Raw genomic sequence first — 66,746 nt, forward strand, 5'->3', positions numbered from 1 at the left:
TATCCACGGGATATAGGTGTGCTGTTTCAAAGGGACACATGCACCCCATGTTTATAGCAGCACTATCCACAATAGCCAAAGTATGGAAAGAGCCCAAATGTCCATCGGTGGATGGATGGATGAAGAAAATATGGTATATATATATATGTGTGTGTGTGTGTGTGTGTGTGTGTGTGTGTATAGGAGTATTACTCAGCAATCAAAAAGAATGAAATCTTGCCATTTGCAACTACGTGGATGGAACTGGAAGGTATTATACTAAGTGAAATTAGTCAGAGAAAGACAAAAATCATAGGACTTCACTCATATGAGGACTTTAAGAGACAAAATAGATGAACATAAGGGAAGGGAAACAAAAATAATATAAAAACAGGAAGGGGGACAAAACAGAAGAGAGTCATAAATATGCAGAACAAACTGAGGGTTCCTAGAGGGGTTGTGGGAGGGGGGATGTGCTAAATGGGTAAGGGGAACTAAGGAATCTACTCCTGAAATCATTGTTTCACTATATACTAACTAATTTGGACGTAAATTTAAAAAAATAGAAAAGAAAATTTAAAAAATGTAAAAATAAAAATAAATGTCTTTTACATCTTTATTCTCTAAAAAAATAACCTAGGAGTAAACATTTTAAAAATAAATATAGAAATTATGTTTAGCGTAATGAAAACATGAAATATCAAAGTAATAGGATAAGATAAAGCTGCACTTACAGGAAATTTCTAGCACTCACCACCAACAGAGAACAAGATAAAATGTCTTCAATCAATGATTTGAGCTTTTACCTGAGTAAGTAGCTCAAGAAGCACAATGTGATAATTAGAATAATGCCTCCTCCTCAAAGCTTTCAGGTCCTGATCCCTGGAACCTGTAAATGTTTCTTGATTTGGTTAAGGAGGTTTCATGATATAATTAAAGTGAAGATCTGAGATAAAGTAGGACCTAAATGCAAGAAAGTGCTTTTATAAGAGAGAGATGTCGAAGAGGTCAGAGAGAAAGGGAAATAGAAGGAAGGCAATGACAAGACAGAGGCAGAGATTAGAGAGGTGTGTTCCCTGGGCCAAGAAATTCTGGCAAAGCTGAAAGAAGCAAAAAATGAATTCTCACCTAGAGCCTCTGGGGAAAGTATGGCCCTGCTGCCATCTTGATTTGTGCCCACTGGTGGTAATGTGTTAGTGTAACCACAGTAAACTAGTACACAAAAGAAAAGAAACAGTAAAAATCAGAGTGGAAATCAATTAAGCAAAAGCAAAAAAACACTTTTGTAAAAGCAATGGAATCAAAACCAGGTTCTTTGAGAGACAAATAAAATTTATAACCTTGTCAAATTGATCAGAAAAAAAAAGAAACAAGTTGGGGCACCGGGTGGCTCAGTGGGTTAAGCGTCTGACTGTGGATTTAGATTCAGGTCATGATCTCACAGTCATGAGTTCAAGCCCTGAGTCTGGCTCTGCACTGGCAGTGCATTTAGGCTCAGGTTGTGATCTCACAGTTGTAAGTTCCAGCCCTGAGTCAGGGCTGTGAGCACAGAGCCTGCTTGAGATTATTTCTTTCTCTCTCTCTGCCTCTTTCCCACTCACCTGTGCATGTACACACACTCTCTCCCCTGCTCTCAAAATAAATAAATAAACATTAAAAAAAGAAAAGAAGCAAATTACCAGCAACAATAATTACAGAGGTGACAGCACCATAGTTTCTACCACAGGTGAAAGTGGCCTGCATTAAAAGTACACTCAGACTCCTGAGATGTTGCAAATGGCCTGGCTGTTGTTAAGGAACCCAGAAGATGCAAGACTGGAAGAACAGAGACAAAGAGCTCTGGGGGCGAAGCACACGGATAGAGCTATAAGTGTGTGTCCAGTGGATGCAGATCTTTGTGTCTTATATCAATGCCACAATATCACCTGTTGGAGATATCACTGACCAGGTAGACAGGATGTCAGCCAGTCTGTGTCCTCAGTCACCTCACTGCCAACAATGGACCCATGAACAGAGCAGCCATGGTGGAGTGAAGGAGGCTATGCACAAACCCAGCAGCATGAGCCCTCCTTCAGCATGGCTGATGGAATAGCCTTGCTGGTACTGAGGCAGCTACTGCTGAATGTTCATCGTCACTGAAAGACTGATTCTGGGCCATTGATATGGTCCCATCCCTTGAGGAAACTAACCAGCCACCTGGAACTAAATTGATTATATCAGACCCCTTCTACATTGTAATAAGCAATAAATGTTTTGATCTTATTGGGATTAACACAAATTTGAAATAAAAATTTGCTCTCCAAGGATGCTTTCGCTATTATTAGCTGACAGGTCACAGAATGTCTACCTTATTGTCATGGGATGCTGGTAATGGCATCCCAGTGTAAGGGACACATTTATGATGATTGGGGAGAAAAGGCAAATGACCATGAAGCCAACGTGACCTCCCTTATGTCACATCATCCAGAAGTTACTGACTGACAGAACATTGGGATGTCCTCAGGAGTAATGCTCAGAAAACAGCTTAGAAATGATAACCTAGCATGGTTAGGACACTTTTTCCCAATGGTCTGTATACTCCAAACCAACAGTCATTACATGGTGTGCAGTGTCCCTGAGAGCTAGAATACCAACATTGATAGTGGAATCCAAAAGACGAAAGAAGTAGCCCCTATCTTAAACACAAAGACCCACTTGGGGAGTTTATGTTTCCTACTACTTCGAATTTAAGACTGATGGACCTTGCATTTCTTTGCTTGAGGCCATTCACTGCTACCTGCCTGGCAGGTCCAAAGCAATGGGGGAATTAACAACCCCAAGAGCTGCCTCCAGCCTGTGGCTGATAGGAGTTGGTATAGAAGTACCCCAGCCCCTGGTCACTCCGAGGGACCACCTCTGAGGTTTGTGTTCTGAACAGGCTTCCAGTGTGTCTTCAACTACTGCAAGCTCCAGATGCCCACCGTAGTAGCCTCTTTTTGGACAACCTCCTTTTTCTGTCTCAGTTCCTCACTCCTATACTGGTGCTTCCTTCACCTCCCAGATAAATTACTCAAACTCAAATCCCTGTTTCAGGTTCTGCTTCTAAGAAGCACACACTGGGAAACCAACTTGGCCTGAGACACAAGAAGATAAAAATAATAAAATATAGATGGTTACGAAGAAACAAAACATCTGTATTTTTTTCTTTGCTAGGGTATTTCTTACGTCTCTTTTCACAACCAAGAGGCAGGCGAACATCTTTTCCTTGACATTTAGGCTACAACTAAGCTTTGGTCTGTACATGTGCTTGCGTGTGTACGTGTCTGTGTGATTTTAAGCTTTTTATAGCTGCCTTTTAAGTTGACATTATACTTTGGGTCATTTTGCTTGTTTTAAATGAACACTTGGCATACAATATCCTATTAGTTTCAGGCGTATGTTATTGTGATTCTGTATTTGTATACATTACACAATAATTCTCACAATGAATCTAGCTGCAATGTGTCACCGTACGATATTACAATATTGGTATTACAATAGTATTGGCTATATTCCCTACATTGTACATTAATACCCATGGCTTATTTATTTTATTTCTGGAAGTTTGTACCTCTTAATCCTCTTGACCTATTTTACCCACCCTTCTTCTCTCTCTGGCGATCAACAATTTGTTTTCCGTGCCCATGAGTCTGTTTTTACTTTGCTTCGTTCGTTTTAGATTCCACATATAAGTGAAACCAAATGGTATTTGGCTTCCCGTGTCTTTCTTATTCCATTTAGCATAATTCCCTCAAGGTCCATTCACGTTATTGTAAATGGCCAGACTTTATTGTTTTTTTTTTTTTATGGCTGAGTAATTCCATGGTGTATATATGCCACATTTTATGTATCCATTCGTCTATTCTTAGACACTTTAGTTTGCCTCCATAGCACTGCTATTATAAATAGTGCTGCAATAGACACAGGAGTATAGATATCTTTTCAAGTTGGTATTTTCATTCTTTTTGGATGAATACCCAGAAATGCAATTGCTCTCTCTGCCCCTCTCTCTCTGCCCCTCCTCCACTTGCACTCTGTCTCTCTCTCTCTCTCAAAAATAAATAAATATTTAAAAACTCATTTTTAAAGTGACTAGATACTTGTGGGGAATTGATGTGCCTCTGGTGGCTTACAAAAGTTTCGATGGGACTTATGTCCAAGCTGCACAAAGCTGGGCTCGTAGTTATTCAGAGTGCCAATCCTTAGAAGGTCAGTTTACTGTCATCTCTGCCACGGAGTTTCCCCTGTGTCCAGATTGCTGTCATCTCCTGGGTACTTGACTCTTTGATATTCTAGCTTGACCCTTCTTACTGCAGACATCACAATGATACGTAATAAACCATATGACAAGTTACCATTCTGTACTAGATAGAAGTCCCCTTCAGGGCTGGGTCTATATTGGAATAGGCTCTGTATTCCTCTTCCTTATGCTGCCTAGTATAATTTTTTGTACAAAAAAACCCTCATTCATATATATATTCTCAGGTGCTACCTTAAATGCCTTATGGCATATTCGTGTCTGCAGAACCAGGAAGAAAAATGAAGGGTGGGCCATTGTAAACACTTCAGGAAGTCGGAAATCAAGTAATGTAAACATTAGTGTCCTAGCCTATGAAATGGTAATAATAACAGTATCTTCTCTATAGGATTACAACAATGGTATAATGAGAGAACTCATAAAAACTCACCACATTTCTGTCAAGTAGCAAGTTGTCAATAAACGTTAGCTATCATTATAACTAATTCATTAAGAAAAGAAGATGTAGAAAAACCAGAACTGGAAGCAATCTTTTAAAAAATATTTAGCATCATGTTCAAGGATATGTGTTCTTAAATCAGAACTTCCTAAGATCAACTCCCATCTCCATCACTTATCAAAAAGTTTGGTTGTTGGCTCTTTGTCAGTTTCTTCATTTGTAAGTGTATATAATTATTTGGCCTCAGTAACATAATACATATAAAGTATTTAATAAATATCATTTTATAAGCTCACTACACATTTGGGTTATTATGATCAATTGTTTGGTTGTTTTGCAAATGAGAAAACCACCATCCAAAGCAGTTGGGACTTGTTAAGGTCACAGAGAAAGTTAGTGTCATTGTTGGCACTAGAATCCAATTTTCCTGAATCCCACCCCAGTGGGAAACACACACACACACACACACACACACACACACACACACACACACTAAAAAGTCTGTTAAGATCTCAAAATAGGAAGTCATAAGTAGAATGAGTGTATATCCTCCGACCATATTAAGAATTCATGGGAGCAGCCTTCTAATCCTGACCAATGACAAGAAAAGACCAAAAGGTGGCAGTATATTCATGTACAAAGAGGTTGGTTGTATTGATTATCAATCTCTTCCAATGCTTTTCCTCTCAATGCTCAAAATCACAGGAGAAAATCTAGACTTGACTATTAATGTCCTGTGCCCACCTACAATGTTTCCTTTGCTTGTGTAAGCTTCAGATATCTCTAATTATGAACTCTGCTTACCGATTCAGAACAGAATTTCCCACAGCAGTTTGCTCCTGAAATCCTTATTGTTAATCAATTGATTTGTTGAGTCAATAACAGGCTTTTTAAGAACTTAAGGAGCATCACTGCATCTAAGGTTTACTCATTAAATCATTCTAGTGTTTGCCAAGTAGAAAACATCACCTTACGTTTTACAGGCATTTCAAGGAGGTAACATAAAGATGCCTCACTCCTACCTCCACAGCCCCTCCCCTCTAAAAAATACAATATTTGAAATATTAGGTTTGCCCATTCTGAGAGTAAAACTATAAGTGAGTGGAAAATAATTGAGAATAAAAATGTACAAAGTTACTTTTGAAAGATCTGTCCTGAGACTGGGCAGAAATAAGATTCAATTACTTCCTTATCTAAAGATGGAGTGCATTCATTAGGAGAGAAGTTTGCCAGTAATGCAACCACAAGAAAAATAGAAAGCATAAAAGAAAGCATGAAGACAAGAAAGCATGAAAGGAAGGAAGGAAGGAAGGAAGGAAGGAAGGAAGGAAGGCGAGCAGGCAAGCTCTAAAAACATAAGCTAAATGGGGAAGTTCCTATTCAAATGTATTACATGGAGTGTAAGGAACTCTAGAGTATCATTCTTATGGTAGCTTAGCCAGATGCCACTGAATATTTCAATTTTAGTCACAAATTCTTTACGCATTTCCATATCCATCAAGTTAGTTTCAAACTAGTATGTGGCACCCCACACACCCATATGTAGATATTCTCTGGGGAGCCTGAATAAATGAGGACCATGTGAGTTTCACTGTTTATGGAAACCAAATAGTTAATGGTGAAATCATAAACTTATATTCTACTTTTATCTGTCATTCTCTTGTGAGCTTTGGGGGCTTTTAGGTATCACTCGCCTGTGATGTTCTTTGGCGCAAGTCAGAACTCAACCCAATACCCTTGAGACCAAGATTCTGTACTTGAAAACCTAACTAATCCTGGACTCGAAGACGTGTTTGAAGTCTATGGGCAACCTCTTAACTTCCTGTCATGACATTTCAAGTCCATGGATTTAACTTTCAAACATCAACAAATCGTCTTCAGTGAATATTCAGCTTACTTACATATATAGTCCTGTTTTTGTTCTCTGGGGAGATGGAAATAAGTGGTCACCTCGCTCCTTTATAGACTTAGTGATGGCTCTTGCTGTGCCATGTAGCCTATGCCCCAGCCGTGTGGGCAGCTGGACAGTTGGATGATATCAGAAAACATGCTAAAGTCCACTGGTGAAGTATATTTCAAAAAGGAGCGAATTTGCTGTAATGTTGTTTTAAGCAAAATAAATTGACAAATGGAAATCTGTAGCAATCGCACATCTGTTTTCTAATTCAAAGGTGACTTCTGAATCCTCCAGGCCATAGCTCATCTCTTCCATTTGCCACAGCGGTGAAAGGTGATTGATCTCCCTAATTTCACACAAAGTTCTGCCCTTCCTGGTCAAGGAATCTTGGGTGATTTATTTATTTATGCTTATTTAGCTGACAGGCACTCTAGAGATCATAGACTCCAACTTCTTATTCTACAAAGAAGGAAATGAAGGTCTTGCACATGCAACATGACTCATGGTCACGCAACTATTCGGTGAGAGTTCCAGGCTCACTATAGAGGACACTGGTACCATGCTAGAAATTCTCTCAGTAAAAATAATATTGAGGTTTAATCCAGGGTAAGATTGATCCCAACTCAAACAAGTGAGTGTTCACTGACCTTTTCAGGTTCCAGAGTGCACTAATGGTCGCAGTAATCTACATGATACCATTTTAAGTTTCCATGAAGTCTTTGGGGCCCTATTTAAGAACATTTGCAAATACCTGATCGCTTGACCCCTACAGTCTGGCAATGTCTGACATGCCATGATTAGAATTGCATTACCGTAGCTTAAGCTTTTATCCAGTTATTACATTTGCATTTGCACCTATTGCATTGGCAATGCAAATGTACCTGGGAGAAACATCACCACTCAGCCCTCAGTAACTCTTCAAAGCGAAATAACTCCTTTATCTCTATATTTGTTAATTCATTGGTGTCTTTGATCATGCATTTAATGAGTATCTACTGCTATAAGACACTGTGGTAGGAGCTCGTGGATTTCATGGAAATGAATAGACAGGATTGTTGTCTTCACAGATTTTTCAGTCCATCAGGGAAAAAGGGATCTAATAGGATGTGACATGTCACAGCAGTTTTGTGAAAACATACTCCTGCTACCGCAGAGGACAGAGAAATAATTTTATTTAAAGGGGATCAGGTAGGGGAGAATTAGGAAGGTTTCTTAGAGCAATCCACAGAAGGTCTTGATGGGGAATGTTAGAGAAAAATATGAGTGCATTCAGGGTCAAAAGGGGATGGGGAAAAACAGTGTGAAGGGAAGAGGAGAGGAGAAAATCAAGTCTGTGGGTTACTCAAAAGCTGACTTTATCAATTGCCCATGTGCCTTTGTCCAGCTTAACCTAGCATTTGCTCTAGACATGAGCTGAAAATATATATATAGACTTTTTACTGATTCACATTCCCGAGTGAATACAAAACTAACACAAAGCATTAATTATGCAGGGTTGAATGGTTGGAATGACTCATGAGGCTCCAATATAGCAGGAAAAAGAAAACACAGGCAAATATCAGAGAGGTCCAGACTTCCAGACACGGATCACAGGGTGCTTCCTCAATCAATCACATAGGATGCACTTTTATATCTGAATCATGAACTACTAAGATATGTGCAGGATACCTTGGGCTCAGGAGAGCCATGGTCTTCTCCAATGAGTGGGTTTCAACTCCTCTGGTTATGTAGCCAAAGTTGGGCTTCATGACCAAGAACAATAGAAGAAACCAAAGAATATAATAGATTCTAATTGCTAACCACCTACTTGATTTTTTTTTAACGAACAAAGCTGACAAACCAGTACAGATTGCTTACTGTGTCTCTCTTAGATGTTAGCACGCGAATATTTAATTGCTTTCATTCTGATTTGGCCAAGAATCTGCACCTCAGCTCCAGTCATCCCTGGAAGTAAGTGTAAGATTCAATAGGTCAGCTGTTGTATGTATTTACACATATAATCTACACTTCCTCAAACCAGAAGAGGACAATTAAGGGTAAAGTGTTAATACAATGATAGGAAAAACATCTTTTGGCTTATCCCTCCATTCTCCCTATCCAAATATTTCCCTTCAGCACTTGTTGGGGCCCAGATGATGCCTGAAGTCTTCTTGGCCACTGGCTGCAATTGAGACTGGCACCTGCTCTCCCTCCTGGGGCCAGAATTAGTTTCCACTAAGTACATCCAATTAGTACATCCAACTTATGGCTGACCACTCCTGGATCTGTTGCTGAGGTGGTGGGTCCTCTCTCCAACCTCAGAAAATATGCTGCTCTCAAGTACAAGAGAGAGGATCACTGCTTTCTCCCTGCCATACATAAACCATTTGATATTCTGCGATGAAAGTTAATCAAGTTAAGGCTGGATATTCTGGGCCCTGGCTGCTGATATACTGTTGGCCACATACAAACTCTAGAGACACTGGTATAAATTGCCTTCCACTCAGATCGCAGGCATTCACATGGTGAACATGCCAGTGGTTGAAATGGAAAGGACTTTGAGTCAAGGTTAGAACTTCAGCAGATAGTGAAAACATTCACGATTCCATAGATGTCTCTGTCTGTGAAGTTTTGTTTGTGAGGCACTCTCCAAAGGGCTGTTGATGGACTCAAATCCACTAAAATTGATGCTTCTCCGAAAGACTGAGTCACTGTCCTAGAAACGGTGTTTATTAAGGTGGACAGCAACTAAGATTCAGATGATAAATTAGCAATTCAAGTCCTAACTAAAAAACCACTATAACATGCCATTGTCCAACCACAAATAGAATAAATGCTTGGAAACTCATAAGTAAGCTGAGTTTCTGACCGAGCAGTATGTCGGGACTTATTAAACAATGCTGGGAATTGTCCCTATGCCAAAAGCCAACTCATTTTTTTTCTGTTTTATTGAGAAATAGTTGACAGACATTGGTATACAAGTTTAAGGTGTGCAGTATAATGGTTTCATTTATGTATATTGTAAAATGATTAGCACAATAAGTTCAGCTAACATCCACCTTCTCAATTGGATAAATATAGAGAAAAGAAGGAAGATAGAAAGAAGAAAAGACCTTTTCTCCTTGTGATGAGACGCTTAGAATTTACTCTCTTAATGACTGTTCTATACATTGTATAGCAATGTTAGCTACAGGCACCATGCTGTTCAGAACCAACTGTTAATTGAATCTCAACTTAACTGGGGAACACAGGGAAGGAAATCTCATGCACAATAGGATGTAGAACTGAGGAATGAAATTCAAGGAGGTCCCTGGAAGGTGGAGATGAATAAATGTCATTTGCACCCCACAGAAGCCTGAGTGCAGGCTAGAGACTTATGTCCCTGGTTCCCTTCCAGTGCAACATAGGCAGCCATAAAAGGGATGGTCAGATCACCTAGTGATTTACACCCACCCTCTGACTAACTGGGAACCCCAGAGGTCATGGACCAAATCCCAATACTGCTGGGTTAGAGATGGATATCTACTGGTTGCTTTGTTCAACCTTGTTACCTTTCCTATTCATGGCAAAGAGCCTGTTCGTGGACAGGAAGACTAAATTCTAATTCTAATGAATTTGCTCCTGAACAAGACTATTCCCCAGCCTGAAGATTTATGCGGGAGGGACTGAGATGCCTTTGGAGAGGTTCCACTCAACAGTAATTCCAGAATCAAGGATACATTTATATTTCAGGAAACATCTAGAAGAGCAAGCTAGATATTTGATACCACTCCACAGGGATGCACAGAGATTGATCATAGTGAGAACATCCTCTTATTTAGATTTAGAACCTTCTTTCCTCAGCTTCTCAACCCACCCACAGCATTTAGCCACAGCCTACTTAGTGCTGTGCCCTTTATTCTAACTCACTAAGAGGAAAGAAAGGTCAGAAGTGGTTTGAACAGACACTTGCAAGAAGAGGAGGCAGAGCGGAGAACCAACTCCCCTTTCCAAGGAGCTGGGACCAGGGAATCTAGATGTTAAGTGAACAGTTCATCACACAGAAGGCAATACTTGGACAGGAGACTACAGAAGGAGAGGAGAGATCAGACTTGGGATGGCAGAAATGAGAAGGAAAATTCTAAAGTAAAAACGAAATGGCTCCTGAAAGCTGTAAGTGCTGGAAAATGACAGGGCAGGACAGGGGAAGAATAGTCACTTTAAATTTGAACTTGATAGGCTTTCAGTAAATGTTAAAAGCACCGTTCTTACCTTTGAAGAGCTGAAAAATAAAAATAGAAAAAAAGGAAAGAAGAAGAAAAGTGAGATCGTTCAGAAAAGCTGAATGAATGCCTATTAACACACAAAAAGGGTGTTAAAACAAAATTTTGTTAAAACAAATAGAAATGTTCTAACAGGGAGGCTGGCTCCTGGTGCCAGTACAGACCCTAAAGGACTGACATGAAACTCATCTTTACATCAGTATGAGAATAATGGACACTTCTAGAAATAAAAAAAACCCATTGTCATTTGGGGGGTCTGAGACTATAAAGACCTATCATAAGTTTTATGGCCTGTGGAACACATATTCTCCAATAGGGATTGAGATCATCAGGCAGTCTAGCCCACCTTAGGATACACAACCCCTTTAATTTTCTTATATCATGAATTTTTATCAGACTCTTTCTGCCTAAGCAGAATCACTTAGCTAGTGAGGAAGACTAGACATCTGCTCGTATTTATGAAGCTTTGTTTTATCTTTATTGGGAACATGGTAACTCACTTACGGGGATGAACCTCTTTTAGGATGGAGATGGGTGTGACTTTTTAAAATGGTTCTATCACGAAAGCCTGCTTTGGGGCGCCTGGGTGGCTCAGTCGGTTGAGCATCTGACTTCAGCTCAGGTCTTGATCTCACGGCTTGTGAGTTCGAGCCCTGCGTCGGGCTCTGTACTGACAGCTCAGAGCCTGGAGCCTGTTTCAGATTCTGTGTCTCCCCCTCTCTCTCTCCCACTCCCCTGCTCACCCTCTGTCTCTGTCTCTCAAAAATAAAACAAAACATTAAAAAAAAAAGAAAGCCTGCCTGCTTCTACTTTTGGAGATGGGAATGGAGAGGCTGAGAAAGTAATGGTTCTCAAGTAATAGGTCTGCTTGAGTGTAAAAGTGGAATATCAAATTTAGTGATAGCTTACATCTTCATATACCTTCTATACAACAGCAGAACTTAACTGTCTCAGTGAAAAAAAATTACTCACCAAGTGAGAGACAAATTTGTGAAAGCTGAAAATGTGGTTTACTTGTCACACAAGGATAAACACAGGAAATAAATGCCTCTGGGTAGAAAAGTACTTCAGGTAAAAAAGTCAGGAACTCTCAAGTACATGTCCTTAAATTGTAAATGGTGAGGCTACTGTGAACATTCCCAATGTTTATCACTAAGCAATGGCTCCTGGGAATATTTTAAGAACCGGTTTTGCTTGTTTAATGTAAATTGAATAGAAGAAAGAGTATCAACTGACTTCCTTACCTATCAATTGTTTTTAAGTTTATTTTTTTTTGTCCTAGATTAAAAAGCCAAAGAGTCTCATTATGGAGGTTATGGACCAGGATAAATGTTCAACACAGACCAAATATCTATATGAGATGAAAATGCTTTGGCACACAAAGATACCCAAGGAAAAATGAGCTTCTGGGTTTAAAGTGGGTTTAAAGACCAACTAACTCATCTTCTCTGGGACAATTATGGAGGTTTGGTTGTTCAGCTGGAATTGTTGTGCTCTGCTATGTTATTAAGTTTTTGTTTCTGGCTCACTCACTCCTTTGATGGACTCATTGATATATACCTATAACTCCCAAATTTATATGTCCAGTTGAGACCTCTCCCCAAACACAGACTCCAAACATCTACTCAACAAATACTCTTGGATTTTTTTGGCATTTCAAAATTGATACATTCAAAAATAAACTTCAGATTTTCCTCCCTTAACCTGATACACCCACAGCCTTCCACATCTTTTAAAAAAATTTTAGACTGTATTTAAAAATACATTATTTTTGAGACAGAGAGAGACAGAGTGCGAGTGGGGAAGGGGCAGAGAGAGAGGGAGACGCAGAATCTGAAGAAAGCTCCAGGCTCTGAGTTGTCAGCACAGAGCCCGATGCAGAACTGCCTTCCACATCCTAATGGTATTTCCATTTTTCTAGTTACTCAAGCCAAAAAATGTGGAAGTTATCTTGATTTTCCTCCTCCTCTTCTGCCCCACATCCAATCCATTCATCAATGCTATTTGCTGTACTACAAAATATATCCATATCCATTTTTTCATACTCTCTTCCTTGCTAACACTCTGGTCTAAATTATTAATAACTCTTTCACTGGAATGATTGGTACAGTCTCCTAACTGTTTTTTCTGCTTTCACCTTTCCCCCTCAGTAATGGAGTCAAATCTCAGCACAGCAACCAAATGATTCTTTAAGGAAAGAAGTCAGACCAGGTCACTCCTCTGCTCAAGACCTCAGAGGCTCCCATATCATCTAGAATAAAACCAAAAGCCCTTTCACTGATTATGGTCCTTTATTTTTCTTACCTGTTTACAATTCCTTTTCTCCTGACTCATGACTTTCCCGCCCACTGACCTCTTTCCTGTTCCTTCAACATATACCAGATACAGCATTACCTTCCACCTGGAACTCTACTTCCAGATAGTCACATGGCTCACTTCACCTCCTTCAATTTTTCGTTCAAATTTCATTCATTCATGAGATGTTTCTTGACCAGATCAACTTCAACTCCACTCCCCACACTCCCTGTCTCCTCCTTCATTGCTTTGTCTGCAACAATCATCACCAGTTAAGGCACCATATATTTTACTTAGTTATTTTACTTATTGTCTGACACTCATTCTTGAATATAAGCTACGTGAAGGTGTGCATTTTTTCTGTCTTTTTTCTTCTCCTAACCTCCAACTCCCACTCCCTTGCTTTTTCTCTAGTACCTAGAATAGTGTCTGGCATACTGTAGATACTCAATAAATACTCATTCGTATTTTAATTGTTCTAAGTTCTCATACTACATTCACCCCATCTCTGAATTTGCAATAAGTTTCCCTGGGGTAGGTCAAGAGACTCTGAGGTTCATAAGTCTGGGTCAAAACTAGATGTTCCTTACTAGCCAATATCCAGGCATTATCCATCCAGGATCCAAAGGCCCTCATGGCTGGCTAACTCAACTATATACAGAGACCACCTCACGCATATAGGCACATGCTGGGAAGTTGGGTGATGGGCACTAAGGTTTCAAGAGAGATGTGAAATGGTAGGACGGTGGGTAGTGGGTGCTCTCATAGGCAGGAGTAGTTGGAGATCTAGTTTGCTTTGACACTGAGGGATATTGGCCCCATAAATGGACTCAATCAATAGGTATACCAGAACCTTCCCAGACTCTCTGCACCTCTTCTTATAACTGACGCCATCATCGCCAACAAGACGAGAGTGAGACCATGAAGACAAGTCCACAGTACCCTTCCCATGCAAGAGATAAGACAACTGGTGATCACCAGCTAATGAAGAAGCCAGCAGCCACTAGATGATGAGAAACAAGTAGGTTGGCAGGAAAGGTACTGTCGCCACCAGGATGCCAAGAGGACAAGTTCCCATAGGTGACTCCAAGAAACCCCTCCTATTTCAATCACCTTACAGTCTGCTGAGACCCCTTCCCTATACCTCTAGAGGTCAAGTTGGAAAGAAGCAGGGAGATGAGGCGTCTGGAAGACAGGACCTTAAAAGATCGGTTCAGTTGTGTTTAACGGATTGATCTCAAGTGTAGTGGTCACTGCCACTCAGCGGCATGTTGAGTGCTACTTAAGATGGAGTCGGCTACAGAAAAAAATGTCAAAATACAGATTATTTGTACAACTGAGTACACTATAAATTGTTTCTTCCTTGCTACATTTGCCATTTACTTCCAACACCACAGTCTAGATTTCTCAAAGGGATCCTGATGGGTCTTCTGTCTGGGTCCTCTCTCCCAGGCTAGTCTCTCCAATCCTGAGGTGGGCCTACCTAGGCCATCATGCACGCATGCATTCATTCATTCGTTTGTTCATTTTCTTTAAATCACTCCAATAAATGAAGGCATCTGAGACATAAGAAGAGTCAATTTAGAGAGAAAAGAGCTGGTGCCAGGCCTCAGAGCCATTAAGCGTTACCTGCTCTGTGACTTGGGCAGTACCTTAACTTCTCTGAGTCTGTTTCCTCATCTGTAAAATAAAGATAATATACCCAGCTTTTAACTACTGGCATTTGAATTAAATTCCAAAGTAAATATGAAAGAGATTGGCGCATTTCAAATATGAAAGAGATTGGCCCATTTCAAATATGAAAGAGATTGGCACATTTCAAATATGAAAGAGATTGGCACATTTCAAATATGAAAGAGATTGGCACATTTCAAATCTGAAAGAGATTGGCGCATTTCAAATATGAAAGAGATTGGCGCATTTCAAATGCAGGACATTATTAGGAATACTAAAAGTACCATCACTTGGTTGCCCACTTATACTACTGCATGGTGCAAAGTTGAACAAGACACATGCCTTAGGTTCATCTGGCTTACCTTCTGTGTCTTGCTCTGGCTTGTTAGAAATCCATTGATTCATGCTGAGAAAGGCAGTTTAGACTGCAGCTTGGTTCCAATTTCTTACCCTGGAATGAGTTACTTGACTGCATACAATTCCCTGATCCCTGAGATATGACACAGATACGCACACACAAGCACAGAGGGACCAAAATGGCTCTGTCTCTCCAAATTCTCACCTTGGACATCTCTACAATTGTCTCAAGTGCAAAGGGAAATCTTTAGAGAGTCCCTTGCATAATGTTGGTAATATTGCATACACATCTTCCAGAGGTTTTTTTTTTTTTTTACCTAATTAATTCAGTCTGTATCCATGTAGTGAGAAATTGAAGTAACCGACCAAATAATGCACACCTGAAAATTTGCTATTGTGGGGCTCGGAATTATCCACAGAAGCTGGTGACAGTGGGCAAAGTGGCTGGAAAATAACTTTTTCCATCTTACTTTGCTAAAACCACACACACACACACACACACACACACACACACACACGCTTATATAATGGTATATTAACATATGCTGAGCAAGAAGAGGCTGTAAAACAACCAAAAGTGTTTATTTGGAGTTTAGGGATTGCAATCTGGGAGATGCAGAGAGGCCAGAAATTGAAAGTGTGCTCTGAATTGCAAGCGGTGAGTGCAGGCTTAGAAAGGCAGAAACCACGAGGTTACATAAGTTGGTTTGAAGGAACTAAGATTGGTGCTGACAGGGTTAAAATGACTCTCTAAGACACGATTGGCCATTTAGTGAACAGATGTTGTATTATCTCTGTTTCAGTCCAAATTGGAAGGATGTGTTCCAGGAGGTGGTCGAGGTGCAGTTGACAAGCAGCAAATGACAAAATTCACAAACCCGTGGTTTTTCAAAAATGGAAGCAGGGGAAGTGAATCCGTCCTGCTTCCTCAATATCCTCCCCACCCTATTCTGAATGATGTTCCTAGTGATGCTTACTTCACTTTTGAAGCTTTTGTCACACATGATGTAATTATTGTATTTTAATTTCATATTAATTTTGTATTAATTTATTTTAATGATATTTAATTAATATTAATTTTTAATTATTATATTCACTGTAAATGAAGCATGAGGATAAGCCTCCCATAAGCCCCACCATGCTTGGGTGTGGGGTAGGTGAGTCCAAAGGAAAAAATATGTGAATTAGAATTCAACTTATACCACTGCACACATTTAATGTTTAAAGGTATAACTCCCTGTCACTCTAAATACCTATCTACAAAACCAGAAAAACCATTTTTTTAATATTTGCGCGCGCACACACACACACACACACACAACTCAGATTTTATATATATATATATATATATATATATATATATATATATATATATATGGGATTTTTCCCTCTCCTGCTTCCATCCCAAGGTTATATCAAGTTCAAAGATAGTACTTTTCTTAAGGAGGAAAAAATAAGAAAAACATGCACTGAATTTTCTCTCTAGAGATATTGCAGAGGGAGATAATTAAGCTCCTTCTCTCTGAAAGTTACAACTCTAGGAGAAGGAGTTTCAGCCATTTGTGCTTTGATATTCTTAGTACAATCATCTCCATTTGCCCACAGGGGTACATTCCAAGACCCCCAGAGGATGCCTGAAACCAAGATAGTGCCAAATGCTGTATATACTCTGTTTTTTCCTATACTTAAGTACCAGTAATAAACCTTAATCCATAAATTAGGTACAGTAAGAGGTTAGCAATAACTAAAAATAAGAACAATGATAGCAATAGACTGTAACAGAAGTTATGTGCTGTGGTGTCTCGCTTTCTGTCTCTCTCTTAACATATCTTATTGTACTCTACTTACCTTCTTCTTGTGATGATGTGAGATTATAAAACATATACCTGATAAGATGAAAGGAGGTGAATGATGTAGGCATTGTGATGTGATGTTAAGTTACTACTGACCCTCTGAAAACATCAGAAAGGGGATCGTCTGATTCCTGACTATATTGACTGTGGGTAACTGGAAGTACAGAACATGAAGTTTCAGATAAGGGGGTGGGGAGACTTTAGTATTAGTAAGTTACTTACAGTCTACGGTGGCCTGGCCTGAACTTGAGCCCAGCAGCATGTCTACTGTTGCGTTGATTTCTCGGGATGGTGACAACAATAAAATAATGAGCATTTATTGCATACCAGTCGCTAACTGTTCTAAGCACTCTTCATGTATGAGCACGCGTAATCTTTACAACTACACTGGGAGTTAGACACTGTTATTATTCTCATTTTGTGGAGGAGGAAATTGAGGCATGATGCTTCAAAAGATATCCACAAGGAACAGTGTGACAGTGGGAAAAATGAGAGAAGGAGGACACAGTCATTATAATCAAGTAACTTTTGCAAACATATCATTGTGTGAGCACATTCCTGGGGTCCCTTGCAGGTCCCTTGCAGGAAGAGCTTCCTGGCAAATTGGCCTCTAATGGAAGGACTCCTTGGGAACCTATTTAGGTAGAGGTTTAAATGATGAGAAAGAAGCAAATCATGTGAAAATATGGAGAAACTTGGGAAAAGATTGACCTGGCTCAACTAAAGCAAAATCTCAAAGCACGAAGAAATTTGAGACGTCTAAGGCATTGAGAGAAAGCCACCATGTATAGAATGTAACTTTATCTTTCTGGAAAACTCAGGATCATGAAAGCAAAAAGTAACTCAGTGTGGAACTTCTGCCTGGAAACTCACGAGTCACTATGATGAGCTTAAAGAAATATGTGAGACGATCTAATAATCTGCAATGTCACTAGAATTCTGATATGCCTCGTAGAGCCCCAGAGATTGGAGGCAGGGAAGCTTATACAGAGGCCAAGCAAGATTCAAGCTTCTCACCCCAGTCTTACCACTGCATGTTTCATATATCTGTTTAAAAAAAACTTTAATGTTTATTTATTTTTGAGAGAGGGTGTGGGGAATAGAGAGAGGGAGACACAGAATTCGAAGCAGGCTCCAGGGTCTGAGTTGTCAGCACAGAGCCCAACGTGGGGCATGAACCCATGAACTGTGAGATCATGACCTGAGCCAAAGTCAGATGCTTAACTGACTGAGCCACTGGGGCACCCCTCATATATCTGTTTTATGTCTTGGATTCCTCACAAGGACTTACTTGAACCAAGGGCTCTATCACTGGGAAGAGTTGAAAGCCTACAGAGCCCCAACCTCACCCTTTGATCGGAAGGACACTGAAGCTCAGAAAGAGTATATGGCTGTCCCCAAGCCACAGGTAGATAGGGACAGACCATTGCAAGAATTCCAACCTCCTGGTTCCCATTCTGGGGCTCATTCCAGTAGTCCATAAGTCACCCATCTCTAATCTTCAGTAAGTTTATTTTTTTTCTTCAGATATTTGATGTTCTTTTTAAATGCAGTGTCGCTGGGTTTTCACCAACTAATATTTTGTACCCAGCTAATGAGACAAAGCAGAAATCTGGACTACCTGCTCAGGGTAATAAATGCTGCATTTGACACAGTGTTAAGAAAGGAAAAAGTGAATCTTTGCAGCTGTCAATTCTACCAACTGGAGCTGCTACAAGCAATATTATTTCTTGATATCTCTACAAGAGTCAAGGCATGGTGCATGTGGTTGTGATGAAAATGCTAGGAGATGCCAACCTCCTTCCCCCTCTACTCTCACCACTCTTAGTCGTTTTCAAATCCTTATTACATTTCACCTTAATCCATGGTGCAAACCATCAGTGTTTTCTCGGCCTCTGGTCTTTCCCCATTCCAGTCTGCTTTCTTCAGTCTTTCCCAATTCGTCATCTTTCAAATAAAGCTCTTACAAAAACATGCCTCTTCACACACCATCTGAGGTTCTCCTACAAATAAAATTGTAGAAATCCCAGGATCTCCAAGAATGTGTGGATTCAATTACTCAAGCTCGGTATTCAAAGCCTTTTGTGATCCAAACCTTTGCAATAATTCCTATTTTTTCTCCAAACCTGCTTTTTTTTTCATGCTGTGACCCAGAAAGTTTGAGTGTTCTTCATTCCCACACTCTGCTCTTTATTTTTGCAAACGTAGATATTTGCTTATCACCTGTGCCCATGTGTTCTCCCTGAGAACTGCCATTGGAGAGCTTCTCAGTCTTTCATGGTTTAATTCTATGATATCTCCATTATAAAGGTTTCCTTTTTCATGGCAAACAAATAAGAATTCTTCCAACTTTGACTCCCCACAGTGGGTTTTATACCACTTTCATGGCAGTTGTAAGATGCTGTGTTATGGTTATTTGCAAAATTATTTTGTTCCCCTTATATATTGTAAGGGAAGAACTAATCTATTGATCTTGGCATCTCCTGTAGGGCCTCACACAATGCCAGGGGCACAGTGAGTGTTTGGCACCTGATTTGGTGAAAGGACAGGACTGGGAGATCCTCAGTATTCCATTCCTCCAGTTTGGGATTGACGCACAGACACTAGGTCAGAAATTGAAGAGAAATTCCTTTATGACATATTCAAAGGCTCTGCCCAAACAGAGGGTGAAACACAGAGGGTTACCAGGATGCAGCCTGACAACAAACAGACATCCAATAAAGTTAGTTATAGACAGATGACACTGTGAGAAAATAGAAAGAGCTTCAGCTGGAGCCATTTGGAGCCATGTCCAAATCCTGGTCAAGTCACTTTCCAGCTCTGTGACTTTGAGCAGGTTCCTAACTATTCTGAATCTTTCCTGCAAAACCAGGCTAAGGGTCAGCTGTGCAGACTGCCTGAGAAATGGTAATTAACACTTTGGAACCTAATACTTCTGCCATAAAAAGTAACAAAACTACAAGAATCAGAAAATCAACTGCAGAGCTGAGTATTTATTACTGAAATCATTCCCCGCAGGCATGAAATAGCCATTTGCAGCAGCAAACACCTGTTAGAAACCCAAAGTTTGGGTCTTTGTCTTGTCATCTGAAGGGTTTTTTAAGCCTTCAGAAATCACCTTTCCTCCTTTTTTGCAGGCTTCCCATTTATCATCAGATCTAAAGATGATGCAGATGACACAAGACTGTGAACAGCACATCCAAAAAAAAAAAAAAAAAAAAACACAACAGAAACAAAAACAAACAAAACAAAACAAAACAAAATGAACACACCTGGAATGAAAGACCTAAGGACATTTCTAATGAGAGTGGGAGAGAACAATCAGGGACAGCACTGAAATGAGTCCCAAGGCCTGGCACTGCTAAGATGGGAAGGGAGCCAGGCGTTAACTGAGACTTGCCCCGTCCATCACAGAGAATATATGACAGAGGAGAATGTGAACATTTCTGAGTCTTTGTTATCCATCGAGCCACTCATTCACTCTGTCATCAAGTACTGAGGACTAGGCGGTGCCAGGTTTGTTTGAAAAATGCAGGAATGAAAGTGGCTTGTCCCTCAAATAACTCACAAACTCATGGCGGAAATAGACAACAGTTCAGTCAAGACGCAAGAAGAGCTACAATCACACTGTGCTGGAGGGACGGGGAGAGCACAGAGGGGATCCAGCTCTAGCAAGGTGGATCAGGAAAAACTAAAAGTGCTGCTTAACCCGAGTTTTGAAGCATTAACAGGAGTCCCCGGGTAGGCAGGGTGGCACGCGCCAGCATGCACAGTGTCCCCTTTGTGAGTCCACATATAGTCTAATGTAGGAGCACAGAAAATACAAAAGGGTAGCAGATGGTAAACCAGCGGTGGGCAGAGGTCACACGTTCACCCTTTCTTGTGGATCCTCCAAAAATGCCTAGTTAAATGTTTGCCACATATGTTCTCAGGAGAGGAGTGTCTATTATGAAATCTCATGTTATCTGTAGGCTTAATCTCCACATATGATAGAGCAGAATCGGAAGTGTGCTTCAACTATCGTCACAGAAGAGCATTGAAGAAATTATCACACCAGGGAAATCAGATATGGTTTCTTTTTTTAAAAAAATATTTTATAGTTTTATTAAAAACTAATTGACATACATCACTATATAGGTTTAAGGCAAATAGCATGATGATGTGATTTACATATATTGTGAAATGGTTACCACAATAGTTTCAACATCCGTCGGTAAGGCTTTTAAATACAGAGGACAAACTGAGGGTTGCTGGAGGGGAGATTCATCAGGGGATGGGCTAGATCAGTGATGGGTATTAAGGAGGGCACTTACTGGGGTGAGCGCTGGATGTTATGTATAAATGATGAATCACTACGTTCTACTACCGAAAAAGAAAAAAGAAGTTTTTCAGACATAGTTTCTTTTTATCTGAGAGCTGGAAGGAACCTCAGATACTATCCAATATAGTATTTCTTGGCATCCTCAAGTACTCTGTGAAGGATTCTGGTTTCATTTGAGTTATAAAAAATAATATGTGTATTAGGATGACCAACTTCTAGCAAATTCTGCTATGCAATTTTGGTGTTCAAGTGTTTTGTGTTTGTGGTCCTGAATATTTTGATACCAAATGATCAGCCAAAGTGATAGTTTTTGGCTTCTTATTCTTTGGGATCTCCAAGTTCTCAAGTTTGAGAACAACTTTATCTGATAATGATCAGCCAAAGTGATAGTTTTTGGCTTCTTATTCTTTGGGATCTCCAAGTTCTCAAGTTTGAGAACAACTTTATCTGATGCAATCTCTCAATGTGAGGTGAGGATTTGGAGACCCAGAAAGGGAAAATGGCTTTGAAATGCATCCAGTTAATCAGTAATGGGGACTAGAAGCCCAGATGACTGGTTCAGCATTTGTTTTAACACAGGGCGGCCACCACCCCTCTGAACAGGCAGCCACAAGTCCCATGACCTTCAGGATCTCTAAATACACATCCAACTTCATAATTCACAGCAATGCAATTTACCTTTATGGCCAGAGAATCATCTTCTAGTTTATCTCAGACGAGGTCTGTGCCCCACCTCTCTGAGAAGCAAGCAGAAAAAGTCAACATAAATTACTCAAGCTTGGAATAATTAAAATTGTTTTTTTTTTTTAAATCCTCACTCTCTGAGTCTCTCATATGATGGAATTCATGACTTCACATATATACATGGGAGACTTCTTATGTTCTGATGAGATGATACCATGAAACTGCTGATCCTAAAGTAGGTATTGCTATTTTGTTTGTTGAAGTGGGTAGTAACTGCTTTCCTATTAGGACACTTTTAAAGCAGAGGAAACAATCAATTTTTGCTGTGCTTTACACATATTTGAACTTCATAAGTGGTCACTGAATGAATGGCAAATCGATGTTACCTCAAACACTCATTTAATAAAATATATAATCTAATTAGAACTGGGAGGTGAGTGAACTACTGGGTAGGGGGATTCGTGGAAACACAGGGCAAGGTTCATAAGTACCTGCTGTTCAGCAAAATTCTTTGGGGAACTTTGATGAAATCAGCTATGGTAGTCAAATAATCCTCCATGAGATATAAGACCTTCCAGGATCGAGGTAATTGGGACCAGATGTCCAGTTCCTTCATCCAGCTATTTCCTCTGCTTGGTGCCCTACTTGTTCAACCATTGAACAAATAATTATTAAATGCATACTGTGCTAGACCTACGGATACAATAGTAAACATGATACAAATCTCCATTTTCTCATGGAGCATGTGGTATCAGTCTTTGTAGTATTATGAGAATTCTAACCAGGAAAACTTCCGAAATTTATAACCTTGAAATTTTTTTCCTGGTATCTCCTTACTTTTTGCACTTGGTACGGACAAACGTTTTGGCTTCCCAGTCCAAATGATAGAAAGTAACCCTTGTTAATATCCTAAATTTACATCTCCTTGATTCAAGATATTAGACAATTCCAGAAGGAGATCTTGGTTCAGTTTAGGTTGGGTAGCTCTCCTGGATCAGCCTCTGTGGCCTGGAGGAGAGGGATGTGGTTGTTCCAATGGAAATACAGTGTATCCTTGAACAACACAGGTTTGAACTCTGTGGGTCCACTTATATCCATGTTTTTCTAACAAATGCAGTACAGTACTGTAAATACACTTTATCTTCCTTATGATTTTCTTAATTATTTGTTTTATTTAGCTTACTTTATTGTAAGAGTAAAGTATATGATACATGTAACATACACAATCTGTGTTAATGGACCTTTTATACTATCAATCAGGCTTCTTCAGTAGTAGGCTATTACTGGTTACTTTTTGGGAGAGTCCAAGTTTTATATGTGGATTTTTTGACTGTGTGTTGTTCAAGGGTCAACTATATCATTCAGACAGAGGTTGGGGCAATTCGATTACACAGAGATGATGGAAAGACAATTCAATACATTTCAACCACATGTGGAATTAACAAACCTAAATGTCTCTATCCACAGGCACGCCAGAGAGCTGGGGAACCCAACTCCATGGAGTGGCAGTGTAGGACAGCCCTGTGACCTGAGCCTTGCCCCACAGCCCTGGGGCAGGCCACAACTTTCAGACCAACTGTGATTAGTCCAAGCTCTTTACCAGGGGACATTTAATGATGAAAGAGGATGCTGCTAAGACATCAGCCCGCAGAGAGAAGGAAGGTGACCAAGCCTCTATCTGGGCAGAGAAAATCAGGACAGACAGAGAAGTGTGAGGCTGGGGATGAGCTCATTCTCAGGATGTGAAGAGATAACTAGGTTAAAAAGTTTTCTGTGCAGGCATCAGTAGTATTCTACTGCAGTATTGTACTGCAGTAGAATAAGAAGGAAGGAAAAGTGTCATTTTATTGTCTAATCAGACGCAAATATTAGAAATTTCAGGAGCCAACCTAGAAATCAGAGGGGTACAATGACGATGAAGCTTGAAGACAAGCATGCAGGTAATGGGGACCTTGTAGGAGAGGGTCAGCCATACCTGGGTGAGAAGTATCAAGAGAATGGGAAACCAGTAGCAAATGGGAGAGGAGAGATCTCTGTAAAGCAGGAGGCAAATGGAAAGTGTGGCGTGCCCAGAAAAAGTCTCAACATGTACAGCTGGCAGGAGATCCAGAAACACAATCAGAAGGCTGATCAGTGGCTGGTGATCAATCGCAAGGTCTACGATGTTACTGCCTGGGCCAACAAGCATCCGGGGGGGAGCCGAGTCCTCAACCACTATGCTGGGGAAGATGCCACGGTAAGGAACTCAAAGCTCTGCCTTCTCCCTTCTGACTGGTGGGTGGCTGGGACTTGGCTCTCTTTCCCAAAGCATTTTGAGTACGTGCTCAAACTCCACAATTGCTCATCTCCCAAACCAATTTTTCAGGATTCCTATCCTGCAAGAACCTGAAACCAAATAAGCTTCAAGGACTAGCTCCTATTTTGGGATGGGCTCAGATGCTGACAGTGGATACTGTTTGTGTATTTTGGATTTTGTTTTCTCTTGGTGTTGTGTTTTCAATTGGAGTCACTGTTTGCTTCCTGGTTTAGTATAGTTGACACACAACATTTCATTAGTTCAAGTGTACAATATAGTGATTCAACAACTCTATACACTAGGCTATGCTCACCACAAGTGTGGCTACCATCTGTCACTGTCTTTTAAGAAGAAAGTTACAAATGCATGAGTAAAATTTGGGAAAAATCATGTCTGTGCCCATCTAGAAATTTCTCAGACTCTTATAAATGGGGTGTGTAAAAGGAAGACAGCAATTCACATGATAGGCATCAAAATGTTAATAACAATAACACAAACCTACAATTATGGATAGTGCTTTTCTAACCCAAGTCACAGGATCAGCTCAGATGATGTGTTGGCAAAGATGCAGGCCTTCAACCACCTTGGAAATAAGTGATAAACTCACTCAGCTTGAGACAGCTGAGCTGATGAATCTTTAATTTTCTGATGATGTTTATCTCTAAGAAGTTAGGGAAAAAAACATGATTCCACATCCAACAAGGTGGAATTAATTAATAAAATAAAACCATCAGGACTTTAGGATAAAATACCCATGCCACCTTGGGATTCATATCTTAAGAATGAAAATCCTGAGCGTGGCCAGCCATGTACCCTAGACTTTATGTCAGTAAATCCAAAAATGTTTGGAGAAAAGATTCTTGCAAAGGAAGATGGTTCAGGAAGGATGGGAGGCTCCAGAGGAGTTCTGACAAATGTAATACCCCATAGCTACTCAGAATTCAGGGAGCCTGAGCTTGGCAACTGGATACATGAACGTGGGAAAGTTGTTGAAATGCTCGCAGCCTCTGCTTCATCATTTGTAAAATGGAAATGACCTTACCAATCTAACTGGTTTATGGTAAATGGGACTAATGCTTGTAAAGTGTTTAGCACAATGCCAAACACTTAATAAAGTTTCATTAAATTCTAACTATTATGATTTATCTCACTGGCATCCATAGCCTCAGAGGTGTGATTATTATTTCCTGCTTACCACCAGCTTAGAAATCTTGATTATATTTGGTGTCATCTGATTGGGAACAGAGGAGCCCATGGTGGAGAAGCATCATTCTCTCTAGTGAAGGAGGCCAGGACATAAAGGACCTACAATCAGAGACTTACTCTACAACCTAAGAGGTGTTTGCAGGTTGTGCCCTGAAAGGCAACTGTGGACCAAAGAAAGCATAGTCTCTGTTAGCTGGTCCTCAACCCATGACCGCACCTGCCCAGTGAAGAGTACCATTCCTTTATTTACATGGAAACTCTCCTTGAAGCTTCTACTTTCCTCATAAACGCTGAATAGTGATAGATCATTAATTTGCTCATTCATGTAGTCAGCTATTCTAAAACCCTTGTTAAGGGTCCAGCGTAATGATTAAGAGTACAGGTTTGGGAATGGAAAAGGGTTGGCTTGTATCTGAGCTCAACTACTTACTAAGAATGTCTTGAGGAGGTTGATGAAACTCTTGAAGCCTTGGCTTCCTCATCTAGAAATTAGGGATAATAATACCTTCATCTCGCTTGGCAGAGATTAAAAACTGAAAAAAAAAATAGCAGTGCTTTTGTTTTATTATTACTTAGTTCTGAGATGGGTTGTAATTTTCTCCAAAGAAAAGGCAAGACAAATAAATCCACAAAACAAAATGGGTACATAAGTTCCTGTTATTTCCCATATGAGTTGTCTGTTTTCAAACTATATGATTTAAAACTAATGGCATGGTGGTAATAATTAGAGTCTAGGCCCAGTATTTTTACCTGAGAGGAGTTCACTGGGGAAAGTCAGAAACAACCTGTAAGTCCAAGAATAATTGATTATATAGTTATCAATATATCCATATGATGGGCTATTTTGCAATTATTAAAATAGGATTACAAAGCATTTGAGGATGAGACATGCTTATGAAACAATAGTTGGGCACAGTCTTCATGTAAGACAACAGTACGTTCTGGGTTCCATGAAAGGCATAAATGCAACCTTGTGATACATGTACATGAACAAAATATCTAGAACAAAGAAAACAAGTTCGTATCCTAGTGCTGTTCAACCCACTTATTATCTCTGAAGTCCCCACTCTAAGAAAGACCCTGAGAAGCTCATGTTCTTTCTCATGATGGCCAAAGGCCAGTATGACAGGGAAAGGATAACCAAAACTTAGAGGAAATATAGAAAAGTTCATCCAGCTATTTGGAGGACTACCATGTGGAAGACAGGGGAGCTGTATGCAGTTCAAAAGAGTGGCATGCAGTCAGTGGAGGTGAGGTTAGGGCTGGAGGAAGAGAGGATTTTTCGCAGAGGTGGAGTGAAAACAGGATTCACATCAGGAGGAAACACCCAGACAGAATGGGCATCCCAGCTTAACCACTTCTTTTGCTTAGCACAATATTGGCCCATGGTATGTGCTCAATTAGCGTCATTGACTATCATGGCATAAGGAGGACAGAATGTGAGAAAGGAGAGGTAGAGAAAGAGAAAAGAGAAAGGAGAGGGAGAGGAAGCTTCTTGAGAGCTGAGCCATGCCTTCCTCTTCTTTCTCCTCTTCCACTACACATAATAACACTTCCCTAGCACAGCATCCATCCCCATCGGCAACCACCAGGACAAAACCAACCCAGATTTCTAAGCATTAGTGAAAGCGAAAGTAGTAATCAGTATGAGTAGTTGCATCTTCTCTGGGTTGTCAACATTTCTTAAATTATCTGGTTCTCACCAGAACAATGATTCAAGTAGAAAATAGGTGGAGAAGTAGAGAGAGGGGGGTGCTGAGGCACTAAAGGTGAAGATGGGCCATGAGGACATGCTTTCTTTCAGAAAGGCCAGTCTGGCAGCTAAGTGATGGCTGTACTGAAGAACAGTCAGCCAAAATGAAGGAGGGAGCCCAGGGAACATGTTGAAAGTCCTAACAAGGCACTGACCACAGGAATGGAAAAGACGGGGTAGCTGCAAAGGATGTTTAAGAGACATAATTTATAAAATGTGATGAGTGACTGGTTGAGTAATCGTGGAGAAACAGTCTGTCTGACTTGTGCATATGTGACATAGTGAACTGGGTGACTATGTCCATGACAGAATAGGGAAGCCAGGAGGATGAGCAGGTTTGGGAGGGAGAGCAGAGAGAGAGAGAACTGGGGCTGGAGCTCAGCAGAAAGTATCACAGAAAAAAATCTCGGTATAGGGAAGAGCTTTCAAATAATGAAAGTTCTCAAACAATGAAATGAGTTGCAGTGGAAAAATAACCCTCTGCTTATTCCTGTGGGTGAAGGGGAAACTGGGTGACTTTAAGTGAACATTCTCCATTCCGAAAAGGCTTTCTCCCAGATAAAGGGCAAAGACGGCATTCTCCTTACAAACTGACCTATTCATAATTCATGTACTACCCAAAATATGAGGGGATTTGTTCTAGCCTTTGCCTTGGAGCACATGAGACCAGAGAAGAGTAAGCATAAGAGAAATTACTCAAAGATGTGGTAATGCATATGTGGTTGGGTGTTGACTAGTCTGGTGAGCTTTTGTGAGATGAGTAAATCAAAATCCATGTTCTAGTTACCTTGTTTTGTGACTGTGTGTATATATATTTCTCACTGGTGTTTTATTTCCAGAATTTCTTCCCCCAGACAAACTAAATATAATACAAAAAGTGCAATCACTTATTAATTTACTTATTTGGTCTGGCTTTCAAAACCAAATCTCTTAGCTACTAGGCTAAGATAAGATCCTCAATAAGGTTTTATAGAATGACTGAATAAATGAATAGAAGCATTAGTAAACCCGTTAGGCAGAGTGGGTGGCATTATTATCCTCATTTAGAAAAAAACCTGAGGCTTGAGAAATTAAGTAATTTCCCTAATATAAGGCAGCTTAGTCCTTTGCTACCCTGCACTGTGCCTTAGTGTGAATTAGGAAGGCACACTCCTTGGGTGGTTGCAGCACAAGATTTGGCAAACAGAACGTTTGCTGGATTTCAGCCCATACCTACCCTCTTGGATGGGTGCCTTTGCGCAGGGGACAACCTCTTGATAGTACTTAAGTTTGTAAATGCAGGGGTTTGTCTCAGGCCTGTGTCGAAATAACCCGTTTTGAAATGAATGTTGGTACAAATTTATGAATAGATTAAGGAGTAGAGATTATGGTTAAGAAGGGAGCCAAAAAGCTAACAGATGAAAATGGGAGATGCTGGGTAGGGAAGAGACATTGGTTCTTAAGACCTGTATCCTCTGAGCTCAACACTTTTGAATGCTCCCAACTTTTTCTTTGTTAGAGAAAGCTTATATTCATCTCTTCATTCCTCCTTTCCCTTACTCATCAGGCATCCACTGAGCCACATGCCATATTCCAGGCAAAACGAGACAGTGGGAATAATTTAATCAATAGTACATGGCTTTCGTCTTCAATAACTCTAACATACGTTGGAACAAATTTATTCAAGAAGGTGAAAGACCTGCACCCTAGAAACTAAGACATTAATGAAAGAAATTGAGGAAGATACAAACAAATGGAAAGGCATTCTGTGCTCATGGGTTGGAAGATTTAATCTGTTAAAATGTCCATTCTACCTAAAACAATCCACAGGTTCAATGCATTCTCTATCAGAATTCCAATGGCATTTTTCATGAAAATAGATTAAATAATCCTAAAATTTGTATTGGAACCATAAATGACCCCAAATAGTCAAAGCAATCTTGAGAAATAACCCACATGGATTCCCTGATATCAGTACATACTACAAAGCTACAGATGAATGTATAAAGAAAATGTGATGCCCATGCATGCGTGCACACACACACACACACACACACACACACACACACACACCTGATAGAATACTATTCAGCCATAAAAAAGAACAAAATCCTGCCATTTGCAACAACCTGGATGTTCCCAGAAGGCATTATGCTAATTGAAATATGTCAGACAGAGGAAGAAAAATAGCATATGATTTCACTTATATGTGGAATCTAAGAAAGAAAACAAAATATCAAGCTCATAGATACAGAAAACCAATTGGTGGTTACCAGAGGCAGGAGGTACCGGGTGGGATAAAAGGGTGAAGGAGTTCAAAAGTGCAAACTTCCAGCTACAATAAATAAATCATGGGGGTTGTAATGTTTTGCATGGTGACTATAGTTAATAATACTGTATTGTGTATTTGAAAAGTGTTGAGAGATTAAATCTTACAAGTTATCATCACCAGAAAAAGAATTTGGTAACTATGTATGGGGGCAGATGTTAACCAGACTTATTGTGGTGATTATTTTGCAATGCATGCAAATATCAAATCGTTCTTTTGTACACCTGAAGCCAATATAAGGCTATATGAATATTATACTAATTTTTAAAAAAGAAAAACACAAAGACCACTAGAGAAGGGGGCAGGTACACAGTTTCATTATAATATAATTTGAAAAGCTCTAGGGGCTACAGGAGCCACAGGAGATGGTAAATAACTTTCCTAAATTAGGTGGAGGCATTATTTAATCTGAATCTTGAGGGGTGAGGAAGAGTATTTATAGAGAGAAAATGGAGGAAGGTAGTTAAGACAAAGGAAACAGTATGTGCCAAGCTTCAGAACAATAGATAGGCATGGAATGTTCATTGAATGGGAAGATGTCTGGTGGACAAATGGTTCATGAAGGGTGATGGTGAAAGGTAAGCCTGGAGAGGCAGGTTGAAGCCAGAGGCACAGAATTCAGGGGATTAAAACCTAATATGGAGAGGTATCATTACTATATGCCCAGCAGATACATACAGATTTTTGCATCACCCCAAACTATCTGGCATCACTTCTCTCTTGAGAGGCCTTTCAGAAAAAGAATTATACATGTTAAGGATAGAATAAATTGTTACAGCTTCATGGCTTTAAAGTCACATAGACTTTAGTTCAAATCCTGGCTCTACTATTTACCTATTTGCTGTGGCATTTTGGACAAGACTTTCTCTCCTCAAAGACTTGGTATCTTTATCTTTATAGCACAAATGATGGAACCTCACAGATCTAAGGTGATGATTATGAGTTGGCCCATAGATTGTCTGGTACACAAGATACACTCAACAGAAGTTAGCACTATCCCGTCTCCCCTTCATTTTACCCCCTCTCCTTCCTTCAGCACGAATATACTCGCCCAAGTGTGTTGATATGATAACATAGCCTGTTTTTACAGGTGTTTCAAAAAGAGGATTTCACAACTTCCACAATATCCAGACTCTATTAGGAAATTCTTTTACATTGAATATTCTAAGACTATGTAAACTCCTTTGTTGTACTGCTCATCAGTACAATGAAAAGAGGTCCACATGGCAGGGCAAGGCTTACTATTCTGGAAAAACTCTGTTGGTCTTTAGGATCTGTTATTGCAGTGTTGCCTATGGATTTTGCTGTGAATCAAAAAACAAACAAACAAATAACCCCCCACCAAAACCAACCAACAAAACAAACAAACAAACAAACAAACAAACGATGAACCCAGAAGAATGTTTTTGTCAGCACACTGCTCCAGGTTCTGAATGACTGCTCACAGTAAAATGAAATTTCAATGGCTTACCTTTCTTCTACCTTCTTATCTTGATCCACCAGAATGTTTTCCATCCTATCTGCTCTTAAAGAACAGGTAGAATATTTTGCCAATATGGATCATTCTGAAATACTTAATAGCCTTCTTAATCACTGGATGGCTGTCTTCCTGGCTCAGGAAACTAAGTTTTAAAGTTGTAGAATGTGAAATTATATAGTATAGCATTTCCAAAGGGGGTCAGAGTAAGTATGCAGAAGCAGAATGGAAAGTAGGGACTGGACTGGTTCTAGCAAATACAAAGCCCTTTTTATATCATTGAACCTAGAGACCATAAGGAGAAGTAAGTCTAAAAAGCTGATATTGCACCCTTCTAATTAATGTTATTCATTACATAAACACCTTCTTAGAAAGTAGGCTTCTACATAGTTCTTAGATGTATCTAAAGGTGCTTTGCACTTTGAACATGGAAGTTTCATTATATTCACTAAAATAATTCAGAGTTCATTACACATTAAGCATTGGAGTATAGGAAGAAAATCTCTGAGGTGCTGTATTGAAGAGAATGTAGATAGTAAGTTCTTAGCACTAGAAGTATACATACAAGAAAGATGGCTAATATGTTGACTCGCTTAATCCCTAAAGTAACTTTATGAATTGGTTGGCTATTGTCATCACCCTTGTGTTAGAGAAAACAGAAGCACAGACAAGGTCAAGAGACTTGTCCACAGCTTCATAGCTCCACAGCTAGTAAGTAGAAACTAGAATTTAAATGAAGAAAGGCCACTCCAGGGTCCATTTTCCTAGTCAGTACTATGGGATACCAGCACTTTAGAGTCGTGGGTGTGGCTTCCATGTTTTCAACTTATGATGTTGATTGTATTCCCTCACTTTTAATAACTCCTGTACCCAAAGTCATATTAGCAGAAAGCCTAGAAAGTCCACCTCTTGGAGAATTTTCCTTCCCCAAAAATGGTTTAAATCCCTGGAAGGAAAGAGAATATCTTTTAGTTCCAAATATAAGGAGGATATAGGAACCACCACACTTCACATAGCCTCTACCCACAAGGTGCTGCTTAACATGGACCTGAGATGGGGAAAAGCAGTTGGTCATCTCTATGTGCCTGGCTGTCACAACCCCTGCAGAGACTGCCCTAGCACTGTTTAGAAAGAGTGATGAGACCCCTCCAGTGAAAAACTTTGTGAAAAGCGTGTACTTTAGACAGCTCAGACCTCAAGGGCTGTACTCCCTTTCTCTTCTGTGCATTAATCCTACACTATCAATGTCAACTTTAACCAGTTTTTTAAAAAAATAACTTAACTCAAATGTTTCATTCCTCTTGGCTTTGGCCAGGAACCAAGAGGGAGATTTGATGGGAGATGTGCTTTTCACAGCTAGTCATGGTTACTGCATGTTTCTGTATGGGCAACTTCCACCAAGCCTGATGTTGGACTTTAAGGATTCATCATGGCTTATTAACTGCAGCAAATTAATTCTTCTGGTGCTCAATAAAGTAAACAGCGATCCCTTCCAATGATCAGGAATATCCTGGCTGTGTTGGGCTTGCCTAATGAAGCAGTGCATCAAGCTGGGGGATCTCCAGCATGAAGCTTTCACAAAGTATCTCCAAGGGTAATTTTGATTGTTCAACTGGAGACATCAACCTGGGGTTAGAAGAAATCCTCTGTAATAGAGTCTGCTGATTCCCAAGATGGGCACAGGATAAGGTAAGGAAGGGGACTATTCTGTAGATAAGCATGTGTCTCCTAAGCCTCTATCAATTCTCTGTGATTTACAGGATGTCTTCAGAGCCATGCACCTGGACCTTGACATTGTAAAATTGTACCTTAAGCCGCTGCTCATCGGAGAGCTTGCCCCAGAAGAGCCTAGCCAGGAGAGACACAAAAGTGTGAGTGGGGTCTCAGGACTCAGAAACATGCGGAGGGATGAGGACAAAGGCCAGTTGAGCGATTCCTGACATATCCAAGAATTGATCATTTTCTGTGAGATGCCTGACATCATGGCTGGGTGAACCTGCTATACCATAGATGAGTAGCTTCTACATGTTACAAAATAATGTCATCCTCCTTAGACACTCAGAATTCTTAAACCTCTGTGTAAAAAGGAAAGAAATGTTTGGTCCTATACCAAACAGAATTTCCATGTTTCCAAGTACCTCTTTTTTTGCCCAGATATATCTAGATACAATTTTTGTCCGGTGACTGATTATAAAAATGTTTGATGTCTGTGTCTTTTAAAGTGAGTTCCATGAGAGCAGGGAATATCTATCTATCTATCTATCTATCTATCTATCTATCTATCTATGTATCTATCTGTGTATCTATGTATCTATGTATCTATGTATCTATGTATCTATCTATCTATCTATCTATGTATCTATCTATCTATGTATCCAAGTATCTATCTATCTATATTGCTTATCTCTGTGTACTCAAGAACCCCCCTGCACAGGATCAGACATATAGTACAGACTCCATAAATAGCTATTGGATGAAAGATGTGAATATATCATAACAGAAGCCTTTTCTACATTTGGTGAAACTATAGTCCAAGGAAAATAAATTGCTTTCTGAAAGTCCCATAGTTGGTGTATCAGAAAACTGGGATTCCAAGTCACTTATTTCTGTCCCCAATCCAAATTAAAATTTTGCTTCTAGAATTATGTTCATAGCTTTTTCTTTTTATGCTACAAATTTCTCTCCCTTTGTGTATCTCCTTGAACAGTCTTGTTTTCTTTCTTATGCCCTGGTCTTGTGTCAACTGTCCTGGTTTCAAACCCATTAGTCGTTAAGCTAAGAGATATTTCTTCCCATCTCTTGCACTGACTCTCCAGTTTGATTGGCAAGCTTGTAAACCAATACTAGCCTTGACCATGCACACACATGCACATATGCATGTCACACACACATAGGACCGGGAAACTTACCCTCCCACACATACACACAGACACACATACACATCAGCACACACACACTAATGCCACAAGAGATCCTGCCTTGTTCCTAGGGGCCCATTAAGCAGCTCACAGGAAAGTCTTCCTTTGAACCAATTTACATGAACTGGATTTTTCTATTTTTATCATCTTTAATGAAAGGGCCCTTTGCAAAACTGATCTGATGATGAGGTAGAAAATTCTGTGTAAAGTGTACCATTATGTATAGTAACACAAGTCCATATAGACCACACAGTTCCCTGAAGCATAATCGGTGATCAATCAATACCTGAAACAATACTGATGGTTTAAAAGACAACTGTTAGACACTACTCCCCTAACAACTGTTAGACAATAACTCCTAGACCTCTCCGCCAAACCCTACTGTTTCTGAGTTCCAAAACAGTTTGAGGACAGTTTACAAATCACTACCCATTTTTTCTCTTCTCCTGAAAAAAAAAAATATTATCATAACCTTTTTAAAAGGTTTTGTTTGCTCATAGTTTTATGTTTTTAATTTTGCTCAATTAAATTTGTTAATATCCTTAAATTTCTATTCATAAAAGTAAGGTATTAATAAAGTAATAAAAGAGATTATTAATTGTGTTCATTTGTGTTCCCTGAGGGAACTAATTCCTTCCTTGAACATTTATTTCTCAGTCCCAGCTGGTGGAAGATGTCCGAGAATTGCGGAGAACATTAGAGGCCATGAACATGTTCAAGGTCAACCCAGTGTTCTTCTTTCTTCACTTCGCCCAGATCTTGATTTTAGAAACTCTGGCTTGGCTAATAGTGTGGCATTTTGGCAGTGGCTGGCCTGTGACAATATTCATCTCCTTCCTTCTCACAATTTCCCAGGTAAGCACGTACCCTAAAATCAAGCAGTGGCTTTAGGGGACAATTCAGAATTGTCTCCTTCTCCCTTTAGACCTGAACCAGGTGCTTCCTGACACTTCCTGGCAAGCTACTAATCCACATCTGACACCAGCAAGTTACCACATCTTGCCAGGACCCAGTCTTTTGTCTGTAAAACGGGATAACAATCTTTATGTAAATATTCTCTACTAAACAAGTTAACGTGTAAAACACTTAGCACAATGACTAGCACATAGGAAATATTTAATTTATGACAGATGCTCGTCTTTGCCCAATTGTATCCATACCGGTTCAGTAACTGAAGTCGTTTCTCAGCCATGTAACACTCACCTTTATCTTTTATTCATCTTCCAACCAATAAAAAGAGAGAAAGGCAAATCAAGAAACAGAATCTTAACTACGGAGAATGAACTGATGGTTACCAAAGGAGAGAGGGTGGGGGGATGTATGAAATAGGTGATGGGGATTAAGGAGTGAACTTGTCACGATGAGCACTGGGGGTTGTACGGAGGTGTCGAATCACTGTATTGTATATCTGAAGCCAGCATTACACTGTATGTTAACTAACTGGAATTTACATAAAAACTTAAAAACCTGAACTTATGGATTCCACCATAAATTGTAATCAAACTGGCACCAGCAGAGCATTGGATAAATCTTTGTTGAATGAAGCGTGAATCTCTGAACACGGGTTTCTGTGAGCACAACACTGTGGGGGGGACACGAAAGGAAATGCACCTGGTTCCTTCCCTGGGGAAAAGAGTCTTCCACTGGGGAGACCGATGTTCAAACTGGTAAACATTCTATGTGACAGAATGACATCGGTGCCAAAGAGAGGAACCAGCATATGCTGTTAAAGCAGAAAGAGGCATTTAATTCTCATGGGGATAACTGGGGAAGGTTTTATGGAAAATTAATGTCAAAGTTAATTCCAGAATTTATGATATGTTATTTATTTATTTTTTGTAAAGTCAACTTGCTTTATTCCTTGAAAAGCAATTCTTTTGGAAACTGGAAAGGAAACAAATATTTGTTTGGTGCTTAACATAAGCCAAGCACTTTGGAGGTATTTAAGTTTGCCAACAGTCCATGAGTAAGGTATTATTATCCCTACCTATCAGATGAAGAGCTGAGGTTCAGAGCTACTGAGTAACCTGCCAAGATCTGTGCAACACATACATGGTAAAAAACAGTTGAGAACCCAAATCTGCCTGACTCCAAAGGCCATACTCTTTGTCCTCCTCACTGGAAGATTTGACAGTGGTAAGGAAAATGTTCTAGGCTGAAAGAACTCAGTTCACAAAGGCACACAAGTGGGAAAGAATGCAATGTGTGGGAAATAGAAAGTGAACTTGGCTTGGGGCCAGATGAGATCCCCCACCATTCTTCTCCAATGGGCTCCTGAATCTATGGGCGGGCTCATTGATTAATTTCTTCTTAACTCCTCAACCTCTCTAACAACAACTTAATCTCTTCTAGGTTCAGTGTTTTTTTCTGCAACATGACTTGGGACACACTTCTATATTTCCAAAGTCCAAGTGGAGCCGCTTGATGCAAAAAGTTGTGATGGGTCATCTCAAGGTACAGGATGTTCATGGAGCATGATGGAATTCTCAAAACTCATTTCCTCAGACTATGGTTACCAAATTTGTGTGCTGATAGGAGTAAAAAAAGTGTTTGTGCATAGATTTGCAAATAAATATAAATATAATAAAAATGTAGGTACTATATATATATATATATATATATATATATATGACATTATAATATATATGTTAAAATTAGAATTTGGAATTTTTATGAGGGAAGGTTTATTTTTATTTAGTAAATTCCAACAGTTTTTTTTTTCTTACACTAATAAAGTCTTTGGCCCAGTCCCTGGTACCCAATTAAGAAACCACCTTGGAGGAGAACAATTGTACCTTTATAAATGAAGAGGTGCTCTGTAAAATCATGAATGGGAATGTTTCTAGAAGGAATCTGAATATTTACTGCTGGGAAGCTACAGGAATCTAGCAAAGCCCGATTTGTCTTAGAAAGACAGGGCTATGAAGAAATAGGAAAGGATGCAGAAGAGATAATAGTGAAGAGAAAGAGAAAAAGTGGACAAGACAGGTCAGATGGCACTGTTCAAGAGTCAAGGGCTGCAAATCCCAGAAGGCTGGAAACAGCAGTGATGATGATGGCAGTTGGCCTTGTATCCCTGCCCAAACTCCAGGAGAGCATATACTTTGTCCTATGTGCCACTATGCTGCAGCACCTAGCAGAGTGCTTGGCACATAGTAAGCCTTCAATAGCATTTGTTGAGTGGATGGATGGATGGATGGATGGATGAACCAAGGTAACAGTACAGGACTGCTAAGAGTGGGTGCTAGATCTGACTCTGAAAAGGCCCCTTGTGTGATCTTGTCTGATATCTGACTCTCCATGTCCTTATCTCTAATATTAGCAGTTAAACTGGATGTCTGCTTTTCTAGGACATTCTAGGATTTAGTGACTATGTACACTGGCCCAGACAGGGGAGAAATGCCTCTGAGCCTTCCACGAAGCCAAATATTGCATTCAAGCCAGCTCATTTTAGAAAAAACTCATAGGCACTTTTGTTTTGTCTTAACACTGTTGTTTTATACTTAACTGGAAGATACTTAAAATCACCGTCTTATCTATCCTCTTTCCAGTCGAGCAAACAAAGTTTAAGTAGATTCAGTAACACTGAGTGGGATCTGGGTTCCTATTAGAATTATGTCTGTTACTCAAAATTGTTAGAATGAATAACATATTGTCATTTTATTTGATGTTTTATTTAACTGGGAAATTCCTGTAGGTGCACTGTTCTGCCCTCCATCCACTAGTGCTAAATTGACACTGTTTCTGTGTTCAATCAGAAATCTTTACCACAGAATAAAAGAAGGAAATCCCGCACAAGGAATTAGGTAATGGACCCTCCCAGTCTCCTTCCCCTGTTTTGAGGAAGTCAGAGGGAAAAGGAGACTCATGTGACCTGGAGATAATTGACAGTTGATCTGGTGTCAGTATATGTAATGTTTCAAGCTCTACCCTTGCTGGTGCTTTAAAAAAAATCATTGCTTTTCCATTGGTCCAAATTTGTACACTGCTCTTTCTCTATGAGTTGTGTTGCCAGAAACAAGTTTTGCACTAGTTGAAATGAACACAACCTTGATAACTCATGAACAGAGGAAGTAAATGGGAAATGCTCTAAAAGCTAATTGAGTGCACTGGGCCTTTTGCAGGCAAAACCAGCAATCTGTGAGCAAAATGAATACAGGTTTCAATCATCTGCAGCAGAGTAAACTACCTAGGGGAAGGAAAGTTGGGAAGGAGGGAGGTAACAAGGAAAATTGTAATAGAAGCAGCAACAACTTCATCTTCTACATACATTACAATTTTAAATTTCAAAACTTGATTTCATGCCAATTTACCCTCCCCCATGGAAAAGCATAAATATATATTGAGATTTTGTTGGAATATGCTTTCACTACCTGTGCTAGTAATGGTGTATGTCTGGTCTTTGCTTTTGTGTGTGTGTGTGCAGCAAAAGAGCCCTTCTGAAAGTACACTCTGAAATGTCTGCACACATTTTGGACTTCTGTGCAATGTTCAAATCAAAATGGACTCCCTGTAGCATATTTTTCGACATCCCCTCCCCAACACCCAGCATGCCCAGTTTGAAAACTATAAGAATCAAGTGTCATTATAGGGACAAAGAGAATATTTGATATTAAGATCTGCCTTGAAAATCTGGCCTATCCTGTTTCCATGACTACATCCTAAAATAATTTTTGGGGGGGGGAGTGTCAAGTATGTTATTTCCTGTAACGTTTTTCTCATTCATTTCACAGATGAGGAAATTACCCAACGCCACATACACCCAGTAGCAGGGATTTGAATTCAGCCCCCAAATGGCTTCAGAACAATGTTTGGAATCCTTATAATGCACCAAGAAAGGACCTAACATGGAAATGAGGAATGACTTAGGGTGGTTCTTATATGGAATTTGGTACAGGGGCAACCTATTTGCACGTAGCTGATTATCTTCACTTTCAGCTGGATCACTATCCCTCACCTCCAGTAATTGTGGCTTCCAGACCGAGGGGTGAGGATAGAGCCAGCTGCCTTATCACACCCATAATTACTCTGACATTACCAGTTTCCACAGATAGTCATTGACTGCAAGGGTACAGTCAAAATGTTAGCTCACAAAGGATTAAACTAACAAAGTGAATCATTGTTTATCACAGTGCCCTTGTTTCTGTATTGCTCCTGTTGGGTTGTATGTTGCATAAGTGTGGGAGCTCCATTTTATCATGTCTAACTTTATACAGCAAATACTTGGCTCAGTGTCTGATGCATGGGAGGTATTTCAAAATAAATAATGAACGGATAAACAGAGAGAAAGTGCACAATTGTAAGGGTGAGTGGGTGGTATGCAGCTTGGTAGGAGACGAGCAGAGTGCAATGGAGACCCCACAGGGGGAATAAAAATTGATGAGTACACCTTGAGTTTGACATATCATGAACCACCCACAAGGAAATGTTTGGAAAGTGATTTCCCTTTCACGCATGAGATTCAGGGAAGAGATGTGGGATGCAGGAGGAGAGATTCCACCATAAGGATGGTAGGGAGTGTTAGTGGTAAAAAGAGACTATCACTCCGGAGGGATGATAACACGAGGGTTTGCTAAGAGAGGACTCTGCAACAAGACTAGAAGGCAATGCTCACATGATTTTCAAACATTCCCTTCCCCCTCTACCATGGATGTATAGTGTCTAGATGAGTATAGCCCAACAGAAATATAATTCTAAGCCACATTAAAATGATATAAATCATTTTAAATTTTCTCATCGCCACATCTTAAAAGATAACTTTATTACCACATATATATTCAAAATATTATAATTTCTACATGTAATCAATAGGAAAGTTGTTAATATGATATTTTACACTCCTTTTTTCATACCATGCCTCAAAATCCAATATTATACACATACAGCCATCTTAATTCGACTGGTCACACTTCAAGTGCTCAATGGCCAGCCTGTGGCTCATGGCTACCATATTGGGCAGTGACGATGTAAAACATGTATAGGCCAGTTATTGAGATATATCAAATATGCAATAAAAAACAAATACTGCTTATTCTTATGTAATAATCTATGTAATAGGGGAAAGGAGAGGAAATTGAATATCTCAATATGCCAACATTTTACATACATCATCTCATGTCTCCCCAAACAACCCATGGAGGTAAATGTCATTACTGCAGATGGAATAGAGCCTCAAAGAGGGTGAAATTTACCCAGACCACACAGCAGTATTTCTATATCCAGGGTATGAAACCACATTGATGTGCTACCAAATCCTTGCTCTATTAAAACCTTTATACTGTCATTGAGAGAAAGAAAATCATAAGCAACCTAATCAGAGATGATTTGAACTCGGCATCAGTTAAAATATTTTTATTCTCATTTATATTTATATGAGATCATTGAAGCCTGAACATGCAAGAATCTGAGCCAAGCCCCCTACAACATCATTTCAGATCCATGATTCTTTGAAATACTGATTAAAGCAGGATTCCTAGGACCGTTTTTTTCCCGAGAGCTAATTAAAGTTTTAGAGTTGAATTTTCTTTATTTGTAAAATAAGAATACTAACTGCCCTTCCTACTTTCAGGATTTTTTAAATGAGGACCCCCACCCAAAATAAAGGATGGAAAAACATTTCATTTTACCGGTTTTTGTGAATTTTCATGATCAGGAGTTGCATTAGCCTGAATTTGTGTTCCTGGATCCCATGATTATTTGATTGTAGGCTTTGAAAGGCTCTGTCCAATGAGCGATTCTGTGACCCAGCAGTCAGGGAACAAGTTCCAGAAGCTCAGATATCTTACTTTGACTTTGGAGATGCATGCAGAAAACTCTGAGAGCAAAGGACATCCCAGGAGAGAAATCTTGCAGCTAATGAACCCTCTCTTCTCCTCAGGGCCTGTCAACATGCTGGTGGAATCACCGACACTTCCAACATCATGTAAAAACAAACATCTACCCCAAAGACCCAGATATTAATACAGGCCCACTTTTCGTGAATGGATATTTGAAGCCTGCCCAGGTATGTTTAGAGCTGCTGCAAACATGAGAAATGTTCCCGGAAGTGGTTCCTGGAAATGTCTATGGTCTTGTCCTGGAAAGATCGAACTGAGGGTTCCCACTTCAAGCATGTTCTCAGAACACGTCTCCTTCTCTTATGTCCGGTATAGAGATGTGAAGTAACTGATTCTGGGGTTGTATGAATAGAAGAAGATGTGAAGCATGGGACTCTGTGACTTGAAAGGACATGTCGCCAACCTCCAACAGCAGGAAATATGATAACCTGTATCACTCTGCTTGAGCAATCCTGGTGATAGACAGATCCCTGCCCAGTGGCCCTCACTACTTGTAAGGCAACAAAAGTTAATGTTAGGTAGTGAAACCACATGACTGAGGTTGGCAATGACTTTCCAAAGTTGGACGAGGATGAGACATTCGCTCAGAAAAAAACATATCAGTACATCCAATAAGCACTAAATCACAAATATCTGAATAACTAGCTATCTCAACTAAGTCTAGCTCACTGAGGAAAGGCTGTGCTGGTATTTTTAGTTCATGTTCATTTTGTTCATTTAAACATGAACCACAGCCCAAATGTTTTCTAAGACACTTAGAGATCTCACCTCTCATTTGGACTTGTTAAACAATAGAAAAGGGAGGGTAAAGTCAACTCCAGAATTTTTCAGTTATTGATTTTATTTAGCCTCAACTTAAAATCATCATGTAAGGACTATTACCAATTTTTTTTAAGGAGAAAGTGTTACTTCAACAAAGGAGGTATGAGGATAATCACAGAAAGATCTTCCCCCTCTAGGGAAATGGTAGATCCCGAGATTCTGGTGCTTAGGAAGAGGCTGCTATTTCCTAAAACAACTTAGGAGTTTTATTAAAAGTAAGAATAGCTCTGTCAGTTGCTGCCTGTGCTTTGTGCTACATAAACCAAAAGTTGTGCAACTTTTTGAAAATAAGCTTTCCCAGCTTTGGAAGACCCAATTTTCTTCTCCACTGAATTAGGAAACAATCCCTTGACTAGATTTTTAAAAGTCTCTGAGGGTGCCTGGGTGGCTCAGTTGGTTAAGCGTCTGACTTCCTCTCAGGTCATGATTTCATGGTTCCTGAGTTTGAACCCCCACATCAGGCTCACTGCTGTCAGCAGGGACCCTGCTTTGGATCCTCTTTCCTATTCTCTCTCTGCCCCTCCACTGCTTGTTCTGTCTCTCTCAAAATAAATAATCTTAAAAAAATCTCTGGCTGCCATCACAAATCAGTTGCTTTTGACAATGGCTCCACAAACAAATTGGACTTGCCTGATGTTTGTGGACTCCTACGCTCATCAACAAAAGTGTGATACTTTGATTTCTCTAATCATCCCCACAGAGTAAGAAGGGTTTGTCTTACTGAATTTTATGAAGCAGGCTGCCCCTCCCCAGAAGTACCTCCTTAAGGCTATGTTCAGTATACATGCTGCCTCTTCACAAATGGTGGAGGTCACCTCTCCAAGTTTTACAGTTGCTCGTCAACATCTCCCTAGACCCTAGGGCTCCATTTAATACAGTTGCAGAGCTACTACTGTCCGAGACATTGCTTGAAATTATTTAAACTCTAAAATTCAGTTGTTTTACATAAAAAATGGTTCTGATGAGCCCTGAACTTTTTCTTCATTCTCATTTTACTGTCATATTTCTACCATTTTCTTCAAACATTCTACTTTCCAGGTTCTGTGCTCATGTTCTGAAAGACTTAGAGTCCTCCTTTGGAGTGATACTCAAAATCAGTCCTCTGTTTAGGTGTGCCAGCTCCCAGGAATTTCCACCTGCTCTTTTCCCCATGTTTCCCACTACTTAAATGTCTGCAGGTTTGAGAGTAACTGGAAATGGTTCTTATTAGATCATCATTATGCTATTTATTTTTACCTATCATAGTAAGAGAAGAAAAGGTCAACCCTGCCATCCAAATACAAAAAGATATCTATATGTAGGAGGGAAGGTATCAGCAGAATGGGAGACAGCAGAAATCAAACACTTCCCATAGTATTGTGACCAAGTGAACATACCATAAAACTATAGAGCAGATGTAAATTTCGATTCATTCATTCATTCTTTCAACTGAACATTAATTGTATGTTTACTAGGTACTGGAAGTTTAACCATTACCTCTATGCCTCCCCTCAGGGTGTTTGCTGTCCTTGTGCACTAAGCATACAATAAATTAACTAACTAAGGAGACTCCTCTAGAAAGTGAATCGAATTACCAGCATTAAGATTTAGTAATATCATTGCACCTTATAAATAGTCCATCACAGTGTGAGATCCACAGTGAGAACACAAAGGAGAGAAGATGGGACAGATAAGAGGGGCCATGCCTATATCTTCTACACATGACTATTTGACAAATATCTGTTGAATGAATGAATGGAGATGGAGACTGAGCTTCAGGCAGACTTCTAAACACCATAGTGAAGAGAAGCTAGGAAAACCTATCAGAAATATTCCCTTTTGATCACCACTCCACTCCATAGAAGGACAAAAAAATTTCAAAATGGCTACCATAGGAATTTTTAAAAAATCACAATCCCCGTAGTCAAATGCAAGAATTACCCACATTTAATTAAAGAAAAAAGATGCTGCAATATTTTCTCTTATTCCAGTTCTTGTTCTTCTAGTGCCTCAACTGTGACAGCCCACAAATTCTGACCATATGGCTCTTTCCATAGAGATTTTAAACACACACACACACACACACACACACACACACACACACACACAGCAATGTTCTTGAGTATTAACGACCACAAGCATTGTCTCTTATTTTAGTTTTATGCTCTCTCCTTTCAGAATGGCAAGAAGAAAATCAGTTACATCAACTATGAAAAGCAGCACCTGTGTTTCTACATGGGTGAGTCCTTGGAGCCACTTTCCTTATCATACCGTGTCCTTGAAGCAAGCTGTTGTCAAGCCAGACGGCACAACAGCAATGCTTTCACAGAGAGACCAGGCCATGTTTTATTGTGACTTGGAAAAGTAGCATGTCTTATTTCAGACTTCCTGGGGGCAAAAGTCTGAAAAGGAAAGCAAAAAAAGCAAATAGGTATTTAAAAATTTTTTTTAATATTTATTTATTTTTGATAGAGAAAGAGTAAGACAGAGTGTGAGTAGAGTGGGGCAGAGAGAGAGATGGAGACACAGAATCTGAAGCAGGCTTGAGACTGAGCTGTCAGCACAGAGCCTGATGCAGGGCCTGAACTCACAAACCATGAGATCATGACTTGAGCCCAAGTCGGAAGCTTCACTGACTGCACCACCCAGGCATCCTGCAAATAGGTACTTCTAATGTGCATCTAATGAGATAGTTCAAGAGGGATGAAGTCAGGATGCCAATCTAAGCCTTGCATCTGAGACTATCATAGGAAAACTAAACACCTGTCAAGAAGAAAAGAATAATGGTATTTTGATAGGGAGGAAAAATAGGAAAAGAATGCCAAAGCACTGACATTATGAAGCCAGAGAATATAGAAGCTCAGGAATAAAAGGCACCTGAGAGCTACTGTGTGAGAGGAAGCGGGTTGCTCCCATGGTCTACATACAGCTGCAGAATGTGTGTGTGTGTGTGTGTGTGTGTGTGTGTGTGTGTGTGTAAGGTAGTAATTAAAACTACCCAAACAACAAAATGTATTGATATCCTAATACAAACAGTCTAAATTATCATGATAAGTTTTTTTACAGAAAGCCAGTATTTGAACAATCAACTGTAAAGATATTTTAAAACACAAAGGAAACCTTCCATCATTCAAAGTATATTTTGTAACATAAAGGGTTTTTAATTTCTAAACTGGTATCATGTGTATCAAAAAGCTTTCAGGGTTCCTGGCTGGCTCAGTTGGCAGACCATGTGTCTCTTGATCTCGGGGTGGTGAGTTCGAGCCCCATGTTGGGTACAGAGATTATAAATAAATAAACCTAAAATTAAAAAGCTTTCAAGAGGAGCAATAATAACTGTTAAGACATGTGTTCAGTTTCTCAGTGGAAAGTACAGGGCATTTCTAACCAATCTTTGAGGTTCAGTAATCCTGCAAATGTTTAAATGTCCACTTCATAAACACAAGTCACATGGAGCACCTGGTTGGCTCAGTTGATTAAGTACCCAACTCTTGATTTGGGCTTAGGTCGTAATCCCAGGGTCATGAGATTGAGCCCCAAGTTGAGCTCTGTGCTGAGTGTGCGACTGCTTAAGAGTCTCTCTCCTTCTTTCTCTGCCCCTCCTCTACTCAGGTGCTCTCTAAAAATCAACAACAACAAAACCACAAGTCACTGGAAATCTTTTATGATATTTTCACCCAGTTTAAGTGAAAATCATATGTATGTACAAATATATATATAATATATATGCATGTTCAGGCTTGAAAGAAATATATATAAACCTGAATATGTGTTCTGGCTTGAAAGAAAATAGGGAAGCTAAATAATTCTGACTATGATAAAATATCATAAGCAAAAATACTTTGCTCTTAACCAAAATCAAACCCATACCAACTCACAAAGAAAGTTTTTGTGGAACCCCAAGCTATGCTCGTCCTAAACATGCTTACGCATTTGAGAAATGAGACAAAATTAGGGCAGGCCCCAAACATTTCCTTTAGATCAGTGGTTCTCAACCAAAAAAATACTGTCCTACTGGGACATAGACAAAAATGTCAGGTTATTGCCCCCCGTACAGACGCTGGGAGATAGGGTCCTATCCTGATTTTACTACATTCAAAGGAATGACTCTCAGGTCTTTGATAAAGGCATTTATGGGTTGTAGAAGATCAATCACGAAGAGTCAGAGAAAGTATTTTACAATTGTAAGTTTTCTAACAGAAATAGTCTAAGCCTGAGGCCTGCAGTCAGCTTTGGCTAGAACAAACAGTAAATTCAGTTGACAATGTTGAACTTTCTCAGGCAGAACTGTAAGGGGGCTGGGGTCATCCCAGAGGCATGGCCTTGAACTGTTAAAAACTATGCTCATGTTTGTTGAAGTATCTCAGTGTGGAGGTTGGACCAAATCATTCATGCTAAGAGTTTGTAGAGTTTGAGAGTCAGAAACCCAGTATTGAGACCTAGTGGAGAAAGAGGGCTCGACTAAAGTCAGGACTCCAACACACTGCTTTGTGCTCTAGACAGCCCCTCTGGTCCTGGAGAAGCAGGTAAATAACCATCCGGTCAGAAAGTGAGTACAGGTTCTGTGTTTCTGCCACCTTGACATATTGTGACAGGGCCCATTCCTAAAATTGTGATGATGATGGATTCCATGGACCTTGAGAAAGCTTGAAATTTTGCAGCAGAAGCTCTTCTGGGTTGCTCCATCAAGAATGATTCAAATCTTCAAAGCTTCCTCTTTCTTAGTCTCTTTGAGAGAGCTTGACCCAAAACCTGGTTCAGCCTCAGAGACTCAAAGAACTCCATGGAGTCCAGAAAGTGGTTGTGGATCTCCACTTTGCATCCCTTCTCAGGGGCAACATTCCAGGAGTAGCATGTTAAGGAGATAGATTTCTGCTTACTTACGTCATCTTTTAGTCACCATCTTTTCTTTGTGTTCTTTTTCAGTTGGGCTCTTTCTCCTAATGCCTGTGTATGCCAACCTGATGTCCATGGAAATGATGTACCTCCAAAAGTATTGGGGGGTGAGTAACTTGACTCATCCTCTGAAGCTAGATCAGGTAGAAAAAGGGGTGGAAAATGCCTGGCTCCTTCTAGATGCAGCTTCCTTGAGCAATAAGGCATAAGATTTAGCCAGTATGAGAAGGGGCCCTAACCTGGGGAAGGGGAAATGAAATTGTGTCCAGGGCATTTAACTGTCAATTACTTTTCTCTGCAGGAGTTTGCCTGGGTCAGCAGCTTTTATATCCACTATTTTATCATGTTTGGCCCTTTTTATGGAATCTTCGGAACCATATTGCTCATATTTTTGGTCAAGTAAGAAAGCAAGAATATTCTTTTATTCCCATAACCTATATGATTCTCCTACATTCCTTATCTGAGATATTTGTGATTAGCAGAAGATTGGAACACCATGCCCAAGCTCCGTAGCTGAGACATTTCCATAAAAACTTTTTTTTAAGTTGAAATAGTTGAATAAGAAGAGTCGTTTTTTTTTTTTTTTTGTTTTTTTTTTTTTTTTTTATGGTATACACTCTGCTTTTTTATTTTTTTTTATTTTTTTTTTTATTTTTTTTTTTTTTTAATATATGAAATTTACTGTCAAATTGGTTTCCATACAACACCCAGTGCTCATCCCAAAAGGTGCCCTCCTCAATACCCATCACCCACCCTGCCCTCCCTCCCACCCCCCATCAACCCTCAGTTTGTTCTCAGTTTTTAACAGTCTCTTATGCTTTGGCTCTCTCCCACTCTAACCTCTTTTTTTTTTTTTTCCTTCCCCTCCCCCATGGGTTTCTGTTACGTTTCTCAGGATCCACATAAGAGTGAAACCATATGGTATCTGTCTTTCTCTGTATGGCTTATTTCACTTAGCATCACACTCTCCAGTTCCATCCATGTTGCTACAAAAGGCCATATTTCATTTTTTCTCATTGCCACGTAGTATTCCATTGTGTATATAAACCACCATTTCTTTATCCATTCATCAGTTGATGGACATTTAGGCTCTTTCCATAATTTGGCTATTGTTGAGAGTGCTGCTATAAACATTGGGGTACAGGTGCCCCTATGCATCAGTACTCCTGTATCCCTTGGATAAATTCCTAGCAGTGCTATTGCTGGGTCATAGGGTAGGTCTATTTTTAATTTTCTGAGGAACCTCCACACTGCTTTCCAGAGCGGCTGCACCAATTTGCATTCCCACCAACAGTGCAAGAGGGTTCCTGTTTCTCCACATCCTCTCCAGCATCTATAGTCTCCTGATTTCTTCATTTTGGCCACTCTGACTGGCGTGAGGTGGTATCTGAGTGTGGTTTTGATTTGTATTTCCCTGATAAGGAGCGACGTTGAACATCTTTTCATGTGCCTGTTGGCCATCCGGATGTCTTCTTTAGAGAAGTGTCTATTCATGTTTTCTGCCCATTTCTTCACTGGGTTATTTGTTTTTCGGGTGTGGAGTTTGATGAGCTCTTTATAGATTTTGGATACTAGCCCTTTGTCCGATGTGTCATTTGCAAATATCTTTTCCCATTCCGTTGGTTGCCTTTTCGTTTTGTTGGTTGTTTCCTTTGCTGTGCAGAAGCTTTTTATCTTCATAAGGTCCCAGTAATTCACTTTTGCTTTTAATTCCCTTGCCTTTGGGGATGTGCCGAGTAAGAGATTGCTACGGCTGAGGTCAGAGAGGTCTTTTCCTGCTTTCTCCTCTAAGGTTTTGATGGTTTCCTGTCTCACATTCAGGTCCTTTATCCATTTTGAGTTTATTTTTGTGAATGGTGTGAGAAAGTGGTCTAGTTTCAACCTTCTGCATGTTGCTGTCCAGTTCTCCCAGCACCATTTGTTAAAGAGACTGTCTTTTTTCCATTGGATGTTCTTTCCTGCTTTGTCAAAGATGAGTTGGCCATACGTTTGTGGGTCTAGTTCTGGGGTTTCTATTCTATTCCATTGGTCTATGTGTCTGTTTTTATGCCAATACCATGCTGTCTTGATGATGACAGCTTTGTAGTAGAGGCTAAAGTCTGGGATTGTGATGCCTCCTGCTTTGGTCTTCTTCTTCAAAATTACTTTGGCTATTCGGGGCCTTTTGTGGTTCCATATGAATTTTAGGATTGCTTGTTCTAGTTTCGAGAAGAATGCTGGTGCAATTTTGATTGGGATTGCATTGAATGTGTAGATAGCTTTGGGTAGTATTGACATTTTGACAATATTTATTCTTCCAATCCATGAGCAGGGAATGTCTTTCCATTTCTTTATATCTTCTTCAATTACCTGCATAAGCTTTCTATAGTTTTCAGCATACAGATCTTTTACATCTTTGGTTAGATTTATTCCTAGGTATTTTATGCTTCTTGGTGCTATTGTGAATGGGATCAGTTTCTTCATTTGTCTTTCTGTTGCTTCATTGTTAGTGTATAAGAATGCAACTGATTTCTGCACATTGATTTTGTATCCTGCAACTTTGCTGAATTCATGTATCAGTTCTAGCAGACTTTTGGTGGAGTCTATCGGATTTTCCATGTATAATATCATGTCATCTGCAAAAAGCGAAAGCTTGACTTCATCTTTGCCAATTTTGATGCCTTTGATTTCCTTTTGTTGTCTGATTGCTGATGCTAGAACTTCCAGCACTATGTTAAACAAGAGCGGTGACAGTGGGCATCCCTGTCGTGTTCCTGATCTCAGGGAAAAAGCTCTCAGTTTTTCCCCGTTGAGGATGATGTTAGCTGTGGGCTTTTCATAAATGGCCTTTATGATCTTTAAGTATGTTCCTTCTATCCCGACTTTCTCAAGGGTTTTTATTAAGAAAGGGTGCTGGATTTTGTCAAAGGCCTTTTCTGCATCGATTGACAGGATCATATGGTTCTTCTCTTTTTTTTTGTTAATGTGATGTATCACGTTGATCGATTTGCGAATGTTGAACCAGCCCTGCATCCCAGGAATGAATCCCACTTGATCATGGTGAATAATTCTTTTTATATGCTGTTGAATTCGATTAGCTAGTATCTTATTAAGAATTTTTGCATCCATATTCATCAGGGATATTGGCCTGTAGTTCTCTTTTTTTACTGGGTCTCTGTCTGGTTTAGGAATCAAAGTAATACTGGCTTCATAGAATGAGTCTGGAAGTTTTCCTTCCCTTTCTATTTCTTGGAATAGCTTGAGAAGGATAGGTATTATCTCTGCTTTAAATGTCTGGTAGAACTCCCCTGGGAAGCCATCTGGTCCTGGACTCTTATTTGTTGGGAGATTTTTGATAACCGATTCAATTTCTTCGCTGGTTATGGGTCTGTTCAAGCTTTCTATTTCCTCCTGATTGAGTTTTGGAAGAGTGTGGGTGTTTAGAAATTTGTCCATTTCTTCCAGGTTGTCCAATTTGCTGGCATATAATTTTTCATAGTATTCCCTGATAATTGTTTGTATCTCTGAGGGATTGGTTGTAATCATTGCATTTTCATTCATGATTTTATCTATTTGGGTCATCTCCCTTTTCTTTTTGAGAAGCCTGGCTAGAGGTTTGTCAATTTTGTTTATTTTTTCAAAAAACCAACTCTTGGTTTCGTTGATCTGCTCGACAGTTTTTTTAGATTCTATATTGTTTATTTCTGCTCTGATCTTTATTATTTCTCTTCTTCTGCTGGGTTTAGGCTGCCTTTGCTGTTCTGCTTCTATTTCCTTTAGGTGTGCTGTTAGATTTTGTATTTGGGATTTTTCTTGTTTCTTGAGATAGGCCTGGATTGCAATGTATTTTCCTCTCAGGACTGCCTTCGCTGCATCCCAGAGCGTTTGGATTGTTGTATTTTCATTTTCGTTTGTTTCCATATATGTTTTAATTTCTTCTCTAATTGCCTGGTTGACCCACTCATTCGTTAGTAGGGTGTTCTTTAACCTCCATGCTTTTGGAGGTTTTCCAGACTTTTTCCTGTGGTTGATTTCAAGCTTCATAGCATTGTGGTCTGAAAGTATGCATGGTATAATTTCAATTCTTGTAAACTTATGAAGGGCTGTTTTGTGACCCAGTATATGATCTATCTTGGAGAATGTTCCATGTGCACTCGAGAAGAAAGTATATTCTGTTGCTTTGGGATGCAGAGTTCTAAATATATCTGTCAAGTCCATCTGATCCAATGTATCATTCAGGGCCCTTGTTTCTTTATTGACTGTGTGTCTAGATGATCTATCCATTTCTGTAAGTGGGGTGTTAAAGTCCCCTGCAATGACCACATTCTTATCAATGAGGTTGCTTATGTTTATGAGTAATTGTTTTATATATCTGGGGGCTCGGGTATTTGGCGCATAGACATTTATAATAGTTAGCTCTTCCTGGTGGATAGACCCTGTGATTATTATATAATGCCCTTCTTCATCTCTTGTTACAGCCTTTAATTTAAAGTCTAGTTTGTCTGATATAAGTATGGCTACTCCAGCTTTCTTTTGGCTTCCAGGAGCATGATAAATAGTTCTCCATCCCCTCACTCTCAATCTAAAGGTGTCCTCAGATCTAAAATGAGTCTCTTGTAGACAGCAAATAGATGGGTCTTGTTTTTTTATCCATTCTGATACCCTATGTCTTTTAGTTGGCGCATTTAATCCATTTACATTCAGTGTTATTATAGAAAGATATGGGTTTAGAGTCATTGTGATGTCTGTATGTTTTATGCTTGTAGTGATGTCTCTGGTACTTTGTCTCACAGGATCCCCCTTAGGATCTCTTGTAGGGCTGGTTTCGTGGTGACAAATTCCTTCAGTTTTTGTTTGTTTGGGAAGACCTTTATCTCTCCTTCTATTCTAAATGACAGACTTGCTGGATAAAGGATTCTCGGCTGCATATTTTTTCTGTTTAGCACACTGTAGATATCGTGCCAAGCCTTTCTGGCCTGCCAAGTTTCAAAGGAGAGATCAGTCACGAGTCTTATAGGTCTCCCTTTATATGTGAGGGCACGTTTATCCCTTGCTGCTTTCAGAATTTTCTCTTTATCCTTGTATTTTGCCAGTTTCACTATGATATGTCGTGCAGAAGATCGATTCAAGTTACGTCTGAAGGGAGTTCTCTGTGCCTCTTGGATTTCAATGCCTTTTTCCTTCCCCAGTTCAGGGAAGTTCTCAGCTATAATTTGTTCAAGTACCCCTTCAGCACCCTTCCCTCTCTCTTCCTCCTCTGGGATACCAATTATGCGTATATTATTTTTTTTTAGTGTATCACTTAGTTCTCTAATTTTCCCCTCATACTCCTGGATTTTTTTATCTCTCTTTCTTTCAGCTTCCTCTTTCTCCATAACTTTATCTTCTAGTTCACCTATTCTCTCCTCTGCCTCTTCAAGCCGAGCCATCGTGGATTCCATTTTGTTTTGCAATTCGTTTAAAGCGTTTTTCAACTCCTCGTGACTGTTCCTTAGTCCCTCGATCTTTGTGGCAAGAGATTCTCTGCTGTCCTGTATACTGTTTTCAAGCCCAGCGATTAATTTTATGACTATTATTCTAAATTCACTTTCTGTTATATTATTTAAATCCTTTTTGATCAGTTCATTAGCTGTTGTTATTTCCTGGAGATTCTTCTGAGGGGAATTCTTCCGTTTGGTCATTTTGGAGAGTCCCTGGCGTGGTGAGGACCTGCAGTGCACTTCCCCTGTGCTGTGGTGTATAACTGGAGTTAGTGGGCGGGGCCGCAGTCCGACCCGATGTCTGCCCCCAGCCCACTGCTGGGGCCACAGTCAGACTGGTGTGTGCCTTCTCTTCCCCTCTCCTAGGGGCGGGATTCACTGTGGGGTGGCGTGTCCCGTCTGGGCTACTTGCACACTGCCAGGCTTGTGTTGCTGGGGATCTGGCGTATTAGCTGGGGTGGGTAGGCAAGGTGCACGGGGGGTGGAGGGGCAGGCTTAGCTCGCTTCTCCTTAGGTGATCCACTTCAGGAGGAGCCCTGTGGCAGCGGGAGGGAGTCAGATCCGCTGCCGGAGGTTTGGCTCCGCAGAAGCACAGAGTTGGGTGTTTGCGCGGAGCGAGCAAGTTCCCTGGCAGGAACTGGTTCCCTTTGGGATTTTGGCTGGGGGATGGGCGGGGGAGATGGCGCTGGCGCCTTTGTTCCCCGCCAAGCTGAGCTCTGCCGTCCGGGGGCTCAGCAGCTCTCCCTCCTTTTGTCCTCCAGCCTTCCCGCTTTCCGAGCAGAGCTGTTAACTTCTGACCTCCCAGACGCTAAGTCGCGCTTGCTGTCGGAACACAGTCTGTCCGGCCCCTCCGCTTTTGCCAGCCAGACTCAGGGGCTCTGCTTGGCCGGCGAGCCGCCCCTCCGACCCGGCTCCCTCCTGCCAGTCCGTGGAGCGCGCACCGCCTCGCCGCCCTTCCTACCCTCTTCCGTGGGCCTCTCGTCTGCGCTTGACTCCGGAGACTCCCTTCTGCTAATCCTCTGGCGGTTTTCTGGGTTCTTTAGGCAGGTGTAGGTGGAATCTAAATGATCGGCAGGACGCGCTGTGAGCCCCGCGTCCTCCTACGCCGCCATCTTCCGGACCAATGAGAAGAGTCGTTTGAAAAAAGAGTTTGCCCAATCTTGTCCTTTTCTTCCTACATACTTAATTCTCAATTGAAGAATTCCATCTGATCCCCAAGTTCTTTAGAATTGTAATCCAGTTGGACACCATAACCTCGCCAAGAAAAATGGAAGGACAGTCTTTATGACTAGAGATTTCCCCAAAACTAAAATGGCTTCAGACTAAACAGCTCTCTTCAACTTCCCAATTTATTCCTCTCCCATTCTTTCACATTATTATCCTAACTCTTACATAATAATGCCATTGACAACTACTAGGCATCACAACTTTGATAAAGGATTTACCTGCATTATATTATTTGATGTAATCCTTGCACCTCCCTGTAATGTAGATAGCATCATCTTCATTTTTCTGCTAAGGGATCGAAACCTCAGAGAGTTAGTTAGGTCATTTGTCAAACTTACAGAGCAAGTAGGGGCCAGTCGCAGTGCCACACCAGAACTTGAGCCAAGTTCTACCTGATGGCAAAGCCGAGGCTGTCGATCACTTTGCATATGCCCTAGGTATCCTTTGATCCTTGCACCAATGCTACAGAAAACTTTGGGGTCACTGCACTCATACATCAGGCTGCAAGGCTGGTTTTGTGCCCAAAACCCAGGGTGTCATCTCTACACATAAAGGGCCTCCAAAGAGGAAAACAAGTGTCCTCCATTTTATTGGAACCTTTGATTCCCTTCCATTTCCTCCATTGCTCAGCCAGATCTTCCAGCAGTTATGCCAGCCCAGTGTTGGGAACTGAAACACCCCAAGAAGTCATCACTTTCTCCTTTTATTCTCTGAAAGGTTTCTCGAAAGTCCCTGGGTAGCATATGTTACCCAGATGAGCCATGTACCTATGAGAATAAGCAAAGAGGAGAACCGGGACTGGCTCAGTACTCAGGTAATGGTGGAGTTCCTGGGAAAAGGTCCTTCCGATTATACTGATTTAGAGTCTAGTTACCTCAGGTGATAATAATTTATGCTTATGAAATGCTTGCTAAGAGGCAGGCACTGCCCACTGCTTTGCGAGTGCTATGATTACTACCACTTTACAGATGGTAAAAGTAAGGCATGAAGAAGTTGAGTACCTTGTATGATATTGCCCAGCTAATAAGTGGTAGAAAGCAGGTTTTAAACCTGGGCAGTCTGATTTCAGAGCCTTTGCTCTAAACTAAGGGTCAGTAAACTACGGTCCAAGGGCCAAATGGAGCTCGTTGCCTGCTTTTGTAAATCAAATTTTATTGGAACACAGCCATGCTTGTACATTTACATATTATATATGACTGCTTTCATGCTATAAAAGAAAAACAGAGTAACTATGACAGAGAAGTAAAATATTTACTGTCTTGCACTTTATAGAAAACATTTGCTGACCTGTCTCCCACCCAACCCAGTCTTTCAAGTGAATCTGAGCTCTTAGAATCACAAAATGAATTTTACACCTAGATGGTCCCTGGAAGTCACTTCACGTCATTTTATAGGTAGAAAGACCCAGAGAGGAGACATGGCATGCTCTTTGAGCATGCAGTTAATGATTAACAGAGTTATGATCAGTATAGAATCCCTTTGACTCCTAAGCCTTCCAGTGGTTGGGCCATGATTATACCACTTCCTTCTCCAAGCTCATTCCCAAATTTAGTGGACCTTGCATTAAAGCAGAGTATTGGTTCTAAAACTTTTTGGTCACGGACCACCTTACACTCTGCAAAGTTATACTCGTACAAGTTTTTGAGGACTCAATGAGCTTTTTTTTTTTTTTAATGTGGGTTATAGCCATTGATATTTACTATATTTGAAACTAAAACTGAGAATTTTTAAAAGTTTATTTATTAATTAACTTTAAAACAACAAGAATAAAGCCAGTACATTTTAAACATCAAACTGATGATGCCATTCTAGGTTTAGAGTCCTCTGGAAAAAAAAAAAAATCTACTGCACAAGCATCAGAAATTGGAAATGAAAAATGCAAATGCTGTATTAGAGGTATTCTGGGAATAGTTTTGACTTTGCAGATCTCCTGAAAGGTTCTTAGAGAACCCTGGGGTGCTCTGAAGTACACTCTGAGAAACGCTGACAGAACAACCACAAAAATGACATTCAAAATAGCGACAACCCCAACCTTAGAAAGGCAGAGAGTAAAATGGCAATCATAAAGATTCTTAATCTTGGAAGCCTAGAGAAGCCTATGAACTCCTTCTCAGGATAATGGTTTTAAATGTGTAAATAAAATACATTAGATTTCAAAGGAAACTACTTCTACTGAAATGCATTTCTATTCTCAGAACCCATGGTCGAACAATTAACTGCCTTACTTCTCACTTAGAAGTCCTTCAAATGTACTGTATGGAAATGGTATTCTAATCTCTACAGTCTCTACCCAAATCCTACAATCCCACTTCCCATTTGCCAGTCATCATTCGTGACACCTTAGCTTTCTGTATCCAAGGGCTGATGGTGACTTAGCCCCTCAAATCCCACATACTTCTTCATATCTATTGCATTGCATAAACTTCTTAGCAATATGTCTTATCATCTTTTTATTTATTTTTTGAAAAAAAATTTTTAACGCTTTATTTTTTGAGAGACAGAGAGAGACAGAGTATGAGCAGGGGAGGGGCAGAGAGGAGGCAAAGAATCTGAAGCAGGCTCCAGGCCCCGAGCTGTCATCAAGAGCCCAATGCAGGGCTTGAATTCACGAACACGAGATCATGACCTGAGCTGAAGTTAGACGCTCAACCGACTGAACCACCCAGGGGCCCCTCTTATCACTTTTTTTAAATTATAAAGCTATAATTAAAAGCCTATATAAATCATAAGCTCCTTGAGACCTGACACTGTGCTTTTTTTTTTTTTTTAACGTTTATTTATTTTTTGAGACAGAGAGAGAAACAGTGTGGGTTGGGGGGAGGGACAAAGAGTGAATACCAAGCAGGCTTCTCACTGTCAGTGCAGAGCTTGACCAGGGGTTTAAACTCATGAACCGCGAGATCATGACCTGAGCTGAAATCAAGAGTTGCACACTTAATGCGCTGAGCCACCAGGGGCCCCACTGTGTATCTTTCTTATCCTTCAAAGTTTCTTACAGAAAATAGATACTTGTTGACTAATTGACTTAAAGAGAATAAATAAAGGTTTAATTTGTTTAATCTGACACATGGGCTTATTTACATCTAATGTAAGCTTTTTCTTTGCAGGTCTTGGCCACCTGTAATGTTGAACAGTCCTTTTTCAATGACTGGTTCACTGGGCATCTGAACTTCCAGATTGAGCACCAGTGAGTGATAGAAACAGTCCATGATAAAAGGCAAAGGCTGTCACTTATAACAGTCCCCCACCCTCCATACAGTCCAGAACAGAGCCCTAGACTAGGGATTTCAGAGGGAAAAAATGAATCAGAATTCTCTAAATTCTATTAACTTCAAAGGTAAGAAAGTGAAGAAAGAAAAGCAGAAGGCGTAATAATTGAGTAAATGGAGGGAAATCTTGGAAAAATAACAATGACTCAGTTCGTAGATTCCCAAGGACTTAGGAATTGGTGGTTGTTGTCTTTGCATGTGGTTTGTTGGCAAAACCCAAGAAAAATCATGATACTTGTGTAACAAAGTTATGTTGAAATTAATTTTTATTTTTAATATCAACCTGTATCTATATCTTTAGAGCCAAGGTTACAAAACAATCAACTGAAATCCAGTTTCTGTTGCAATTTCCAAATGATATTTGAAATACTTTACCAATAGGTAGTTAGATGCACATGTACCAAAGGAGAAAACGATAGTACTTTGAAAGTCAATCTCGGCAGAATATTCAAGGAAGAGACTTTCCTATTCATCTTTCCTCTTCATCTAAGCTGTATCTGTGATAGAGAAGGAAAAAGTTCTTATACCTATTCATGGGATTTTCTCATCCTTTCTCTCATGGTATTCCTTTAAAATCTCGGCAAAGCAAGAAAGCTTATTATTCATATGTTATCAAAGTAAAGTTTAAAACCTAAAAAGTTCACCTGGCTGGTAATTAAAAGCCTTGAATAAAACCCATCTCTCCTCCCTTCTTATTCCTATCTTAGAACTTTCCCCCATATACCTTGACTAAAACTTACTGAATACTCACTTATTTATTGTACAGGAGTTAGAGGTATCCACAGAGAGAGACAGAGACAGAATTGGTGGGGGGGTATTTCCAGCTCACTAGGCAATTAATTGTTAAGTAATCTCTACACTCAATGTGGGGCTTGAACTTACAACCCTGAAATCAAGAGTTCCATGCTCCACTGACTGAGTCAGCTAGGCACCCCTCCAGCTCTCTAGATAATTCAGAATGGTAGAAAATCTTATACTTTCATATGACCTGGTCAAATTAATATATTTGATAGAGGTAATTCTCTTAGGTCTTCCCAAACATTAGCCACCCACAGGGCTTACAGAGGGTTGAGAGATAAGATTGGAGTGTTCTGGCAACAGTTTTTGAGCTTTCTGGAACAGAAGTATTGTACAACGTCAAGGTCTGCATTGCAAATAGAGTTTTATCCAATAATAGGGGAATAAAAACTCCTTCAAGTCGCTCCTTTTATCTAAGTTTTGTATCTCCTGTACCTGTTTCCCTAGTCTGTTTCCCACAATGCCACGCCATAATTATCACAAGGTGGCACCCTTGGTGAGGTCGCTGTGTGCCAAGCATGGATTGCAGTACGTGAACAAGCCCCTGTTGAAAGCATTTGGAGATATCACCAGGTAATTACAGAGTCTCTCAGCTCATAGCTCTCATTTCCCCCTCACTGCTTGTCTCCACACTATTCACTGGCTTGTGAATCACTTACCCATAAGCTATTTATTAAGGGACATCTGTATGCCCAGCATGGACATGAGACCCTTCAGGGAACATCAACAATGCAATGTTAAAAAATAATTCTTACCATTTACCTACTGCCTTGTGGGCACTTCTTAGTGAAAATGCCTTGCTACCCTACTACTAAGTATCAAGCTTCTTAAAACCAGGGCCGCATGTTATTTGACTCTGTATCCCCTACAGAATCTTGACCTGCTTTAGAATTTATGTGCTGGGAGGGACTCTCAAATCATGGTCCAGAGTTGCAAACTACAGTCACTGCCTACAGGGTCCAGGGACATAACTGTATGGATCAGGGAGGGGTGACTGACCAAGAGCAGAGAAACCCACCAGAACTGAAAGTCAGTACTCATCTTGGTGCATTCAAAGCTCCACAGAGAACATTAACAGCCTATGATCAGACTTTAGTAAGTTTCCCTGTCTTTTGGAATTAGGAAAAAAATTGCCAGTGTCTTGAATGAAGCCAACTAGGCCAGTCCTGGCCTGATCTGACCCTTAGATGGTGCTCCAGTTACATACTCTTCACCATGCCCATCTTACTTTTCTGCCCTCCAGAGATCTGGCCCTTCTTCAGTTGCTACAGAACTCCCTGTCCCTTGCCATCTCCTGTCCTTTGTCCCCTTATCTTCTGCCTAGAATGTTCTTCCAGTCCATGGCCTCCCCTCATAAAACCTTGTCGATTTCCATCCCTTCTCCAAGGCTCATAAATGCCTTTTCCTCATCTTGGTCTTTCCTCAACCCCAGGACTCAACCTGTCACCTGCTTTTGCAGGTGCTCTAGCACAAGCCTCTCTTCACTTGTGAGCTTTATCACAATCATGAACAAATAACATCGTGGGTAATAAATTATTTAATACATGTCTCCCAAGCTAGATGAGGAACTCCACATAGGTGGGACTTATGTTGCTCCTATTCACTGCTGTATTCCCAGAGCCTAGAAAAACACCTTTCACATTGTAAAATATGATGAGTGTGTAACAGGATGGGTTGGTATAGAGGTATATGCTTTATCTTACAGAGATTCAGAGAAGCTTTTTTTTAATGCTAGGGAAAAGGACTGTTGATAGTCTGGGGTACAAAAAAGAATAAAATGAAAGAAAAACTAAACCCCCTCCCTAAAGGAAATGTGAAATCATCTGCTAACATGCAATGCAGTGTATTTGTTTCCCTCCACTGGGCAACAGAAAAGACATCTTTCAGCCATAACTGAAAATGACAACATTTCCCTGAGCCAAGTAAAGGAGTGCATGGTCCATGGCGCATCTCCATTTACATTAAAGTCTCATCTACTGATAATTTTGTTTACCTCTCCCACAGGGCCTTGAAGAAATCTGCAACCCTCTGGATGGATGCTTACTATGAAACATGAAGCAGAGCATCAACCTTGACACACATGTAGCTGTGTCTCTGAAGGGGGTTAATGAATGTGCAAGAGCTCTTTCCTGCTTACCTGCTGGTGCCATGGGCATACCTGCGGTGCCAGGAGTGTGAATCCCAAGGGCACATGATAACCCCCTCCCTGAAGGTTTTCTCTGCAATTGCAAAGCAATGGAAACACAAGATGGTTAGGGTACCAAAAGGGAAATGGGAGCCAATTTTCTTTATTTCTTCTATAGAATCTTGAACTTAGTCCTACTAATAGACCTAATCAGATCATCTCCATCACTGGGGCATATGCAAGGGAACCAGGCAAAAGTCTTACTGAGAAACTGGGTATAAGAAGAAGTGGGACAAAAGAGAGACCTCTGATGGACACTTGGGAAAACAGCACGGTTGCCCTTAGAAGAGAATGGTGTATTTAAGAAATTTCTGTTGACCATACAAATTTTTGCTTATTCCTTACTTAAATGTGTGAGCCTCTTTTTTCTCTAAAAATTAAACATAATTAACATTAAAGTCTCCTTAAATGTTTCAATCTTCACTTTGGATTTTTCTTATTGTAATGGCATATGTGTAATTATGGTGTGTATGTATTTTTCTTCCAACTTATAAAATCTCTTAAGGAGCTCCCTACATCCAGGCCCAATGCCCACTGACACAGGAGTTAAGCTTCCATATTTTAACATTACTGGCCTTCTGCTAAAGCGTAAACTGGTCCTGAGTATAAGACTGATTTGCCTAATTCCTACCCACAAGAGCGGAAATACTGTGCCTTGCTATTGAGTAACTCTGACGAAGGAAAGAGATTTGTTTTCTGTAATGTAGACCCCAGGCTGTGTCAAGGCATTTTCCAAGCTTAGCACCGAGTTACGCATTTCTTAAGATAAGAGAGTTTCAATGCTAGAAGGATGAGTGGACACTCTCAAGACCATACTGATGTCTGGCTTTAGTGCTTTTGCTCATCTGTTCATGGTGTCATGTTGGAGCTCACCCTAGCTGTGAGGAGGGAAAGCAAACAGTATAAACTTCCATCTGCAGCTCCAGGCAAGTCAGCATTAGGGATTTATCTGTTGTCTGAAATGCTACCAGGAAGCATTTCATTCCCTCACTCCAAACCCTGCAAAATACTCTTTTTCTTTGTTCTTAATTAAATCCCCAGGTTCAGGAGCACAGATCCTGTGGCAGAAGTGAGTGTTATGACTTGAAAGAAGCCACTGGTGCTGAAGCAGAGGGAGCAGGCGCCAGAGAGGTACAAGATGGGGCAATGAAGGACAGTATGTGAAGTGACTCACAGGTCCAGGGGACTTAACCATGTATGTCAAAGCCAGGAAAGCAAGAACTGGTTGCGGGGGGGGGGGGGGGGGGGAGGAGCATTGAAATGGTAATAATATTGAACAGGGAAGTTAAGCAGAAGATAGAAAGGAAGAAAGGCTTTATTGGTTTTATGATTCTTTATAAGCCCTAATGGATATGGCCATAACCCATATTCCACCTACTGGTGGATCTATAAGTGATTTCTCCTGCCGGAAATCAGGGCTGCAAGTGGGTGTGGGGGACAGTGGTTGTTTTCTCTGCCTCATCTGGTTCAACCCCCAGAGGTGCTCAAGTCCTGTTTCTCCTCCTGGTCACGAGAAATAGCAAGTTGACTTCTCCCTGGACAGACTCAGTAACTCAAAGTCATCCCTCTCTGTGTTGAGACCAGACCACTTGGCAGTTGCCTGAATGGAGTTGGTTACTGTGGGACTGAACACATCTGGGAGATTTTGACACATTTTGTAGGGAAAACGTGAAATTAGTTCAAGCAAGTTGCTAGGTAAGAATAAAAATTTATGGTGGGTAAACTTTAACCTGCTTAAGGCGTCCCAAGTCAGCATAGTAGTCATTTTCATGAGCTATCTCAACTGATTTCTCTCCCTCACCCTGTGCTGACAGGTATTTGCACTTGGTGAGGAATGTGACTACATTTTATTACCTGTTCAACAAGCCTCCTGGAGAAGGAGAACCAAGGCCTGTGATGTTCACAGCTTCCCACAACACTGAGCACTGAGGGAGAATCTAGATGGTCAGTCCTCAGGGTATTTCATTTCTGTCGTCTCTGCTCTATGGCCGCTTGAATGAAGGTGGCTTGCCGGGCCAGACTTCTGCGTCTTTAAACTAAATGACTCCTGAGAATTGAGTTACAGCCTTACCTGAAACTGTTCAATGGGTTTTCATGGCTCTTGGAATAAAGAACCAACCCTCAGATGGCCAACAGACTTTGCCTGCATCGGCCCCTCCCCATTGCCCTCCCCTACCTTGTACCAGACTGGCCCTTGTTTCCTCTGCTTTGGCCCCAGTGGCTTCTTCCAGTCATGACACTTGCTCTGCTACAGCATCTTTGCCCCTAAGCCCAGTGTCTGAACCCCTCTGTCACCCTCCCTGCCCTCACTTCTTCTCTCCTGGTTACCTGCCACTCACCTGCTGATCTCAGGGCAGCCTCCACACTAAAGGCCTATTGTAAATCAAGACCTATTGTTATACACTCTGTAGCAATTACTACAGGTAAAATTGTACATTCGTTTGTGTGATTCATTAATTTGTTTGTCTTCTACCCCAGCCTGCAATATCCATGAGAGTAGGGAGTGTCTGATCTGTTGGAGACTCATAACAAAGATGTGTGGAAGGAAGGGAGGGAGGGAGGAAGAGAGGGAGGGAAAGGAGGAAGACAAGTATGTGAATGTAATTCTTTCTAATTTGATAGAAAGGAAAAAAAAATGTCATATATATGAAAAGCATTTCTATATTCTAACTCTGAATTATTAAAATTATCATCAAAACATAAGAACATCTACTAAGCAGTAAGTACTGAGCTACCCCCTTTGTGGACATTATTCCATTTAATCTTCATAATAGCCCCTTGGGGCAAGTCCTATAATTAATCTCACTTTATAGATGAAAAACTTGGGGCTTAGGCAGGCCAAACAACTTGCCTGATGTTATAGATGGGACGTGGCTGGAGTAGTTTCAGACCCAGCGATGTCTGACTCCATAGTCAACCTTCATTAATTTCCAAGTCAAGGAATTCAAAGCAAAGGGGAATTAAGTGACATTAGTAGATACCGACAGTGGGCATTTCTGGAATAATTTCAATCACTTGCCAGGAGGTGATGGAATAAGCATTAAGATAGTTATCTTTTCACCTCAGCAGGAACAGGTGCCCCGGGGAAGGGAAGGTCAGAGTTGCATATGACAGGCACAGCACCAACTCAGAAAGGATTCCTGGTAAGATGCCTGGGTGGCTCAGTCGGTTAAGCATCCAACTTTGGCTCAGGTCATGATGTCACAGTTTGTGAGTCTGAGCCCCACATCGGGCTCTGTGCTGACAGCTCAGAGTCTGGAACCTGCTGTGTCTCCCTCTCTCTATGCCCCTCCCCTGCTTGCACTCTCTCTCGCTCTCTCTCTCTCTCTCAAAAATAAATAAACATTGAAGAAAGAAAGTAAAATATACAGAAAGAGAGAAAAAGAAACGAAGGAAGGAAGGAAGGAAGGAAGGAAGGAAGGAAGGTTCCTATTGACTCACTTCTACTCACCAGTCCTAAAAGAGTATCCTGCTCATAAAAAATTTCACTCGGGAGTGGGCAAGCTGAGATGTAAACTTTCAGAAATGATAGACACTGCATCAGCTGTAGAGGAACAGGATGAAGAAACGGATTTGAGATTTTGTGGTGATTTAACATGAATTCAGCCAAGGGAAAATTCATCTTCCCTGTGGCTGTCTTCATATGGTCTTCCCTGAAACCCTATTTCCTCAAAAGCACCATTCTTCTTGGTAAAATGAGGCAGTGAGAACTTGCACGCACTGTCAGTTGGGCATTAGGTAAGGGTGACTGGAATAGAAGTCAGAACCCAGACCCTAATTTCAGCTCCTTAACACCCTACAGTGAAATTGGCCAGGTCATTTATACCCTCCTACCTCAATCTGTGTAACAGGTGTGCCTAGTATTAGTTGGCTCGTCCATATCATAGCGTGACTGGGACAAAGGAGTAAGGCAAACGGAATAGTTTCATAAGCTGAGAACAGCCATTCTGATGCTTATTATTGCTATTATGTTATAATGAGGTTCCTCCAATCGCAGACCCACCAGAAGCAAGAGGGCCATAGAGTCAGTCACACAGAAACACAAGATGGACAGACAATCATTTTTATAATGACAGTGGCACCTTTCACCAAGTGAGAAGCTTATGAGTCACAAGCGAGAAAATGATTTCTCCCGTTGCAACAAGTAACACCCTTGAGGCACTTTCCACATCTGGCTGTGAAATCCCCTGGGACCAGCCAAAATCACCAGATCTCAGGCTGAAGGGATAGCAGAGAGCCCGAGGTTCTACTTATGCCAACCTCTGGTTAACTGGGTGACAGCACAATCCTCACTGTTGAAAATCCTACCAGGGGCGCCTCAGTGGCTCAGTCAGTTAAGCGTCTGACTCTTCATTTTGGCTCAGGTCATGATCTTATGGTTGTGAGATCGACCCTTGTGTTGGGCTCTGTGCTGACAGTATGGTGCCTCCTGGGATTCTCTCACTCACTCACTCACTCACCCACGTGTGCACCCGTACATGTGTGCTCTCTCTCACAATAAATAAATAAATATATATATAAACTTAAAAAAAAGGAAAATCATACCAGATATAAGTATACCATTTGTTGTTTCATCAGGACATTATAAAGGACTCTCTTGACTATTTCCATGCTAATCATCAACTTTAAAGATGCAGAAAGTATAAAAGATCGAATATAAAACCTCATGATGGCAGGAATATATTCAGGTACTTTTTCTTTCCCAACAGTGTTTATGGAATTTTACAAATAGACAGCGATGTTGGAGAGAATCTTACAGTGAACATCTGAGTCTCTATCACCTAAATTCAACATTAACATTTTATAAAACTCACCTCATTTCATTCCTATCGTCTACCTATCTGTCTATTAGTCCATCTGATTTTTGCATGTGCTTCAAAGGAAATTTCCAGGAATTTACTTCGAAAAATAAGCTTCAGATTATGCAAACCACAAAGTACATTCCTCTTCTTCAGTAAAGAATTGGTGACCATCATGGAACAGCTTCACCTTTGAAGGGATTTTAAGGGAATTTTCCTATAAGGGAATATAATGCCTGTAACTTTCTGCAAAATTATTAACTCAAAACAATAAACACCATGCACACATTTATTTTTCTTTGTTTTTCACTTATTCATATACATTTATTTTCATCACTCACTTTCATTTGGCAATACTTATTGAGCTCCTACCATGCGTCAGGCATTGGAGAGGTGATGTGATCAAGAGTGGGTAGACTGGTCTTTGGAATTTTACATTCTACTGGAGAAGACAGTCAATAAACAAGTAAAATGAAGAAAAAGCAAGATGATTACCCACAAAGTACATAAACAGGGTGTTGTAAGAGAGAACGATAAATAGGGGACTAGTTTAGATAAGGCGGTCAGGGGCAGGTGAATTTGAGAAGAACATGAAGGAGGCTGCCATGAGATTCTGATGAGCAGAATCATTAGAAGCAAGTGCAAAGTCCCTGAGGTAGGAGCGAGCTACTGTTTAAAGAACAGAGTAGAGGTGTGTGAGTCTGTGAACTGGTGCACCAGCTTTTCCCCTCACTTACACTTCAACTTCACTTTTAATGGGTCTAGTTTGTCTTGGCTTTTCTGCAGCATTCAAAAATAATTTCCTGTTATTTGTACAGGCATGGTTCTCTCTGGGACATTTTCCCAGACTTAATTGACCGGGTTAAGTCTCTCTTGATAAGTTCTGATCCCCTGTGCACCTTACGGATACAACTTATTCCTGCTTGTACACCCACTACACTCATCATTTTATTACTGACCCACCCATTGTTTGGCATTGGGGGGTGCTAGTAAATGTTTTCATGAATAATTAATTAGAGCTATGGTAGGTATGCCTGTGAAGTTAAACTGAGTTCACATTGAAACAAAATCTAAAATGCCAGGCTGGAAAATATATGCTCAGTTTAGTAGACTACGTGGGTCCACAGGGAAACTATGAGCTGGAAAGACCCTTCTGGAACCACACAAAGGGAAGATTGGAAGATGAGTGGCATGGAGGAAGGGAGACCAGTGAGATGACTAATTAAAAAACCTGGGTGGGAGATAGAATGTGTATTCAGCTGGTGGGATAAATAATGACATGGAAAGGAATGAATGGGACACATTGTAGAGGCTGGATCGACGGGGCATGTCACGTAATTAAACATTAGGGAATCTAGACAACCAAAAGTTCACGTTGCAGGTGGTGACATTAGCCAAGGGCTGACAAGTGGAAGAGAAGCAAAAGTGAAGGACTTCTTTTAAACATCTCGAGTTTATGCTACTGAAGGAAAATATAAGTGTGAATGGCTAGCAGGTAATTGTAGAGAACACCCTTTGGACCTTAGAAGGGACATAAGGGCAAAAGATGCCAACTCGGACATGGTCTTCAGAGAAGTCTCTGAGAAAAAAGAGTAGAGGGAGAGACTTGATTTGACAGAGAGTCTCAAGGATATTTTCAGCTGAGCTGTGGGGACAAATACAGGCCAGAAACCCCCCCCCCCCCCCCGCAAAAAAAAAAAAAAAAAAGACATACACTGGGTCCTCGTGAGAAATACAAGGGAATGTCAGAGGCAGAAGGTGGGAAAGAAGAAAGGTTAGGGGAGCAGCTAGGAAACAAGTCCAATACCGAGAGAAGACATCAGAGAGGAAATCCTGTTTCATTTCGTGGAACTTTGTTCAGTTTGCAAAGTTGAGTTTGGCTCATTTCAAGAAGAAACGATATATCCAAGCTGAAGAATGTGCCCTGAACATGTTTCCCTTATTCTAAAAGAAAGATTTTGCTAATGTTTCCAAGTTTGTCAACATTTATAAAAAGTAGATATAAGGATTTGCTATTTGCATACCACCCAAAGTTTTTTCTGCAATGGCACAGACACAAAATTAAAATGTTCATCTAAAACACCAGGGTAAATGGATAGGATGCTCACTGCCCAAGAGGGCCCACCCTGGACTCTGTTCTCTGGGCCCCAGGCAGCTGAACTGAGAGATGAGGGGATCAATATATCGGCATATGAGGATGACCTCATATGGGCTGGAACACATGAGCTGGAAAGTCTTGGTCTACACCACCTCAAGGGACAAGTCTGGATTTCATTGCTATTCTTGCAGACAGAAATGGGAAACAGCCCCTTTAGCTGTATCATTTATTAAAAGATTGAGACACTGCCATGTCAGTTGGTAAATAGCCACTACTCTCTACCTAACTCCTACCAACTCCCTCTCCTTGATCCCCACCCCTTCTCCCAGGACACACACCCCTCATTTGGCCCAAAATGGAGGTGGGTGAGTGGGGTGGTGGGTAGTAATTTTCCATACCTTTTA

The 66,746-nt window shown here is 40.4% G+C and overlaps 1 protein-coding gene across 1 annotated transcript; it reads left to right on the top strand.

Annotated features, from left to right (window-relative positions):
• Window positions 1–23,917: 23,917 nt before the first annotated feature.
• On the top strand, window positions 23,918–59,797 carry LOC132660700 (fatty acid desaturase 2-like protein FADS2B). Its single transcript, XM_078434067.2, has 12 exons — window positions 23,918–24,252; window positions 32,817–32,927; window positions 34,632–34,829; window positions 36,327–36,428; window positions 40,852–40,977; window positions 43,790–43,850; window positions 46,538–46,614; window positions 46,809–46,906; window positions 53,911–54,007; window positions 56,301–56,380; window positions 57,708–57,833; window positions 59,265–59,797. The coding sequence occupies exons 1-12, from the start codon at window positions 23,926–23,928 to the stop codon at window positions 59,314–59,316; spliced, it is 1,455 nt and encodes a 484-aa protein (XP_078290193.2). The 5' UTR covers window positions 23,918–23,925; the 3' UTR covers window positions 59,317–59,797.
• The last annotated feature ends 6,949 nt before the right edge of the window (window positions 59,798–66,746 follow it).

This window comes from Panthera onca, chromosome D1, assembly GCF_046562875.1.
Source record: "Panthera onca isolate mPanOnc1 chromosome D1, mPanOnc1 haplotype 2, whole genome shotgun sequence".
Classification (NCBI taxonomy): domain Eukaryota; kingdom Metazoa; phylum Chordata; class Mammalia; order Carnivora; family Felidae; genus Panthera; species Panthera onca.

What these genes read in the sequence shown, in the direction of transcription:
- LOC132660700 (XM_078434067.2), top strand. Translation starts at nt 23,926, where the DNA reads ATGACGATGAAGCTTGAAGACAAGCATGCAGGTAATGGGGACCTTGTA. An exon ending in TTGTGATGGGTCATCTCAAG is followed by an intron (nt 36,429 to 40,851) that starts GTACAGGATGTT and finishes TCTTCTCCTCAG; the next exon opens with GGCCTGTCAACATGCTGGTG. An exon ending in GCACCTGTGTTTCTACATGG is followed by an intron (nt 43,851 to 46,537) that starts GTGAGTCCTTGG and finishes GTTCTTTTTCAG; the next exon opens with TTGGGCTCTTTCTCCTAATG.